The 71461-nt window shown below is 42.8% G+C and overlaps 3 protein-coding genes across 7 annotated transcripts; 2 read left to right on the top strand and 1 right to left on the bottom strand.

The window, feature by feature from the left end:
• Positions 1-22242: 22242 nt before the first annotated feature.
• Positions 22243-29528, top strand: lgi3 (leucine-rich repeat LGI family, member 3). Its single transcript, XM_080466494.1, has 9 exons — positions 22243-22750; positions 23567-23638; positions 24096-24167; positions 25107-25178; positions 25319-25390; positions 25598-25767; positions 25857-26021; positions 26118-26208; positions 28005-29528. The coding sequence occupies exons 1-9, from the start codon at positions 22548-22550 to the stop codon at positions 28732-28734; spliced, it is 1647 nt and encodes a 548-aa protein (XP_080322620.1). The 5' UTR covers positions 22243-22547; the 3' UTR covers positions 28735-29528.
• Positions 29529-30173: 645 nt separating this feature from the next.
• Positions 30174-44121, top strand: chmp7 (charged multivesicular body protein 7). 4 transcript variants are annotated; one of them, XR_013935487.1, is made up of 11 exons: positions 30220-30709; positions 30797-30968; positions 31296-31481; positions 31579-31712; positions 32069-32117; positions 32206-32325; positions 32449-32547; positions 33310-33367; positions 33458-33676; positions 34566-34687; positions 43924-44121. XR_013935487.1 is itself a non-coding variant. In XM_080468024.1 (10 exons), exons 1-10 carry the CDS (start codon positions 30465-30467, stop codon positions 34619-34621), a joined length of 1233 nt encoding a protein of 410 aa, XP_080324150.1. In that variant the 5' UTR covers positions 30174-30464; the 3' UTR covers positions 34622-35095. The 4 variants fall into 4 exon arrangements, 2 of the variants coding, with proteins under 2 accessions (XP_080324150.1, XP_080324149.1); XR_013935488.1 differs by lacking the exon at positions 43924-44121 and adding an exon at positions 34862-35095; XM_080468024.1 differs by lacking the exon at positions 43924-44121 and having other exon boundaries at positions 30174-30709; positions 33458-33571; positions 34566-35095.
• On the bottom strand, positions 36094-44926 carry ccdc92 (coiled-coil domain containing 92). Of its 2 annotated transcripts, none has more exons than XM_080468026.1 (4): positions 44683-44926; positions 41286-41464; positions 40720-40761; positions 36094-38104 (listed from the first exon to the last, which is right to left on the bottom strand). In XM_080468026.1, the coding sequence occupies exons 2-4, from the start codon at positions 41419-41421 to the stop codon at positions 37284-37286; spliced, it is 999 nt and encodes a 332-aa protein (XP_080324152.1). In that variant the 5' UTR covers positions 41422-41464; positions 44683-44926; the 3' UTR covers positions 36094-37283. The 2 variants fall into 2 exon arrangements, with proteins under 2 accessions (XP_080324152.1, XP_080324151.1); XM_080468025.1 differs by having other exon boundaries at positions 44688-44923.
• Positions 44927-71461: the final 26535 nt, after the last annotated feature.

Here is a 71461-nt window from a genome sequence, read left to right as displayed (position 1 = left end):
TTATATTATGACAAAGTATTTTGTTTTTACATATAAACTACTTCCAAATACAGTTGTCTGCCTCTGTGTCACACAATTGTATTAAACCTAAATAAATGTTATGTTTTATCCCCATGTTTCCCTTACAGTCATTTCAGCTTACTAAATGGTACATCAAGGCATTTATAACTAAAAATATTGCTATAGATATCACTCTGAGTTAACTTATTTCAATGAATGCCTTAAAAAAGAGTTAAGTACTGAAAATTCCTAATTATTATTTCCGCTGAACTACTAATCATGTAATATTGTGAATGGAGTCTTCTGGGTAAATATGTGAGTTTGCTGTAACAGCAGAACAGAAAAGTTCCATTGAGACGAAGCCTCTGTGTGGATGCACCGGCCTGCTTCTCCAAACTGAGGACGTCCATCCATCCATTTCCTCCCGCTTATCCGTTTCCGAGTCACGGGGGTGGCAGTCTGAGCACTGTCACCCAGATCACATTGCACCAATTAAGAACCTTTACTGCTGGTGGTGAGCCCACCGGAAACTGAGGACGAGCCGACTGTCATTTACTGTTCCTGCAGCCACAATCCAACACTTCGGTTCCACCACGCAGAGCGAGAGGGTACAGTACGGCAAAGCGCACTCGGGCCCAACTTGGTCGCCTGGTCCCACCACAGAAAATATGGTTAGGATGTGGGCGTGGTTGTGAACGACTCGGGGACGCGTCGGGCGAAGAAGGCGCAAGTTTACAAAAACCACCTGATTCTGTCTGCATGTTGGTGGCTTACTCAAGTGTTTTGTTGTGTAATGTACGCCCCAGGGGGAAAACCAATCAGGAAATGTCACTTCCAGACAAAAAATGTTGATATAAGACAATATCTCTATGAAATAAAAGACACAGATGCAAAGACACAAACAAAAATGCCTTGTTGGTAAAATCTAGGAATTATGGCAGTAATGTGACATATGTAGAAGCCTTAGATGGTGGCAATGACATGAACAAGACAGAATAGACGTGGAAACCAGAGACAAGTATCGACTTTGGCAGGCAATGCTCACACAATAAAAAAGCTATAAAACTATTTTTAGAACTGATGCCCTGGTTGTTACAATACAATCATAAAATAAAATCAAGTAAATTTAAAAAATAAATCAGTGGGGCATAAAAAGTTGGTTTAGCACCCCCATAAACACCAGAAATTGTGAAAGAAATAGACCTTAAATGTTGCATTCTAATGCATTGTGGACTACTAAATACTACATTGTGACATGGGATAAATTGTAGGACCAGTTCGGTAGGAACCAAACATCAAATATGTTATGGAAGAAAAATGGCAGAAAGTAACCAATATAAAGATGTATACAATATACAGTATATATTAGGGATGTCCCGATCACACTTTTTTGCCCCTGATACGCATCCGATTTTTCAGAAATGAGTATCGGCCGATACTTTCCCGATCCGATACTCACATTGTTATTGCAAATAAACTCAATAGTCTATTTTTGGAGCAACTAAGATGTCTGAAGCTAAAAGCACTATTGGCAGAAGCTTTGTTTAGCTAGAAATGATTGTAAAACTCACTTGTTGAATCAAAATTCTTCTCAGAATGACTTAAGAACTTATTTAAACTGTATTCAGTCATAACAAAAAAAACAAAAAAACAATTACACTCTTCAGTCTTGTATCTCTTATTTATGTTAACCTAAACAAGTTCACCTGGATTTTGTGGCAAATAAAAAAAATTAAAAATGAAACCCAGTGAATCAGTTTGACTGACATATAAACTATAAAAAACTACAACATAAACAGTATTCAGTAAAACCAATCAGAAGAACCCAATTGCCAATTGCCTTTTGGGGCGCTGTGACTCACCAAACAACAACAAAAACACAGAAGAAGACAGACCACATAGAAATTTAGAAGTAGACTTCTGCACCTAAACACATAAACCACTATGTATATATCTAGTTTTATAGGTCTATGGACCAGCTCTGCCTGCTTCTAGCTTCTGCAGCTCGACCGGAGCTTCTCGTCCGTGATTGTTGTGGTTATTAGGTGACGTTACGGACCGCGGTGGGGGGAGGAGGGGCGATTACGTCATCTTTTTTTCCACGGATGATCGTCTTTGCTGAGCGTACTCCGCCGCATGTTTACTTTTTAGATGTCTTATCAAATTAATTGTGTTAAACGAAGCTCTGGTGCTCCACCTCTCGGGACTGTGGCGAAGCAAATAGTACAACTGGCTGCTGGACTGGTTTCCTTGTCAACCTTAAAATACCTCCAGACTGCTGACATTTTATCCACTCAATGGCTTTAGGCTGCTAACGGCAGTTTACGGCAGGTCGCAAACGGGGCTCGCTTTACGGCTGCTGACGTGAATAATTTTTTTTTAGATCGGCTTTTTTATGATCGGCTGGATTTGCCGATTCCCGATCAGTCACAAATCACCAATATCGGTATAGTATATATATACATACAAAAGTTTTTTTTTTTTTTTTTTTTTACCAGCTACAGCTATATTCAAAGTGGTAAAAAACAAGCCAGAGTTTACAACTGTGGGTTCTGCTGTTACATCACAAAGGTAACTTGAAAGAAAACAGTGAAATCGCAAGTCACATGTTCAGTGCCCTTGATCTGTGATGATTTGTCTTTGTGAAGTAGTCATGACAGTAATGCAAAAGTAACCAAAGCATCAAAATCGAAGCAGGCACAAACATATTTACTCACAAATCTTCTCATCTTTTATTCATATTTTTTCATATTCTAAAACCAGAAACAGTTTTCTCTGCTGGCCCAGATACACATTTCTTTACAAGGCAACAATCTGTGAACAATTTGTGAATTTATTGAAGGGAATGCCGCGTACTAGTGAACACTGTGCCAAGAGAACAATGGTGAGTTTTAACAGTTGCTGCGACTGGAGGAGTTTATTCTCCTTAAAAGTTGGAAAGATGTTCTACTGCTCTTGTAACTTGTTTTGGCGGCTGTTGGGCCTCAGGAGCTCGTGCTCATACTGTCTGTGCTCCACAGCGGTGGGAGCAAGCCATACTGCAGCAGGAGGAGCTTGCCAGAGTCCGTAAGGAAAAGGCAAAAAACAAGCTTCAGCGGGATAAGAGCCTCTGCCTAAGGGAGGCCCCCAAAAAGAGTTTAGAGGCGGAGGCCCAGCTGAGGAGGAAGAGATGGGAGAACGAGGAGGTCAAGGAACGCCGCCGCAAGAAGATCTCTGTGAGCCCCAGTTGCATTCAAACACAAACTTGAACTTGTTGTAGCCCAGAAGTCAGAAATGGTCACATTGTAACACAATCTGATCCTGAAAAACACAAACACACAACTGGAAACACTTTTGGTGAACTCTTCCTGACCCCTCTGCTTTCAGAACTCCGAACTGAAGCTGAAGCATGTTCAGCTGGAGCAGCACAACGCTGTCACTCAGCTGAAGCTGGACGCCGTCACCGCGGCCTCTAAGGTCCACAATAAACATGCTCAGTACGTGTTGGAGCAACGCAGAAGCGTTCAAGACCTGAAGGCAGGATGCCGGGAGAAGACGGCGCACAATGAGATGCGCCTGAAGGAGCTGAAGCTGGTGAGATGTTCAAGATGCTGTGATTCACCCTACATTCGACAAAACATCCGCCATCGCTGTGAAAAGAAATTGACAATGTCCTTGATTATTGTAGCTTTCAGTAAATTTGTGCTTCATCATCATTCACAGGGACAACAGAAGGAATTAATTAAGGTTAACAAACTGTACAAGCACACGATACAAGGTAAATGGAACACCTGGAAACTGCCCCTGAATTGGCTCCTTAACAGTCTTCATGTTGTTCCTCAACACTCATGCTGTTCCTCAAAGTTCTTCATGTTGCTCCTCTTCAGAGATGGCGAAGGGACACAACAAAAAAATGTCTTCTCTGATTGAGACGGAGGAGACGAAGACGAAGAAGGTGCTGAAGGATGTGGATAGGCAGAAGAGGCTTTATTTGTTGGAGGGGAAGGAGAAGAAGCGAAAGCAGCAGTATGCCACTGAATATCAGTCCATACAGTTGAAAGCCTCCGTGGTGAAGGTGAGACATTGCTGAGTCAGCAGGATGAGAGTTCCTCACAGCATTAACAGCAGGTCTGTGCGCAGTGTTTAGTCATGTCTCGTGCTGCCTACGTGTTGCAGGAAGAAGAGCAGCAGGTGGAGAAGGTGATCGAGAGGTTGGACAGCAAGCGGAATACTGCACAGCAGGAGCACCAATGTGTTAATGAACGTCTGAGAGACATTCGAGTCAAAGACCCCGAGTTGCAAAAACAAATGCATCAACTCCAGGCTGGGGAAGCTGTGAGTTGAAAGCATGCACAAACACACTCACAAACGCATGCACGCACACACACATTTACTCTGTGTGTGTTTCAGAGCCGTCGAGCCAAAGGAAAGTCGATCGACAAGGAGACCAGAGATCAGACTGTGAGAAATGAACTGCTGCAGCAGGCCATCGCAAAGGTGTGTGTGTGTGTGTTGTTACCTACTGAGGCCCCGGTCCACATGAGTGTGTATACACATATATATATATATATATATATATGAAAGTAACAAAAATTAATGAATGAGAGTTATTTAGGTCTGTTTTACATTATATATATATATATTCCTTGTGTGTGTGTTGTAGGCGCAGCTGGAGCGTGATGAGCTGCTCAAGTCTCTGTACGGTCAGACGTTAGAGCTATAAGAGCGTCACATCCTGAAGGAGATGCTGCTTCACAAGAAAATTGCTCCAGGTTGTTTTTGGTGGAAAAGTCCTATCGTAGGGTTTTTCTTCCAAAAAGAACCAGGAGCTAGTTCAGGGCCGGTGCCAGAGCCAGTTCTTAAATGAGCACCACCAAAGAACCGGTTCTTTTTCCACCGTTAGCGGAGCCAAGTGAGAGCCACGTCATTGCGTCACTCCAAAACGCGATACGTCACTGATTTCAACAATTTTGCGCTGACAGCGCTCGTACAGGTACAAGGAGACGGACTGTATTCATCGGTTTAGTCCGGGTCGCTCCATCTAGTTTGGCCTGAACCTCAGATGCACCAAAGAGCCAGAAAACATTACGTCTCTTCTTGTCTCTATTGGTGTTTTTTCACGTCCGTCTTGCTTTAGTCCGGAGCCCCGGAGTGGACATAGAGGGGAAAAAATAATGCTTGAATGAGTTTGGGGCTTATTTTTCAACATTTGCGCATTACATTGTGAATTTCTGCTCCTTTCACTTTTTTTCTGGGTGTGTCTGAATCAAATGCTTCAACATTGGAGAAGAATGGAGGTGTAGAATGATAGAACGAAGCTCTAAAACTGTTTCGAATGGCAACCTACGTAAACCCACTAGTTAAAGTTCTCTTTCACATGAAGCCGTTCAAAGGCTCATTTTATGCCTATAAAATCCAAGCTTTCATTTACAGTAATATGTAGTTTGTTTTTTAGTTGCTGATGAACCAAAAGTATTCATTATAAAGAAGTTCTGTGGGTTAGAAAATAATATTCTAGCGTCTCGGAGCGGAGCGCAATGCAATGCAGCCACACACTGCATTGCTCAGCGGCTGCAGCGCCTCAGCCTGCGGTCAGAACGCGAAACAAGACCTGGACGTGACGTTAGTTATAATAATGTTACCATGAAAAGTGTGAAAAAAAACCCAATGGAAAACTGCTTCTAAATTATATCCGACGTAGCTGACTGACAGGAGGAGCTCTGCAGCAACTCGAGAGCGCGAATTAAATAATCTCGTTCCCTCGTATTATTAACTTCAGGGAGCTACTTATTATATCGTTCCCACCCGTATTTAAAAAAATTTTTTTTCTCTATAACCACTCTGGGGCTCCGTGTTCGCTGTAGTTTTCAGAAAGCCGGTACAGCCTCGCTTGCGCCTTGTAGATAGCAATAACTCCAGCGATAACTCCAGCAATAACTCCGCCCCCAGCTGATGACGCGTCGGGCCCCAGTCTGGCTCCTCTTTGGCCCAGCAACGAAGGGGGCTTTTCCACTGGAAAGAACCAGGAGCTAGTTCGGAGCCAGGGCCAGACTTAGCACCAGTTCTTTGTCTTTCCGCTGCCAAAGCCCCGGTCAAACAGGGGCTAAACTGGTGCTACGCTGGCCCCATTTCCAGGGCTTTTCCACCAAAAAGAACCAGGAGCTAGTTCAGGGCCGGTGCCAGAGCCAGTTCTTAAATTTCGCGTTCTGACCGCAGGCTGAGGCGCTGCAGCCGCTGAGCAATGCAGTGTGCGGCTGCTCGCTAGATGGAGCGACCCGGACTAAACCGATGAATACAGTCCGTCTCCTTGTACCTGTACGAGCGCTGTCAGTGCGAAATTGGTGAAATCAGTGACGTATCACATTTTGGAGCGACGCAATGATGTGGTTCTCACTTGGCTCCGCTAACAGTGGAAAAAGAACCTGTTCTTTGGTGGTGCTCATTTAAGAACTGGCTCTGGCACTGGCCCTGAACTAGCTCCTGGTTCATTTTGGTGGAAAAGCCTTGGAAGTGGGGCCAGCGTAGCACCAGTTTAGCCCCTGTTTGACCGGGGCTTTGGCAGTGAAAAGACAAAGAACTGGTGCTAAGGCTGGCCCTGGCTCCGAACTGGAACCTGGTTCTTTCCAGTGGAAAAGCCCCCTTCTTTGCTGGGCCAATGGTTCTTTGGTGGTGCTCATTTAAGAACTGGCTCTGGCACTGGTCCCGAACTAGCTCCTGGTTCTTTTTGGTGGAAAAGCCCCCTTCGTTGCTGGGCCAAAGAGGAGCCAGACTGGGGCCCGACGCGTCATCAGCTGGGGGCGGAGTTATCGCTATCTACAAGGGAGAAGCGAGGCTGTACCGGCTTTCTGAAAACTACAGCGAACACGGAGCCCCAGAGTGGTTCTGGAGAAAAAAATTTAAATAACGCGTGGGAACGATATAATAACTCATTCCCTGAAGTTAATAATACGAGGCAACGGGATTATTTAATTCGCGTTCGCGGAGCTGCGGCTCTCGAGAGCCCGAGAGCGCTGCAGAGCTCCTCCTGTCAGTCAGCTACGTCGGATATAATTTAGAAGCAGTTTTCCATTGTCGTTTTTTTTTCACACTTTTCATGGTAACATTATTATAACTAACGTCACGTCCAGGTCTTGTTTCGCGTTCTGACCGCAGGCTGAGGCGCTGCAGCCGCTGAGCAATGCAGTGTGTGGCTGCATTGCGCTCCACTCTGAGACGCTTCAATATTATTTTCTAACCCACAGAACTTCTTTATAATGAATACGTTTGGTTCATCAGCAACTAAAAAACAAACTACATACTACTGTAAATGAAAGCTTGGATTTTATAGGCATAAAATGAGCCTTTGAACGGCTTCATGTGAAAGAGAACTTTAACCAGTGTGTTTACGTAAGTTGCCATTGGAAACAGCTTTTAGAGCTTCGTTCTATCATTCTACACCTCCATTCTTCTCCGATGTTCAAGATTCAATATTCATTTTATTGTCATTCTACTTTTCAGTACAACGAAATTACTTCAAGCACGGATGGAAAGAAGAAGACAACATTGGGAGAGGGAGGAGAAAAAAGAAGTCACATTGCAGACAGTACTCCTTAGAGTAAAGTCTGGAATATAAGAAAAAAAACACCTCAGCACATTTAGCATCCAGCATATTACAACATAGTACATGTCACAAGACAGAGCACATAGGATTCCACGGGGTGGGTTGGGTGGGAGGGAGGGGGTTTGCAGGAGAGAGGTTGCCCCCAGTCGATCATGAGCCTCCCATTTGCTCTACGCAGTCAGTATTGGCGCGACCGCGAGGGGGTGCCAGCGGAGGCGGGGACAGTTCTGAGTTATTTCTCCTTCCAGTAAGTCCGGCCTCTGATGATGTGAGATGACCTCGGATAAGTTCTGGTCAGAGATAGTTCCTCAGGGGGAAAGGGTGTGAAGATAAGGGCAAGGTGGGGGCAGAGCCTTTGTTGCGTCTTTATCCTAGGAGAGAATGTAAACAACCTCTGGTTGTCATGGGAATCCAATGAAGATTAGAGATGTTTTGAGGTCAGGGTGTCTTGTTTTGTAGCACTCTGAGTACAAGTCTCTGGTCTCCAGCGAGTTTAAATCCAAATCTGTGGCCATTTCTTTATTTTAGCGTCCCCTCAGGGCGCCCAGCTTCTCCAACTTGGAATCCATTTCATGCAAACGTCCAGAAGTGGCATCCTGCCTGCTTCTGAGTTCGTTTATCGTATGAGTCTGAGTGTTCAGAGCCCTGTTCAGTCCTTCAGTGATCACTGACAACCTTCCCAATGCAGCTGCCAGCATTTTGTCAACTTTGCGATAGGTTAGGTAGTTGCTCGCTCCAATCAGCAGCATACCTAATATCATAAATCCAAATATGTAGATGTCTTCCACGTCCTCCACGGAAAAAATCGACAGGCACACTAACCTCCACGTCGACCAGGAGTCGAGAGTGTACCCGGCAAAGTGAGTTCCGTCAGGACATGAGGGCTCTCCTGTGCCCGCTTTTCCAGTGAAGAAGATTTTGTCGATTGCATTCAGAGACCAGCTGATCAAATCCATGGTTGGTTTGGGTTCGGATAGAGATGAGAGAGAGGCTCTTGTTGAAGCATTTGATTCAGACACACCCAGAAATAAAGTGAAAGGAGCAGAAATTCACAATGTAATGCCCAAATGTTGAAAGATAAGCCCCAAACTCATACAGGCATTATTTTTCAGCAGCAGCAGCAACAGCAGCAGCAGCAGCAGCAGCAGCAGCAGCAGCAGCAGCAGCAGCAGCAGCAGCAGGAGGTGGTAAAACGAAATTGGGGGGGAGGGGCACACTGGAGGGTAGGTATTACAATAAACTACTTAAACATAAATTTTGCTCTCCTCTCCTTCAGGCCAGCAACATTTTCAATCACTTTCTGATTGAAATCTGTCGTTTCCCAAACAAGTCTCTTTTCCATGGAGAGCATGGCCAGTGCATTAAGCCTCTCCTGGGTCATGGTGTTTCTGAGAAAAGTTTTTGCTCTCTTCAAGGTTGAGAAGCACCTCTCAGCTTCTGCTGTGGTCATGGGTGTGGTGATGATGATCTTTAAAAGAGTTACAGTTTCTGAAAAGACCTCTTCAACATTGTTCTCCATGAAGAGCTGGTATAGGTCCACAGTCCAAAGACAGACTATTTTTCCATCTGTATTTCTGTTGAGCTCTTGCTGCAGGGAATAGATGTTTGTCCTTCAGTGTTACAGAGTAAAACTCTGATCAAGACATTTCATCATTTAGACTGACAATGAGCTCACTTCTAATTAATTCAGCAGAACATTTGTTCCGCACATCAGTCCACTTCTTCTTCATGTAAGAAGGAATCCTCTCTACAAACACAGTATGAGCTGGATGCTGAGGGCAAAGGACACAACAGCCTGGATGTTGCGGCGGAACTGGAACCTCTCTGCTGTTCTCTTGAGCCGCGGTTCCACCGCACTTTCTGTGCCGGAACGTTGCAGGACGGGACGGGTTTTCGCGTAGTCTGACTGATAAAGTTGTGGATGGTACGGAAAGAACCCCTGACCACCGGCTACAATTTTCCGCCACCTCTCCGTTGAGGTGCCTAGCACTGAGGAAGGGGTTGGTGAGGAGGAGCGACAACGCAGCCGTCTGCTGATTGGTAGTGAGGATCGCCACTCTTGACTTGCCCAAAATATTTCAATATTTCATCGACCGTAAACCCTCCCATTCTTGTTTACATACTCCACTTTGCACACGCTGTTTGTTTTGTTAACTGGGTTTTTTGAAACGTCGACACGCAACACCATTTAAACACATGGCAATACACCAACAGTCAATAAAGAACATCAGTATACAATTAAGTATGACTTTTGAATAATTTTTTTTCTTTAATATCTTTTTCAAATACCCACATGGTCAGTTTAGTTTAATGGAACCAGTCAATTTTGATTCAGTGGTGTTAAGAGCCTCTAGAAATGCTGCTCCTGCTGGCGCTGTGGGTAAATAGCCATTACATACAGGATATACACAATGCAAATCAATCAATCAATCAATAAATAAAATATTTTAATAAGTTTTCATCAGGAAGGCCAAATTTCAAGTCCCATAATGATTCCAGCAGGATCCTTCTGAAAGAAACAGGTTTGTCACTGTGTTGCATCATTTACCGACACTTTTCAAGGTTTTGGGAGCTTACAGAAAATCACATTTGTTCTCTATAGAGGCAGCTCAGATCCCTTTCATGCAGTTTTCATGTCATGATGCGTCAAATGACAGCTGTGAACTGACTGAAGGCAGTTTTAGGACCCAGACCGTTCAACCACTGAGCTGTGCTTCGACACTGTGGCGCTGCAACGAGAAAAGTTTCCCCTGACAGGACGTCGTCCGCACAGCAGCACAAGATACCGAATGCTCATTGTTGCCTTTGGTTTAGAAGACATGTCAGCTATGGTTTACTGAGTTTCACTTGTTGTCTGAGCAAACCACAGGACACTTTGAGCTTCACCTCAGGCCATCTGTAGTGGCACCATCTCTGCATCTTTTTCATGCTTGTGTCTTTTTCCACTTGGTGAGGTTTGTGTGGGTTTTGTAAGAGTTTCAAATCGCTTCGACTGCATTCACAGAATTAAAAATTGCTTTTCAGAGGATTTCCTGAGTCCTTGCTTTGACAACCACTGAGAATGGTGCCTGTTCTTTATGTATTGCTGCCTGAGGGCCCGGCCATTGAGTTTTCATACTTGACACTTTGTTATAAAGATTTGTACAAAGGTTTCTCCCGTTTTCCCAAATCTCACAGCAATAATATGTTCTGGAGCTGATGAAATCCCCAGGTTTATTGAGATGTTCTCAATGAAATCTAATATTGTTAAATAGCTGCTCTATTTCCCTGTGCCTTCTTTCACACTGCTCCTCATTATCACTTCTGAAAATGCTAAATATTTTTTACATTGTTAGCACAACACAACTTTGTTGCCCATGTCATAACTTTTTTTTTAAATATTCTGCTGACATCACATTCAGACTGGGTCCATATTTCTGAAATACAATACAAGCTCCTACTTTCTAGCTTTGATATGTTGTCTTTGTAAATGGCTCTATGGGGAATTTATCACACAAAGAACAAAGAATAAGGAGGACAAGTGCAAAAAGCATAAGAACAAATTGACATCAATTATGAGATTACAGAAAAAAGATGATCAATTGCTATTAAAACACAAAAACAACATAAAGGGAACCTGGAGAGTACTCAATGGTATAATAAAGAAATGTAGTAACAATGACTTGCAGGTTCAATTCCCATCTCTGCCATCTCTGCCTGCCTACGTGCCGAAGTGTCCCTGGGCAAGACACGGAACCCAAAACTGCCTCCATTGCAGTGACAGCGCCTTGCACGGCTGCAGCCTCCAATGGTGTGTGAATGGGTGAATGTGATGAGCTATGTAAAGCACTGTTGTCAGCTAAATAGAACTATATAAGTTAGTCCATTTACCATTCCAACATATTTTATGAATAACAATAATTCAGTTATTGAACATACACAAGAAATTACAAATGCTTTCAAGGATTTGTTTTGTAAATATCGTCCCAAATTCAGCAAAGGAAATAAGTGATGACCATAATTATGATTTTGCATTCAGCAGTAACAATTCAATGTTCTTTGGCGGAGTCTGTGAGAGTGATGTATCAGAAGTGGTCTGAAAGTTTAAGAGCAAAAAGTCTACAGTCGATAATACCATTGATATGTCAATTATAAAGGACATATCCTTAAACCATTCACTTGCATATGTAACAAACATTTCAAACTGGTATTTTTCCAGACAGGATGAAAATGCTAAGATGGTCCCAATCTATACAAATGGTGACAAACATATATTATCAAATTACAGACCTGTGTCCTTGCTGCCTCAGTTTTCAAAAATACTCAAAAAATTGTTGGTAAATAAACTTGTTGATTTTATGGAGAAATATGAGGTATTGAGTGACCATCAATATTGGTTCAGAAGTAACCGATCAACTTCCTTAGCTGTGATGGAACTTGTAGAGAATATATCTTAAGCAGTAGACAAGAAACAATACTCTGTAGGTGTTTTTATTGATCTACATGAAGCATTCGACACACTTAACCTCCTTACTTCTGCAGAAACTGGATCATTATGGCATAAGAGGTATTACACTAAATTGGATAAGAAGCTATTTAGACAACAGATATCAGTATGTAAAAATTATTAATACAGTGCCACATTATAAAAAAGGGACGTGTGGCATTCCACAAGGTTCTGTATTGGGACCTTAGTTATTTCTACTTCATTTAAATGATATCTGTACAGTATTTAATAAATTGAAATGTATAATATTTGTGGGTGATACAACTTTATATTCCACCGGACCAGACATTAAAGAACTGTTGACAACCATAGAAAAGGAGATGATTGGGTTAAAACAGTGGTTTGATATTAATCAATAAATGAAAATAAAACAAAATTCATGGTGTTTGGTGGGACTTGGACATATTGTGACATTCAATTAATCCTAAATGGAGTAAGAATTGAAAGAGTGTATGAGACCAAATACCTGGGGGTAATCCTAGATGATAAATTCAGTTGGAAGCCACATGTAGAATATATAAAAAATAAATTATCTAAAACTATTGGTATTATTCATAAAACAAGCGACTTTCTGAACAAGACATGTTTGCGCATATTGTATTTCTCACTTATTGTGCCATATATGACATATTGTGTTGAGGTTTGGGGAAATACATATAGAAGACCCTCATTAAACTCCAGAAAAGAATTATTAGAATAACAAATATGTAATATATGACTTCTTCTTTGCACAGCTTTACCTTACATCTTTGGACTGGTTTAACAGATAAGGATTTCTGGAGTTTTCTAAGCACACGTGCAGTGATTTTCAGCTGAATCGTGACTAATTAATCTTGTTCTGAGGGCCTTAGAATTATGGATTAGCGACTATTGACATCTGGTCTTTGCAAATTATGATTTCTACAGATTCTTTATGATATTGTGAACTGAAGCTGATGGGATCTTCAAATGTACAATTGCACAATATGCTGTGTGCATATATATATAGACAGTATATATCTATATCTATATATCTATATAGAGCTATCTATCTATCTATCTATCTATCTATCTATCTATCTATCTATCTATCTATCTATCTATCTATCTATCTATCTATATATATATGCCGTGCCGTCATGAAACGAACAAAAATGAATGAATGAGTGCTTTTTAGGTCTGTTTTACATTTTCCAACAGATTTGTATTACATACAAATACCATTTAGTCAATTTCAGCTTTTTAAATGAGCCATATAGAATAACATCTCTATGATTCTTCTTTGGTCGTAATGATAGAAAGAAAACTGAGTATTTTATGTGGAGCTCCAGTCGCGTTTCGCTCTTCCTAAAGTAGTTATCTTTACCTGGCAGGGTCGGCCTGGTGGAGTCCAGAATCCGAGTCCATGAGCACAATGTGGTGTCTGGGACTGCATTTCAATGAAGAGGAGGTTCAGAGACAGCTACTGTACGTCACAGCTATACTGGAAATGTTCACCCAACATAGTCTTTATTTCTTTTATTCTGAAGGAATCACCCAGTTTTAGTTATTTTAAATGACTGTATTGACTCATGCAAAGCAATAACCAGAAACACTTGTAATCACACTTCAACTGACTTTTAATTTAGTTATTTAATGCGACCTGACAAACTACACTACAAACAACCATCAAATAAGAAAACGACTATAAAATCAGCAAAGAGGTGTCCTTTTAATTCACATACCACACTGAAGCTAAATGAAGCTGAGATTCTTTAGGGTATGTTTCATATTGAGAAGAAAAAAATTGGCAAGTGCTTCTTTATAATTATTTTGGAATATCAGGAAATCTCAGTAGAGCTAATATGGTAGCATATCTTAATAAAAGCTGCCATCATGGCCCTTTTGTTTAGAGGTGCACAAAATGACTGGGCAATCTCCGACAAAAACAGTATAGGTATAGTAAACAAGACAGAGAGACGTAACGCGAGCCTGAAGTGAAAACCTGCATTTACTTCTGTTCGCTCAATAAATGTAATAATGGGAATAATGGGAGTGTTACTCTAGATGTCTCTCTTTAGTCGTGTTCACAATGTGGGTATTGGCAGCGTGTTTGGCTGAAGGAGTAACCGATCTCTTTCTGGTGGTCTGTTCTTTATAATGTGTTTTAATAGAGGTTGTTTAGTCAGGTGAGAACAAACATAAACATTTATTAGAAACTCAGGCTCAGAAGCACCCAAGTGACCGGCAGTTAAAATTTAATCGGGATCAATATGTCGACCTTATACATTATTCTTACACGTTAGGATGGTTATTAGAGTATTTATCTACAGAATCACATCATGAACAAACTCTTTAAATAAATGTGCTATGAACAGGATGAGCCTCAGGCATGTTTCCTTGGTGGCCTGTTAGAGAGATTGCGTTGCATCCTTGTTTACCAGAAACGGTTTGATTTATTTCACTGTGGGATTATCATTTGCAGGTCGTAGAAGGAAAGCCTGATCCCTCCCCATTAATCTCCAGGGAGTGTTTCCCGTCAGCGCTGACAGATGACCTGCCCTTCAACTCTCTGCCACCCTGGTGGAGGAGCCATGTCGTCAATCACAGATCGTTTCTCAGCAATGTGCAGATTGGAGGGAGGTGACGCTGTCCATGATGATGGCACTGGTGATGCCGTGTGTGTGTGCGTGTGTGTGCGTGTGTGTGCGTGTGTGTGCGTGTGTGTGCGTGTGTGTGCGTGTGTGTGTGTGTGTGTGTGTGTGTGTGTGTGCGTGTGTGTGTGCGTGTGCGTGTGTGTGTGCGTGTGCGTGTGTGAATGGTTCTGCTTACTCGGCCTCCAGGAAGCCGGTCGCTGTGACATCAGCCTGTTGTTGTATAAACCCTCACAAATGAACTGGTTATTTATGGGAGTGAACGGAGAGATTTTAGTGCCCGGGGCCTGTCAGTGCACATGAAAACGGTGAGAGACGGAGAATTACAGCATAGCAATACTCAAACTCATGAATATCATCCTGGCCAGCATCCATTTTCAAGGTGAAGGAGACATTTCTCTTGTCCTTTCCTCCCTGAGCCAAAAACACAAAGAGACCTCAGACAGTTCTGACTTAAAGTATGTGGGATACCACAACAGGCAGGCTTCAGCGTAGTAATTACATTTTTCAGTTGGTTGTTCACTGTGACAAGTGCCCCACCTTCATTAACAATAGTCAGGTTGGTGTGCAGCTGCTTTGGGTATGAATGTCGCCACTGTGGTTTTGGGTGTAGCTCATTCCTCTACTGTGTAAGCGAAGAATAATAATAATACTTAGAGTGATGTAAATATTTTTCTCAACGGATGTTGAGGTCTCTGTACCAAACATCTGTCGGAGTACTGAAGTGGAAAAGCAGCTGAGGACAGACAGTGTCTCCTTTCTATCAGTGCTCTTTGGTTGTTGATGTTTCCGTCTCCTCGGAGGTCCCAGGCCGCTGTTTGTGAGAAGGATTTCTTTATGACAGGTCCCCGGTGCCCCGGCTGCTCCATGGGACAGACATGACAGGAGGGGTGAGCCTGGGGCGGCCCCTGTCACTCACTGCACGTCTCATGATGTTTTCAGCATCACTAAGAGACATAGGCAAATAAGTTCATGGGGAAGGTTTTTTTTTTTTTTTCTACTTTAGATTATGTAAGTTTGCATGAATACATTTGGTGTTACAGAACAATGGAGACAACAATAATGATATAATTAATCATATTAGGAGTCTTTTTAATAATATCAAATGCATACTGTTCCTTTAGTTCTACATTGAGTTATTAATGTCTAAGAAATATTATTACTGCTCCATAAATATGGGGCATGTGCAATGTAAAAACAATCTGCTCGACTACTTTACTCTTTAACTAATCAACTTATCATCATCAGACACGCTAGAAAACAATAATATAAAAACATTTTGATAAGCATTACAGTTGCAGGCTGTAAATTCAAGTTTGATATTATTCACCTGTTTGTAAGTCGCAGCAGTTTATTAAGAAATCTATTTGTGGAAAAATATGTTTGTGGATGTTCATATGCTGTATTCGTGTAACGGCAAAGATAATATAATGTCCTTATTAATCAAAAGTATATTTGTAAAAAGAGTATCCGTTCGCTAAAGTGCTTGAAAAGAAGATTTGGAGTACATAGTCTTTTAGTTTGGTTAAAGAATGAAGAATTCACATCTTGGTTTATATACTGTCTGTGTTATCAGATGTAAAGAGTCTTACGTATATGGTTAGCAGGTGTTAACATGTTGGCATGTATTTTCTGACTATTGTCATTATTTGTGTGGATGACGGGAAAAAAAAAACAGTTTGAACCATTGTTCAGAATTAATTTAATCTACAGTGATTTTTAGGAGTATTTACGGCGTCTGGAGGCGAGGGTGTGGTCAGATAAATGAGATGGGTGAGGGTGTTTGTTTAGTGTCGGGCTAGTCTGGGGGGGTGGGGGGGGGTAGAAGGGGCAGAGGTTGTGGTGTCTGCCTGACAAGGTGTGTGTTGGCGTCCACACAAAAACTGACGCCTACAGGCATGGCCCCGCCTCTTTCCCACCAGATCAACTTTCTTCAGCGCTGGAATGAGACACAGACACCTCCTCCAGGCTGAGACATATAATCTGGGCCTGTCAGGGCCTTTATCAACAGGATCAACTGGTGTGCAGGGCCTTTCTCCGCAGTCCCCACAGGCTGCAGGATACCTGCACACGCATTCCTTAGACACATCCCCATCCCAAGAGGCATATCGCTTGTCTTTTATGGCAGCTCACTTCGACTGCGGTGGAGGGGGGGGGGAGGGGGGAGGTACAGTTGCTCCTCTGCATTGTCCTCAGTGAAAACTTAGATAGAAGTAAGGCCTTCAGTCTGGAGGATTTTCTTGAGCCCCCGAGTCTGGAAGTGTCAGCGTGCTGATCAACAGCAAAGACATTTCAGAGAAAAACAGGATTTGAAAGATAATGATAATATGACATGATGAGGGTGGGAGATTAGATCACAAAGCCTTTTAATAGCTTGCTGAGCATACTGCGGCCCACCTGAGGGAATCCTCCATTCCACAGTCCTTCACTGGGACCAGATAAGAGAGGGTATGAATCAAAGCGGCAGCATCGGTGTGCGCAGGACTCTAATTATATCACTTGCCCCTGAGCCATATGTCTTTGTACTCTCTTTAATCGAATTGAGCCGGGGATGAGATTGGCTGACATACCTTCCAGCGACTGAGCTGCATTTAGAAAGCAAGTGAAAAAAAAATGTAAATCATTTGGGGTGGTTGTTTTTCTTGACACAGTTTGCTATAAAATCCTCCATCCTGCTCCGGCCTGTCGGTTCCTTTTTACAGCCCTCGTGTTCACACACTTGTCCAATACCTCACATTATATTGTCTGATATGAAACTATTGCTAATTTTACGAGAAGCTTTGTAACCTTACGATTGTTTGTTAAAAAAAAAAAAAAAAGAAAGGGCTCATCAGATGTGAGAGATTCGTGAGGCCAGGTGCGACAAACACTTAAACTTATTGAATTTGCAGTCACGTGTTGAATGCATTAGAAGCTCCTGACTCACCGGGGCTGACGTCAACTTGTCCTCACACTTGGCCAGCTGAATCACTGGCATCTATTGGCTCATGGCCCCCACAGAGAGACACACGACGATTAACTTAATGGTTTAATGTGTCACAATCACCTGTTTATTTGTGCCCTCATCCCTCCCTGTTAATCACTCTGTGTGAGGGATTGCAGAGACGGCGCAGACATAGTTCCCCTGTGCCTCTCGCGGCAGCAGCACTGTACCTACAGTAGAGAAACACCTCAACGTGTGCGTACATGTTTGACTGAACACTCAACACTTTTTGTGAGTGCATTGCCTGGGGCGGTTGGGGTTTTCCCCGAAAAGAACTGAGGTGAGACAAATTTCATCTGTCTTCTTGTTTATTTTTTTGTTTGTTTTTGTTTTTTTCTCTTGCTTCCTGTGGAGCCAGAAGGCCACACCGTGAAAACCGAGCAGAGATGGAAACAGGCAGACAGAGTGGTTCTTTTAGGCTGTTTGGCTTATAATCAGAATGGGATGTGGGTTTTTTTCCCCAAAACGGAAGATAATACAGTCCCTGGTGAATGTGGCTGTGATGTTGAGCTAAAGTTGTCCAAACAGAGGCTGGTGAGGCAGACCTGGCCGACGAGCATGTGAAAAGCTCCGATTTTAAAATCCATAACCTGCCAGAGAGGGAAAGGATATAAAGAGTCTGGCAGACTGGAGCACTTGTAATGTTTGATGACTAACTTTTGCCAAACTCAGCACGGCCAAGTGTTCCTTTTAACGTTCAGCTCTCACAGCGAGTGTTAACTTGGCTGAACTTCTCTTTATTACTTGAAGGGATGATTTGAGACAAAGCAGTTCAAGATTCACAGGTGTTATTACGAGGCAGTTTCTCCAAGAACAATGTGCTAAAGCAGCACCGCCGATTAGTGCAAACTCAAAGTTTTGTCCTCTCTGCCGAGGCCTGTTTTACAGAAATGACTTCAACTGATCTTGTTCTGGAGAATACATTAGTATATCTAAATTTATTCATATCCCCCGAAGAACCTTTAAAAGTCGTTTTATATGCCAGTTTAATGAAAAAGATGGGTTTGGATAACTTTAAACTACGAATTAAACAAGTTATTTCTGAAAATGTGACCTGACCGCCTTAAAGCAGATTTATGCAGTCGCTCAGTTTGAATTTAATTCTATTTACATGCAAGTGAGGAAATGGATGAATGCATGTTTATTGGTTTCACAGTCCTGCTGCGGTTATATTGTGACTCAAGATCTTCATGGAGGTGGATTACAAATGGATGCGAGTTAAACCAACTCATATTGACACTATGGAGCTAAACATCTCCATCCCTACTTCATCTGTGCACTTTTATCCATCTCAGGTTCATGTGGGGAGACACATCGCTACTCCATTACACCGCCAGGCAATTCAACAACCTACATCAAGTGCATCGGTTTGGCCTGCTGGAAGAAACCAAAGTACCCAGAGAACTCCCACCAACGGACAGAAGGAACATACAAACTGCACAGGAAGGCTCCCAAACCGAGAACTGAGCTTTGCTTGACTTTCATGTGATTGTTGAGAAATGTTTTGTGTTTACGTGATTACTTTTATCCAAAACGCAGAAGCTTATTGTTAAACTTATCTGTTGTCCTTTAGTGTCTAAAACAACCAAAAATGATATATTTTCCAATTCAATGTTATGATGATTATGTGGCCTGAGCCGGCGACTTAGCTCTGCACAAAGATGAGAACTGAAGAACTGGAAGAAATCCATCTGGAAGAATGTGGGACAAATCCTCATTCAACACTTTTGTCTGTCTTTGTGCGATTCCATACTATCAACAAGAAGGTAAATAAGTGTGAGACTTCTTGTAATAACTCAGCAATTGAACTGCACATTAGTTGTTTTTCACAGTGAGATCATGCATGCTTTGATATCATAACATATTTACTGCACACAGCACTTTTTCCCAAAACAGTATTTTCAACCCAGACCTGTGATTTCGTGAGTGTGCTTGTGCAAACACAAAAGTTTGGGGACTTATCTCAGCAAAATTTCAAATTCCTCTGCCACACACAGGCCATGTTGGGATTCCAGCTGCTGCTTCATGCTCCCTTCTCTGCGCCATGCAATTATACTGTTTCCCACCGGAGGTCTGGGTTGGGTGGAGCTGTGCAAAGCGTAAGCTCAGGCATTAACTGATCCTCACAGAGCATAACTCAACATAAATCCACAGATACAGTTGGGACAAAAAAAAAAGGTAAGACACATGCAAACATGCAGAAGTGAAGCATCTAAAGAAAGCAAAGCAGACTCACTTTACAGGAAATGGCAATCCTTAACTCCAAGGGACAACACCCATGGTCTTGTAAATAATTCACATTTGAAATTTGTAGCAACAAAACTTCCCATTTCAGACAAACCAAAATTACTATGCTCTTTGGAAGTTACTGAACACAAATAAAGTGATAGTCTGGTTTCAGACAAAGACATTTTGAGGTTTCCCTCTTCCTTCAAGCCGGATAATCCTTTTTCATTTTGATGCACATAAGTGGGCATGCATCAGAGAAGATGAGGCCGTAATATAAAATATCAGTGAATAATAATCAGGTCAAACATTTAAGGTTTGAGTACAATGAGCAGCTGCTGTGGGTCACGCATGTAAAAGAACACGTGACGGGTCCAGATCGGGAACAATGAGCGGAGATGTGCACAGACATCGTGACAACAGAGCTGTTGTGCAGGAGAGCTGGTAATGCCAGGCACAGAGGCCACAGAGGCCACAGCCATGCCACAGGTCACTTCTCCCTGCACAGCTCTGCTCCCACAGTCTTTATTGTATGAACACACAGCGCCCCCTGGTGTCAGTAGCCACAAATGACAGTAACGAGGCACAACTGTTCACATACCACTGAGAATGTATTTCTTGAACTTCTGCTGTTTTTCCGTGATGATATAAAGAAATATGTTGATTTAATTTCAAGGTCTATTTACAGCTGATGTCAGTGTCAAGTAAAATTAGAGATAATAAAATTATAGATATCAACACTTCTCCCAGGTTTACTTAAGTTAAGTCACAAAAGATATTTGTACATCATGAAAATGTTCACATTGAAGGCCTTTTTGCGACACCTAACCAGAAAATCTTATTTTGAGAAAAATGGGACAATCTGAAGTCCTTCATGCCACAATGTTACTTTTCAGGCTAAAGTGGAACAAAAAAATAATAATTCACAGGACTCGTGATTTCTTCGGCATGTTCTACACAAAGTTCTACACAAACTTAACTTTATAGTTTGGTATTGATGATGATTGTATGTAGCAATAAAGTAGCTTGTTGGGTATCACTAGACTCAGTCATCTTACTGGAACAGTGCACCCCCGGTGGACAGATCAGGAACAGCAATTACTTGAAATTACAATATCTTCTATGTTATTCTTACACTTTGCAAGGTCATCATGTGGACCAATTTAGACTCTTAAATGGACCGATTTTAGCCCCTGAAACACACGTTTAACGCTCCTTGTCAAAACGTTTGTTTTGTTATTTATCTCTCTCTAAAAATACAGCAAGATACAACTGTTTTTTTTTTTAGTGATTAGAAACTACAATCTCAGTGCTGCATGTGAAATAGTTTTTTGATTCACGAAAGGTAGTTTTGACCAACAACACAAAGATATTTATGTAAATGTGAGTCACTATTGACTCAGACGTGGGCAGCAGCTGGCAGTGAAATCCCTAAAGACTTGCAATGACTTTAAACTCACCGTGGTATAAAGAATTGTTAATAGACAGGGATGGTTTTGTAAATTAGCATGAACCAGTGAATTTCATGAGGGGTGTGTAACGTAGTGTGTGTGGTCGTAGGAGAAAGATCGGAGTTTATTTTTTTCAGTGTTGACATCAATAACATGATTCATATACATTATTTAGTCTTTTTCTGGGGGACCAAAAACAGGAATATCTTTATGCCTTGATGTAATAGAGCAGAGATAAGTTGTTGTCACTTTAGGCCTATGTAAGTTGATTGCATGTCTCCTCTGTGCCGACTGACTTTTTTATGTGTTTTTACTGTAAAGCACTTTGCGAGCAACTGTTCTTAAAAGTAAATTAATAAATGAATAAATAGTTGTGATGAGAAATTTCCAGGTTTGCACAGAGTTTTGACCAAAGGAAGTTTAGAAAAAAGACATGAAAATTGAGTTGTTGGTGAAGATTATTGTTATTTGGAAACTGTAAATGTGACACAACATGAGGCATTCACATTGAACTCCATGTGATGTATGTGCATCTTAATGCCAGCACTGACTGCTGTCTTGAAGCCTTCAGAAGATAAACAGCCACCCACTCATACGACCACTGACACGTGAATATGTGCACACACACACACACACACACACACACATGCTCCCTTCATTCTCCATTGCTCCTTTCTCGCTCTCATGACTGCAGCTGCTTGACAGGACTGAACATCTGATAAGACATCCACCGAACAGACAGGAAAATACACTTTCATGACAGCTGAGCTCTTCTTCATTCCCTTCCTGCCTGCCGCTGTGGGTTTGATTTTCTTTTTTCTGCAGGGGCAGTAGTAAATAATTCAATGTCAGCGACGTTGCCCACAGGTCCTGTTGGGGAGAAAGCAGCCTCGCTCATCATTCCTGCAGCGTCTTGCTGGCAGCCGCTCCTCGCGGGGACACAGAAAAAAGATTGCACAGATTCAGGGAAGCCGCAGCGCACCCACGCCCACCGAGGACACACAGGAGTACCCTTACTCCCCCTCCTCCCTGCCTTCCTTTCTCCCTCATCCCTCTCTCATGCTGCCTCTCTCAACTCTGCACTGAGCTTCATCACAGCTGCCGGGGCAGTGAGCGTGCTGACCACCACTTCTCAACAAGCCACTTGCCACTGAGGAGAGAAAACTTCAAGAAGCCCTCTCGCACAGCTTCTCTGTCCTCCTGCCCAAGGATGCTGGAGTCCAGACTGAGATGGATGAGGCAGGTCTGCTTGTTAGTTCTGTGTCTATATCTCTGCCTTCTGGGGGATTCGAGTGCCAAGAGAGCCCCCAAGATACCCCGCTGCCCTGCAACCTGCTCCTGCACCAAAGACAGTGCCTTCTGTGTGGACACTAAGGCTATCCCCAAGAGCTTCCCCCCAGGAATCATCTCACTGTGAGTCCAGCATTCATGTGTGTGTGTGTGTGTGTGTACATCCCACCACCCAAAAGCATCTTTTCATAACCTGTGTAAAGTCTCAGCTGTGTGCAGGCTGGTACAGATGATGTCACCCTGCATTATGTAAGGACGCCTTAAACACCCTGTGCGATTTCAATGACTTAAAAGTGAATACCGGTGTATATCCTCTGAGTGTTTTCTTTTCCTGACACACAGCGTGTTTGCATTGTCAGCATTATATCATAGTGCAGTCAATGTATCGTATGCTGAACTTATCATTTGAGGGAGCATAGCAGTAGAATCTTTTCGACCTCCAGGGACCACTACTAACAATAGATTCTCCGCAGGAGACCTGCTTCCCCTCTTAGAGATTCAATCTTGAAAAGACATACTCTCAATAAATGGAGCACATCCAATGAGGAGGAAAGCTTAACACATGACCAGGGTAAGGTTATATTCTGCTGAGAAGGCTACATACACTCCCTTCCTTCAGATATTGACCCCAATTGCCCATAGATTGACGATTAAGTTCACATACTCAGGGGAACTCGAGAGTACAATCTGGAAGAGGCGTCCTCGTTTTACGACAGAGGAATCCAAAAAAGAGAAGATGAAAGTTCTGTGTCCTACTTTTAACGGATGTCGCCTTCAAGATCAGATGTGTTCAGAGAAAACCAGTGAAAATGACACATTTTCAATGAAAAAAACTTGTGATGTCACACTTGTGAGCTTTATCACTGCCTGCATGTACGATATCTAGTCTGACAACAAGATGACACTTCTGATTATATGTGACGTTGTTTGTCTGAACAGGACGATGGTGAACGCGGCCTTTACAACGATCCCAGAGGGAGCTTTCTCACACCTTCACCTGCTGCAGTTTCTGTGAGTGCGCCCACCCGCAGCAGATTAGGCTTGTACCTGATTACTCTAGACCAGACCAGAGTTATTCAGCAATGATTCAGACATCTCTTGTTTTTAGGTGACAACAAATGAGCTTCAGCCAGTGTCCTAGAAATGAATGGTTATTGAAAGCAGTGGTGACATAGCAGGAATAAGTGGCTCTGTATCAGTGTCATTGGCAGTGACTGACTCCCTTCAGTTGTGCTCTGCAGCACAAAGGCCTGTTTATCCGGTGCGATGCAATCATCCGTGTGTGTTCATGTGCTTCTGCGTCGGTCTGTGTGTGTTTGTGTAAAGTCCACGTGTTTTTATTGTGTTGCTCCAATCTTGTGCTTCACTTATAGACTGAATATGTTTGGGTTTTTTTCTTCCTCAGGCATGATTTTGACAGAGAACCTCAATCACTCTATGATTAACTGATATTCCCTCCTTTCGACAGGCTTTTGAACTCCAATACGTTCACTTCAATTGCGGATGATGCTTTTGCTGGCCTGTCTCACCTGCAGTACCTGTGAGTGTCACTTCCTACCGTAAACATTAGCGCTTTTAATGATGTCTTAAAACACTGATGATACTTCTGGCTTTATATAAAGAAAAGTATATAGGTTGTTTGCTCAGGGAAGACCAGAATGAATTATTTAAACACACTGCAGCTGCATTAAAAAGATCTGCACTCAAGCACATTGTTGAATGATTTTCTTTTGCTCTTGCGCCGTTTTGCTTTAGTGGGTGATTTAGTTCGACTTGTTTCTCAGAGAAGTAAATAACACCAACCCTCCCTGTGAAATATGAAGGGGGAACGCTGCAGCGTTGCAAAGAATGCCAAAAGTAAAGCTGAAGATGAATTCTTCTGTGGCGGCCAACGCTTTGCCTCTGCAGTGTGATAAAGCTGAATATGCCATCCTGTGAATTGATGGGCTATAGGAAGCAGTTAGCTGATGAGCGCACAGCTATTCGTGTGTGTGTGTGTGTGTGTGTGTGTGTGTGTGTGTGTGTGTGTGTGTGTCTCTGGCTGCAGTCCAGCCATCAGGCCTCTGCATCAGTGCCACTACCTTGGCTACCTGCTGTGAATGCTAATAAAGCCATGTTTTTATATCCGGGCCCCCTCCAGAGAGTCTGCACATGCCGGATGTCCTCAAATATCAATAGAGAAAATAGAAACGGGACAGGCTCGAATGACGCTGACACGTAGACCTTTGTTACACCCGTCGCACGGACTGAATCATTTTTTATCACATAGGAAAAGACAGAACGCAGGTTTTTCTGATCAAGCCTGATCTGATGATTTCAGTGTTTTAATAATAGAACACATTAAATACAAAATATAGACGCATCATCTAGATAGATGTGGCATTAGTCCATTCTGTAGTAACAACACAGGCTTATTTCCTCACATGGATGACTTGTACTGGCTGGTTCTCTGATGATGACTGCATTTTTTTCTAATCAGGTTCATAGAGAATAATGACATCCAGGCTCTGTCAAAGTACACCTTCAGAGGACTCAAGTCCTTGACCCATCTGTAAGTGGCTTTTTTTTAAGTAAAGATCAACTCTATCTAGGAAAAAATATGCAATGTACATTACATACATTTTTAAAACCAATGCAACTAATTTCATACTCAACACAATGGCCTTAAATGAGTCACTTTTTTCCTTCCAGGTCTCTCTCAAACAACAACCTGCAGCAGCTGCCCAGAGATCTCTTTAAGCATCTTGACATCCTCACAGATCTGTAAGTGTGTGAACATCCCACGAGGTTTGACCCGAAACTGCAGTTTGCTTGCTTATGTGTCTGGTTTGTTTCTCATTCAGCTGATGCTGATGCACTTCTTCATTTAGAACCATCCTTTTCCTGTGTTTTCACTGCAATGCTCAAGAGGAAGTCTGAAAAGGTTTGTGTGAGATTCAAACCAACACGATTCCAATGTGTGTGACTCAGAGACCTGCGAGGAAACTCTTTTCGGTGTGACTGTAAAATCAAGTGGCTGGTGGACTGGATGGAGAAGACCAACACGTCCGTCCCCGCCATCTACTGTGCCAGCCCCTTTGAATTCCAGGGACGCAGAATCCACGACCTCGCCCCGCGAGACTTCAACTGCATCAGTGCAGGTTTTCACCTTCGCCTGGCCTGTCTTTTCTTGCTCCCGGCAAACAGTAATACCACGAACTAAGCATCCCTCTGGTGTCTCCTGCGGTAGATTTTGCAGTGTACGAAACCTTCCCCTTCCACTCGGTGTCGGCGGAGTCTTATGAGTTCAACGGTGATAACTTTGTGGCCTTCGCTCAGCCCGACTCTGGGTTCTGCACCTTGTATATCTGGGATCACGTGGAGATGGTCTTCAGGAAATATCACAACATCACTTGTAAGTTCCTGATGTTGACGGCATAAAGCCTGGGTGGCGGTACGCTGAGACATCCTCATGGTTTTCGGGGGGTATTTCGTTGTGTTTCTCTCGCAGCTCGCTCTGCTGTGTACTGCAAACCAGTGGTGATAAACAACACGCTTTACATGGTCGTGGCTCAGCTGTTTGGTGGATCCCATATTTACAAGTAAGGCTCATGACTCTTATTCTTTTAGTAGGCTTATACTTATCTTTTTTAAAGGTAACCTGCTTTAATAAATTTGATGACTTTAATATACTCCAATTCTCTCATCTGCTCCAGACGTCAGCTGTGAAGAGTTTTTCTTTTCACGTTTAACTTGAGAAAGAAAGATGTAATGTTTCTATGTTCAGTTCGGCTGAATCGACGCCTTCATCAGCTCAGATTGTACTGTGATAGTGCGACTCTGAGTTAAAAATGTATTTCATATGCTCATGGGAATAGATTGTAGTATGAGAAGAAGTTCAGCAAGTTTTTCTGTTCATTTACACTGAAATAAGCAGTTCGAGCTTTAATCCTGGGCAGGTACTGAAACACTTATTGACTTTTCATAGACAGTAAAACTAAACACATTGATGTGTCGGCTATTAAACTGCCTATAAACTTTCAAATGCCACCGTTCAGTTGTTGAGGCATTGAGTGAAGGCTAAAAAATGTTTTTTCTACGTTGTAAAAGCTAAAGCGGCCGGGCTCACTGCTACACTTAATGGTGACAATCATAAACTTAAATTGGTACATATGAAGAAAAAATAACACGTACACCTTTCCAAATATAACTTAATGATCCATTAAATGACAAACGGTTAAAGACTTGCCTAAAAACTGAATTTCCTCTGACTGGCCACCTCCTTGATCAGATCTGAGCATCACACGGCCTCTTTACTATTATTGCTGGCGTTCTTACATCTAAAATGGTGACGTAGTTTACCGCTATAGGCCGTTATTATATTATTGGCTGTGTCGAGCACCTTGGCCTGCAGAACTAGCAATTATTACCTCACGAAAATGGTGTTTTGAATTGAAAAAAAATTGATGGTGAATGAAAAAAATATAGTTTTTACTTACTTCTGTATGGAACTTGAAATCGAGAAAAATGTAATCATGAGTTCCAGAATAAGATTAGAAAAAACTAGTAAAGCAGAGCAACAATGGCTCATAAACATTGTGTCCCCCCCCCCCCAAACAAAACATTTATATCAAGAGATGCTCTTGATTTACTCACTGATACATACATATATACATACTGATCAATTTATGCCAACTCGTGCTTGTAATTTGACACCAGCCTCTGTATCTTTGAAGCTTGTGCACAGCCTGCAAGTTGACTTATATGGAAATCTGTGTGACTTTTTGTGTTTGATCCTCTGGTGAATGAAACCTCATCTCTATATTCTCACAGACAAAATACAAAAGGGTTGTTTATAGAGACGTCCTATCTCACTCAACGTAAAACAAGAGGATCAATACTATAATAGAATATGAAGCCGCACACCTCATATTGGTGTGAAGACTGAAAATACAAGGGGAAAGCTCACCTCTGCACATTGATAGTCGGTTCTCCCCACCTGATGTTGCTGTCGATGTCAGTAAAAGCACCCAAGGCACTTGGTGTGTTGTCAGAAATTCATGTTCAGGAGTAAGAACTTAAGTTTTTTACATGAAAAAAAAGTCAGACAACCAAATGGATTTCCAGAGGTTGAAGTGAGCCATGTTAGAATCCAGATGTATGAACCCCGGTTTCATTTAATAGATTGAAATAACAGCAGCTCCTGTGGAGACTCCGGCCCCCTTGACGACAGTTATTTTTTATTGACTTTGGACGGAGCTAAAGCAGCTGTATGTCACTACTGCCAGCAGCTAAATGGCTGGCTGTGAGCTCAACTCTCAGACACAAGTGTTTCATTGGTTAAAATGAGAAAGTGAAAAGCTCCGGGATCACACTGACAGTCTTCTTGTGACCGCAGGTGGGAGGAGGACCCCCTGCGCTTCGTGAAGATTCAAGACATCGACACCAGTCGGGTAAGGAAACCCAACTTCGTGGAGACCTTCCAGCTGGATGGGGAGTGGTACTTCATCGTGGCCGACAGCTCCAAGGCCGGCTCCACCAGCATCTATCGCTGGAACAGCAACGGTTTCTACTCCCACCAGTCCCTCCATCCCTGGCATCGCGACACTCACGTGGAGTTCCTCGACGTCGGCGGAAAGCCTCATCTGATCCTTTCCAGTGCCTCGCAGCCGCCCATAGTTTACCAGTGGAACCGGAGCCAGAAGCAGTTTGCTTTCCACTCCCAAATCACAGAGCTGGCCGACGTGCAGATGGTGAAGCACTTCTGGGTGAGGAAGGTTCTCTATCTTTGCCTGACGCGCTTCATCGGCGACTCCAAGATCCTCCGCTGGGAAGGGCAGCGCTTCGTCGAGATCCAGACTCTCCCCTCCCGGGGCTCCATGGCGGTGTACCCCTTCACCGTGGGCCTCCGCCAGTACCTCATCCTGGGGAGTGATTTCTCCTTCTCCAGGGTGTACCTGTGGGACGACCTCACTCAGCGCTTCCAGCCCTTCCAGGAGCTCAACATGAGAGCGCCGAGGGGCTTCAACCTCGTGTCCGTAGACAACAAGGACATTCTTCTGGCTGCCAGCTTCAAAGGCAACACTCTGGCTTACCAGCACCTGCTGGTGGACCTCAGCGCAAAGTAGAGCAACAGGTGGAGCTTCTGGAAATACTGTATATCGTACGTGCCAAATAAGTAAAAGACTGCAAAACGTCTAAGCCATGCATCTGAAAGTCAGCTCTTTCCTCTGATGTTTTAACCGAGGCAACTAATTAAATGATTGTTTAACATGATTTTGTGCACTGCGTGTAACATCTGCATCATGTGTCACTGCTTCTGGCCAGAACAATATTGTTTCTGAATTATCATGTCATATATTGTGCTTTACTAACGTGGGGATGATGTGCATGTGCATCGACAGGATTATTCACTGGATGAGGCTGGATATCGTGGAGGTGAGAGTGAAACTACAGATTTTGCCTGGTGAACTGAGCAGCACTTTGCATGGCACTGTATAACTGTCTGACACGAGCTCACATCGCTTTGAATCCATCTTTAGAAACGACGATTTTCTTGAGTCTGTTCTGTAGTATTAACTCAGGAATCAAGCTGGCCTGAGGCATGAGCAAACCAAAACATAGACAACATTGAAAATGTGAAAGCTACTTTAAAACATACGTTTTTATTCCTTGGTTTTATTACACATGCCCTTGTTTATTTTAGTTGCAGGGAGATATAATACATGTTCTCAATCTGGAAATTTGTAGGAGCTATAGCAAGGCCAGATAATGTTTATGACATCTTAAAACAAATGTTCTGATCCTATCTCTTCTTATGTTTTGTACAGTCACATGAACTGTATGAGTTGTTGCTGTGTATATCTGCATATTGAAGGGCGTGTGGGAAGGGGTGTAAATAAATTTTGCTTATGACCCCTTAAAATGTGTTTTTATTAGCTAATAACAGGATTCAAAGCACAAACCTTAATTAATTTGAATTGTCGACTCCTTGTTTGTTCTTTATTATGACTAGTTATAAAAATATAAAGTAAGCAGGTGAAAATCAAGGATGTCGAGAAGCAATTTTCAAGTCAGTTTGTTTGATTTTCCTTCCTTTTATCCATCTAATCTTCACTTTAATAAACTCAGAGATTTGGAGTCCGATGCATTTTATCGGACTGTGTGAGGAGGAAACCAGAATATCAAGGTAAAATAAAGCATACACAGGGGGAACATGCAAACTCCCTATAGAGAGGACCCAACCCCGGCTCCAAGCCATGAAATGTTCTCAATTTCACTCTGGTTACCCCTTATTTTACCTTATACTAATTGAGACAAATTAGATTGACATGGCATAAGAAAAAAAAACAATTACCAAATTTCTCAATGATAAAGATTCTGCAAAGTGAACCTTATATTGTTTGGAGTATGATTATCCTGCTCCATTGTCCAACATATATTATGACTATTTCACACACATAAAAAAATAAAGAAAACTAACGTTTCATGCGCAAAAACGGCGCAAACGCGACCCTTGTGAGCGCTCGGTGACGCTGCGCTTGGTTTGGCGTGACAGCGTGTCTGCAGGGGCGGGGTTAACAGAGCGATGAATGTGCGTATACGGTGTCACTGTTCCGCCCCGGTGTAAAAAACAAACTAGAGAAACCGTCTGTTGAGTTCGATACGTTCGCTTGTTGTTAGCATGTAGCAGCGGTTTGTGGTGACGGACAGGAACATGTGAGCTGCAGATTCACTGCTTTATTTCGGTGTGAATGTGTTTTTCGAGGGCTGCTGGTGCTTTTGACGAGCTGACCTGTCGTTACTTGAGCACCGCGAGAGCTGTCGTGGCGTCGGGGTGTTAGAAACGACCACCGAGATGTCCCTGCCGCCCGAGTGGGACGACGACGAGCGCATGAACTTCTTGTTCTCCGACTTCAAGGAGAACCGAGATGTCAACACGACGGACTGGGACAGCAAGATGGACTTCTGGACGGCTCTCATCGTCAAGAGCTGCCGGGACCGCGGCTCCGTGTGCGTCAACCTGCGGGAGCTGAGCAGGACCTTCCGGAGGAAAGAGAGAGCACCGCTCGGTCTGGGGACCGTCCTGCAGTCCATGTCCAGGTAACTGCCACCGCCCCCCTCCCCGGGGTGTCCCGGTCCCCTTGCGGGTGTCACTCAGTCTGGATGCGACTCCTCCCTTCCTCGCAGGTGCGGCAGGATTCAGAGGGAGTCTGAGTTCGCTGCCAACGTGGACTGTGGCTGGCTGTCGTGGGGGGTCGGCCTGCTGCTGGTGAAGCCCCTGAAGTGGACCTTCTCCACCCTGCTGGGCAGCAGCCGGGTGTCGGTGGAGGAATCCTTCGTGGTCATCGAGCTGGTGAAGGTGGGTTTGATTTCCCCACCTGATCCCACAGTGCAGAGCTCCCAGTGTGGCTGCTTTTACTAAACATACTTAATGAATCCAGTCTCAGTGTCTTCAGCTCAACCCCATGTCTGTGTGGAGTTTGCATGTTCTCTCCGTTCACCATCCAGAGTCACCAGATAGATGGAGTCATAGAAGATGGGAGTGATGTCCTCCACCATATCAATCTGATTTGAGTATCGGCCGATCCGATGCTTTTGTTCCATTTTCAGAGATTTTGACCCCAACAGTGCTCCTGTGGATTGTTTAGCAGCTCTCAGTCACACATCGATTTTTATTATTTCCCAGGAGAAAGCGGCAGAATTACTCCGAGTCTACCGCAGCAGTGAGTTCTCCAGCTGTGCCATCGTGTCGTTTCAAGAGCTGTGCGGCCTTTCCTCTGACGTGTGTGCGGACGAGAGCACGCTGTGCATGGTTCTGCTGCAGCTGCAGAGGGACAAACAAGTGACGGTTTCGCTGCACGAAGGAGAGAAGGTCCATCACAACCCGCCGGCTGATCCACACGCCTGTCCACGGCCTGCAGGAGCTCGTCCCACCAGTAATGTGTGTGTGTGTGTGTGTGTGTGTGTAGATTGTGAAGTTCTGTCAGCCCGGACAGGACCGAGTGTCTCCGGTCAGCGACGTGGACGTGGGGATTTACCAGCTGCAGCGCAGTGAGACGCTCCTCGGAGAGCGACTGGACAAGCTGAACCAGGAGGCAGACAGGTACGGCCTCCTGGATGTTTGCTTTATTAATGAAGCGAGCAGCGTGCAGGGGACTTTAAACTACTTCTTACCAACGTTACGACGTATCCGGAAGCAGGAAAATGGAGCCGCACGAGTGGGTCCATTGACCATCGAAGACACAGTAACACTGAAGACGTGCTCGTGTTAAAGTTATGTTGGGAGAACGGTGTAGAGGGACTCACTGTGAACCTTATTGACATTTCTACAGCAGTAAAATCCCAATAGATCCAGTCAATCTACTAGTAAGAGAGTTAAGATTCTTTCTGGTCGTGACAGTATTTCTATAAGAATTCCTCCGTCTGATATTACTGTTGGTTTGTTTGTGCTGAATGCAGGTCTAAAGAGGAGGCGAGGACTCTGCTCCAGGAAGGAAAGAAACCGCAGGTCAGTGGGAAGATCCTCGGTTTTATATCACTTTCAGCTCAACGTGTGACGGCAGCTCAGTCGGTTGCGTCCACTGTCCGTCCCAAAGGCGCTGAGATGTTTGCGAGGCCGCAAGAGAGTGGAGAAGAGAGCCGACAGCCTCCTCGCCCAGCTGGAGTCCATCAGAGGCATCCTGGACCGGATCGCTCAGTCGCAGACTGATAAAATGGTGAGAGCCATAAGGAACCGTGTGGCTTTAACGATTTGTTTTTCAAAATAAGTGCGTGTGGTCATTAAAGTGCACCTGTGTGTGTGTGTGTGTGTGTGTGTGTGTGTGTGTGTGTGTGTGTAGGTTGTCCAGGCGTACCAGGCTGGAGTGGCTGCACTGAGACTCTCACTCAAAGACGTGACTGTGGAACGAGCCGAGAGTCTGGTGGATCAGATCCAGGAGGTTTGTGTTCATGTCCAGTGTTTTAACGGAGACGTGGAGGCGGCGGCGGCGGCGGCGGCGAGGAGGCTGCACGACTCCGTATCCTATAAAGCTCAACGCAGAGACACATTGAGATGCATCACACACACTCAGCTCTGCTGCTCATCACACAGATTTCCCTAACAAATGTGGAACCATTTGTTAGGGAAATAAACCGGCGTCCCAGTAGTATACTAATACTAATACTAACACTGATACTGATACTCGAGTAAACACAGTTTATAAGAATCATATATACCATCAGCTTGTTCTGTGATCAAATTATTTTATTTGTATTTCACTATTAAAATGACAAATTTAAATGGTTTTCTGAACTCTCATAATGTAGTTGTGATAAAACCAACATTACATGGTAATGAATTAAGATTTTTATTTTTAGTTGTTTGTATGTGTTATACATACATGTTTATTTGTAATAAATTAGTAAAAAATACCCCACTTTCCACAATTTACTTGTTCAGCCTGTTGATATATCATCAATATAATTGTTAAAATAAACTTTTATTCTTCTCTAGTGAACTGATGTCTGACGTTTTATCTTTTTCTGGCCAAAAAGTGATTTGAGACCAAACTGTAGGTTGTAGAATATAAAACAGAATAAGTGAACGGTATTTAGTGTTGCTGTGAGCGTCTTAAATGAATTGACTTATAATTCTTCTGGCATATCACACTCTTTTATATCATATTACATATTTTCATTGTGGTTTTCTGTCATTTGAACAGTTGTGTGACACTCAGGATGAGGTGAACCAAACCATATCCGGCGGCGTGACGGCTGCAGGTTTGAAATCCTCTCTCATCGTTTAAATTTGACCACGTTCATGAAAATGAAGGGAGGCTTCGAGTTTTTCACGCATTTCTCTTTCTGCAGATGAAGACATGGACGAGTTGGAGGAGGAGCTTAAGTCCCTGCTGGACGAGTCGAAGACGCCAGACTACGTGTCAGATTTACCTGCCGTCCCCGACAACGACCTGCGGCCCCCAGGTGAGCCGACCGTCGCCTCTCTGCCCGCGGTCCATCAGAAGAACCTCAGTATTTCCGAGGAGCAGCTGGAGGAAGAGTTGAGTCACCTCACGCTCACCGAGTCAGGTCAGGATGTTTCCCTTTGCCTTCTGTGTGGATCTGCATTTAAACTAGTGCGGTTTTGTTTGAGTACACGAGGATTGTTTTTATTCCAGACATATAAATCATCAACAGCTCATGAATCATAACATTTGAAAAAATATTTATACACTATTATAAACACAATTCATCTGTCTTGACTCATATCTTTAAAGTTAATGTCTCCAATTAATATAATAAAGATAAAGCTTTGTTTGAAATGTCTTGGTTGATACATATTTTGATGGATGGATGGGTGAATGGATGTACTGTATTCATCCCATGTAGTAGCAGCATAAACAGCAGAAATAAACATACAAATGTTTAGTAGTAATAACAGTAGTTGCTGTATAACACCAATGAGAAAAGAAGAAAAGAAGGAAGAAAAGAAAAAAGAGTGTAAAGAGAAAATAATTCATTCATTTATCTACCCTCTTGATAACATTCGATGGCTTCACATGTATTTCCGCTTTGAAAAATGTGACATTCCCGAACATACCACTAGAGGGGGCTCACACTTTGAACATTCCCAACGCTGCAGGATAGACTTCACTGCATTATCTTTTCTTTAAAAAATATATAAAGTGACTAGATTTGTCAATTTGTCAACGAGACAAAGACCAGAACAGTAAAGGGGAGTAGTACATGGTAGCTGCATTAGCAGATAAAGTACATAAAGTATTTCTATTCTTTAAGTGATTGCACACTAATGCACTAAAGCTAAGTTTAGGAAAATACTATTGCTTATTATTTTATATCAGGTTGGTATCAAACTATGCCGTGTGTGTTTTTTTCTGTTGTGTTCAGTCTGAGCTGCTTTGACATTACGATTCTAGATGCTGTGGAATTGTGACGTGTTTTAAACTCTCTTTATTAGGTTTTGCACGCAGCAAAGCGACGTCGCCCAACAGAAGGCTGGAGCCCGCTCAGTGAAGAACAGACGAGGTCTGAAGGGATTCAGCAACATATCAAGACAAACTTCTATCTATAAGCACCTGCGTGAGTTCATACAAGTTACTAAAGAACACTAGATCTTCTTATGGAATTGTGGTTAAATCCATGTTGAAATTAAGGCTCTTTCCTCAATTTAGTGAAAAATAGACGTCTTAATTGACTGTGGAGGTAAACCAGTTCATTCAATTCATTGTCCACTTTTACCTTGAATGCTTTCAGGTCTCCGTGCCATATTGAACTGAACGCCTCTGGTTTTAAACCTGGGATATTTGTTTTGACAAAGATCAGAAAAACTATATTTGTGGTTAATTGTGTGTGTCGGTGTGAAAACGTTCCTCAGCTGTCCAGAATATTAAGTGACCTTCTGAACTGTAATACCTGCGCGGACTGAGAAACCCATATGACCTGAGCTAAGCCAAGTCTGTTTCTCTAAATAAACTTTATTTTAATCACTGGGGTGTGGTGCTCACTTTGTGTCATCATGAGTTCTCGCTGTCACTGACGTCAACAGCAACTATTCCTTACTGCTTCTATGCCTTTTTGATGCTGCCTCTCTTTCTATACATTGTTTTGGTTCTTCTCAGAAGATCTCAACAGCTGATAGGACACATTTAGTGGCCCCAACCCCAACCCCAACCAACCATTATCAAATTTAGATTACTACATCGACCGCTAGAGGGCAGCACATCAGTTAACTCCTGATGGGAGATAAATTATCCTGGGGAGTTTGCACGTTTATTCATTTTCTGAATGAAGATAACAAATCCTATAAATGTTTATAGCTATATTATGCATATCCTATTCAGACTGCAGTTATTTTTCTACACTCAATAGAAAATGGAGATAAATCAACATCACTGCAATAAAAAGCACATCTGTCCAGAATTCCCTTTTATTTTGAGACTAATTTTGGACTTATCTAAAGCTAATCCACTGAACCTGTAGGAGGAGGACTTAGTTAAGATTGTGAAATGTATGGCAAACATTTAAAAGACCCCCCCCCCCCCCCCCCCCCCAAAACAAACAAAAAAATGGTTAGAATTTTGTAAAAGCTACAAAGAAATACCTCAAAAAGAGCTTGAATAGTTCCACGAAGCTTCAGACGTCATAGAACATGTGTGGGCAATTAAATGTCTAAAGAGGTGCAAATCTTCTTCCCAGTATGAATATTTCTTCATAATGATACGATGACACCTGGTGGCAGATCAGTGGAACTACACAAACATGCCTCTTTCTTTTTTTTTTCTTTTGTCAAACCGTTGTCATGTCAGGCTGTGAAAGGTGCAGTATAAAGGTGAGGACCCTTTGCTCTGTTCAGCAGTACTCTGTTTTTGCACTACTCAGTACTCTCCACAACCGTCTGGATGAAGCGGCTTGTTGTTTTAGGGGCGATTCGTCACCTTATAAAACTCAGTCACACATTTATAATAACAAGAGCCAAGTAAACAAACCAAACAAAAAGACAGCATTGCTTTATTGTTTCGTATATTCCAAGGACAAGTCGTCTTAATGTGAAAAGCAGGTATTCAGTGCTTCTAATTCCCATAGTGTAGGTGGTAACATAACTACAGTGAGTAACTGAGGTGTTGTTGTGTTCCTATATTAAACAATAAATAAAAAAAACCCAATATGTTACAAATTTACAACCTGTATAAAGTACAGATAATAATATCACAAAGTCCTAGTACAGCAGTGTTTTGAAGAAAAGAAAATGCCCTTGTATCACAAATAACAATGGATACTGTTGAGAACAGAACATAATTCTCTCAGTGGCTTCTGCTGTGTCTCAGAAACATGCATCTCTCTCTCTCTCTCTCTCTCTCTCTCTCTCTCTCTCTCTCTCTCTCTCTCTCTCTCTCTCTCTCTCTCTCTCTCTCTCTCTCTCTCTCTCTCTCTCTCTCTCTCTCTCTCTCTCTCTCTCACTTCATACTGCAGTTTAACAGATCCACCACAGCCGTTTCTTTCAGCAAAAGACAAGGCCAAATCACAGCTCCCACCCCGACCAACAGCAGGTTTCAATTGCACATGTTTGCAGCTCATAACTCCAGTAATAGTATATCACAAGTAGATGAAAGACATTCGAAGAGTATTTAGTTGAAATATTTGAGTTCTACCCTACGCGGCTGCAGACGTCTCGCTAAATAGTTGCTTGATATGTCCGGACGGCGGTTGAGAAGATGGAGCGGAGATATGTGAAGATTACCGTTTTGCCATGACTACACTACGCAGCTCGCGAGCGGCTGGGACCGGCTGAGCAGGCCACTGATGCAGATATTTGGCTGAGAGTCTGTAGGGATGCAGATATTTGGCTGAGAGTCTGTAGGACGCACCACGTGAGACGGAAAGACGTGAGAGTCTAAGCAAAAAGTCAAGATGTGTATAATACAAGGTCTTATTGGGATATAAATAAGAATCATTTGGCATGCTTCACAGTAGTCCTTTTCTACTGTGCGTCAGGAACAAAAACAAACAAAAGTCCTCGTGAGATACAACAATCGAAATGAAGGGTTCATACTTCTCTATTGCGGAGTAGCGTGAAAAGCGGGCTGCACAGTGTTTCAGGCGCCGTCCTGCTTCCTGTCGTGCGGTGTGTGTATACAGTAGATGTGTGTGCCTTCGTGTGCATCTGGGCTTCACAGTGTTAAACTGTCCTGTCGGCCTCCGACCGCTTCCGTACCACCTTCTCCTCGTTCACCTGGTCCACGGCCAGCGTCTCCAGCTCGGCCTGCGGGGGGGCCAGCGGGAGGGTGCCGTGCGGGATGCGGTGGGCCACGCCCACGTGAGCCCTGTACTGACGGTCCCGGGCGGGGCTGTGGCGAGGACTGGCCGTGGCGCCCAGGGGGGGTGCGGGGGAGCGCTCGGAGGTGATGGGCGGTATGACCGGGGGCCGCTCGCGGACCGCCTGCAGCTCAGGAGACTCTCTGCCGGCCTGCAGGAAGGGCGTGGGGTCGGGCATGGCGTCCACCGCCTCCCGGAGAACCAGCCGCCTGCTGTCGGACCCCAGGCGATACACCTCCGTCAGTTCCGGGTGGAGGGGCTGGGAGAGGCTCTTCTTCATGCGGCGGCGCGGGGTCTCGGGCTGCCTGTCCTTGGCTGGGGGCGGTGTGGGCTTGTAGGAGGTGACGGGGCTGACGTTGGGGCTGGCCTCGGAGCTGGCCTCGGAGGAGCTGCCGGCCAGCAGCTTCTTCTTTGTGGCGTGGAGCTGCGAGGTGAGGTAAGCGATGGTGCTCGCTCTCTGCTCCAGCTCCCCGGACAGAACCGCCAGCTTGTGGCTCTTCATCTTCAGCTCCTCCAGGTACTTCTTCTCCCTCTCCTTGATGGTGTTTTCCAGCACGGAGATCATGGCGTTCTTCTGCTCCAGGTCCCTGAGGAGCTCCGTGTTCTCCTCCTCCTTCTTCTTCAGCTGCGCCTCCAGCTCCTCACATCTCCTCTGCAGCTCCTTGCATCGGACCTCGCTGCTGTCTGCACAAACAATGAACACAGAGTGGATACACAGTGAGGCTGACAACAGCAACCAGCCTTTTATGTTTGTTTTATATTTGTTTTGGTCAATAAAGATAGTGAATGGTAAGAAAAACAGGATTTACGAGTATTAGAACTTGTATAAACAAGGCTGATGGTCACCAATATAATTTGCTTTATTAAGCGATCTGGCATTTCCTCAAAACTGCCGTTCATCTGGCTGAGCGCATAGCCAGAGTCAGCTGGAGCGTGTGTTTGGAAATAATCCTTTAGCTGCAGTTTCATTGCTAAATCTGACTCATCATTAGTACATGGCTGACTATCAGCAGCACTCGGCTGACAGAGACAGCACGGAGACGGACCTGCTGTGGGCAGGAAGCTCTAGTTTCACGTTACAGCTATTGCAGAAGGGCACAGCTCTGGTCTGACCTCCACCCGGGGGGCCACAGCCCCACCCAACTACAACCTACACATGATCGCATCCGCACAGAAACATACATTCAGTGTCATCCGTCAAGCTATTTTATTCACCTACTATATCCTGTTTAGGGTCATGATGCGCTGGAGCCTATATATGATGATTTAATATTTCTCTCCTATCAAGTCCAGAGTATTTCCTGACGGGGGCGGGGCGGTGGGGGTGGTGGTGCATGTTGACCCCAGCTGAGTTCTGCTCCACTGAGCAGGCTGTGCATTAGCGCTGTGACAGATAATCTCATTTGCTGCACTCCAATCTCTGAGATGTCCCTTTCTAACATGATAGTGGTTCTAACTGGAGGGCTTAGCGCTATTGATCTGGGTCTGCCTGCAACATATGGCGATCCCTGTGACACACGCAGCAATGAGGTCATCGGCAGCCGCTAAATAAATTAAATTGTACCCGGCCTGTTCGGGGCCTCCCTGACTGGACTGTGGAGCTGAATCGGACCAGTGATGTGGCTCCTAGTCACGGTCTTGGTTTTCGAGGGGGGGGGGGGGGGGTCTTGGCAACGAGCAACTGGAGCTCAAATGAGCGGCAGGGAGACCCACAGTGCGAAGCGTCCTGGCTTGAACTTTGTCACCAGGAGACACAGAGTCTTCTGTCTACTGACCTCAGCAAAAGCCGATTTAAACCCCCGCTGGAGGAGAGTTTGGCCTGCTTCAGATGCCGCTCTGCATTTTCACGGCTGCATGGAAATGATTTAAAGCTTTTTCTTCAATGAAAATATCGGCAATGTTGAAGAAATATGCGTACAAGACTGATTTTATTAATAGAGATTTAAAAAAAATAAAAAATAAAGTATTGATTATTGACTTTACTCTTCAGTCTACTGGAGGTGACAGTTGAATTCAGGAGCAGAAAATAGTACTATAATAGTTACTTGCTCCAGTGCCGTGTGCATTCTTTTAAAGGTTTCAAGATTCCAGTTCCAGACTCTGTAGTATAAAGAGAGAAGCCAAGAATCAAAGGGAACAAATGAGGTCATCAATATTTCAAGACGTCTAAAGTACAAACTCACTTAACCCGAGCTTTAGAATGTCAGAATTAAAAAAAACAAAAAAAAAAAAAAAGAATTGTGAAATAAAACAATTCTGTAAAAGTAGAGTTTTCTTTTATAGTTTGTATTTTCTCGAGCTACAGTTGCAGTGTCGGCACATTCGGTCATGTTTATGTATCATTTTATAGTTTTTACTTTCTTACTATCCTCTAAACAGACATTAACCAAGCGTCTATGTTCCTTTCATACACTGTTAACCAACTACTGCAGCTTGTATTGAGTTTATTAATCTACTTCTCAGGCTTTTGGATGAGAGTAATTTTAAGGCAATGTACTGCAATTTTGCACGTTTTAAACAATAATTCAGAGACTAGACGTGTGTAGAAAAGTATTTTAAACACAATGTTTCAATGAAATCCTCCAACGGAGAAACAAATATATATATTATGACTTGAAGAATTGAAGGTGAACAGAACGAACGAGCAGTTTATTTTGGTCTTTTATTTTATTTTAGATATTAGTTTTAGTGATTATATAAGCAAGTTAAATTTCCCCAGAAGAAGACACCCTTAAATATAAGACATCGTTCACCGAATTGGTTTTCAACGTTATTCCCTTATCAACGTCCCTAACAACTCCTTTTGTCTTCATACCTTCACCACTACATTTATAGTTTTGACTTCCCTCTCAACATTCAGACTTCATACTCAATATTCTGCTTTAATTTGTGACATTTTAACTTAATTAACAGTTCGACTGTTTTCCTGACTTTTTTAAAATGATCATCATCGTGTCATCTTTATTCTCAGGCGTTTGACTCACCGTAATCCTGCTTTTTCAATTTAATGTGGCCCACAGAGTACAGTTCTGTCAAAACTGCGGTGCACTTTTAAGCTTTTATTCATCGCGGCATCTGGTTTCACTTCTCATGTCGCAAAAGCTAATTCTGGATAAATCCACAGGAATAAAGCTGACAGTTATTAAAAAAAAAAAGAAAAAAAAGTCAATAAACACCAGCCCCAATAACTCTCCTGTAACAGATGAATATTGATGTGACGTGACGACACCGGGCCCTTGAATAGATAGCAGCTGTAAACCTGATGTGCGTGTGTACGAGCCAGTATGATAGAGGCTTACCTGAGGGATCAGAGCTTCTCACTGTGAGCTCATATGTCAGGTCTGTGGAAAAAAAGAGAAGAGAGGCGCTCACAACGTGCGTGCTGCATGGGGTTGGAACAGGACGGCTATCAAACTGCGGCTGACGAGTGAGCGGCGCGGCACAATTCAGGAAAAAGCATGTTGGTGCTTCCCATATGGAGGAGTATTTATTTAATAGGATTAGTGAGAGTTACATGTGAGCTTCAGAAAACGGGCGAGCAAAGGATCCAGGAAATCAGGGCGGAATCGCGCTCTGTCCAGTTTTGCTGGGAGGCCGTATGTATATTCTTCCCTGTGTGGTGGAGCAGATCTATTCCTGGGAGTGAAATCAATACAGGTTCAACTGGGTGTATCCAGTAATGCTTAAGTGCATTTCCTATAAGTCACTGTTTAGTTTTTTTGGTTGTTTTCTTTTCTTATCTGAAAGGTTTAGTTTTAGCATCCAGCTCACTTTTGATCTCAAATATCCATTTTGATTGTACATCCTGTTGTTGCGTTGAATTCAGTGACGACATAACGGCTTAGAATTGCTCTTCTCGGCTCACCTGTGCATTGTTGCTGCAACCGGCGGATCTCGGCGTGGAGCCCCTTCAACGTGCTGGCGTGGTCCTGCTGGAGGAAGAGCAGGTTCTTCTGTGCGCTGTGCAGCTGGTTTTCCAGGTTAACGTTTGCCGACGCCATGGCGGATTATGTCCGGACACACACTGGCCTCGCAACCTCCGGACTGCGATGACAGAAAAGGAGAACAGGGAGAGGGAGAGAGAGAGCGAGAGGGAGAGGGAGAGAGGGAGAGAGAGAGAGAGAGAAATCAACTCGTCTAGCAGTCTGGCCGCCACTTCACAGCCTTTCACCTACAAACATCTGGGTTTTGGGACGGGCTCCAGCTCGGCTCTGTCTCAGTGCCAACACTCCGCTCTGGATGACAAACCAAACTGTCCATCCACAGGAAACACTCGCCTCTTACGTGGATTTATAAGCACAGACGCATTATTGGGAAATCATTAACCGGGTTTGGTCAACACTGGAATGAGACTGAAGAGAGAAAAGATAAAGTGTCACAATGTTGTTACTTTCTGGAATCAACCAATCCCTGAAATTAAGTTATTGATTTAAGATTAGGAGTGAGCAGCGTGCGCCTTCATCAGAGCCCGGATTGTACCGTGAATGCAAGTTGAACTATTTGTCATTAACTATCAGATTAGATAGAACATTGGAGTTCCTTTGGTCAGCGTGTGTTTGATATTCTTCCTTCAGGCTAAGCCGCCTCAGGAGAATCACAGTTTCTTCAGCCTACGTTGCACCAGATCCTAAAACTATTTCAATATAAAGAACAAATTCTTCAGGTTTTTTTTGTAGGAAACTTGAAACTACTATTATATATTTGATGAGCTCTATTTTTTAAGCTCAATAGAGCCAAGTAATCAAATATTTTGAACAACATTAAGAAACAGCAGAGCATTTTCCTCCTTTGTTTTTACTTCACTGTTGACTGATCTGTTCAAACTGTCTGCGAGTCGCTGCAAACGGGTCTAATTTCAATTACTGAGCAGATTTCTTTCTTTTTTGTTTTCTAGCTCTTATTATTTGTCCATATTGACCCGTTGGTTGTGCCAGCAAGACTTTCTCATAAGAATATCATTTAAAAATGAGTGATTAAGGATTCAAAAGACCACAAATTAACTCTTTGAACAAGCTCACAATCACAGTTTATAGTTTGGGTAAAAAAATATAACGCAACTTAAAATGGATGGTTTCCAACTGCTTTTATACTCACGGCCAGCAGACTACCAGAAAGCAGAGAAATGAACCTTTGTGACCACCCACTCTCAGTATGGCCGTCCAATCATAGACTAGATTTTGCAGAGTGTCACACATTTGTAAACATCAGCTTCTCAGTCCCATAAAGAACTGACAGATAATGAAAGGGGCAGAAGCAATAACTCGTACTTCATTCTTTTGACAATTCTACACCCGTGAAATCAAAGGTAATTAAAGTGGAATCCAAATCATCAGCAGCATAAGTCTATCACACAAATAAAGCAGTGATGATACAATCAAACACCGCTGAGCGTGATGACAGACATCACAATGAAACTGGGTGTGGCATGTCAGTTTGGTGTTTCCTGCCTCGCCGTGCCGTCCTGAGCCCTGTCCTCAGTCCTGTCCTCAGTCCTGTCCTCAGTCCTGATCTCCACAACCAAAGACACAGAAAAGATTGCTCAATCCCAACCTCTGCCCCGTCCCAGACGACCGTACTGGACGGAGGGTCGGGGGCACATTGATTCTTCCAAAAACTCCCTTGCGTGAGTGCAGAGAAAGCCTCTCACTGCATGCAGAAGTGCGCTTCAATAAAACATCCCACAGCTTCTTGCGCTTACATCATCAGCTCACTTACATGAATAATAAATCCCTTGACACCTGGCTGGACCTGCTCCCCAATTTTTTGTTTTTCTCATGACGTAGAGAGGGAAAATAAAGAAGAAGCAAGTTATAACTCAAGCCGAGCCCAGCAATAATCACAAACACAGCCAGTGGTGTGTCATAAGGGCTGAGGAGATAATCTATTATTGATGAGTAATGTGGAGTCCTTCCGGTAAACCCTGCGCTGCAAGCATATCTCTCGTCCAAGCTCTTTCCTAGAATAGCTTTCCACTCGCAAAGACATGACCTCAGCCAACTTCAATATCAGCATGGCTCATACCATCACACGGAGGAGACTCCCGATACAAAAGATTAGAGTACAGAGCTTTGCTGGATAACAGATTGGCAATAGAAGCAATGGAAGATGAACAAGGATGCTTTTTTTCAGTGTGTCATTGCTGTCCTGTGTGCTAACCAACTAGTGTTTCCTCATACAGAGAATATAAATAATCAATGAACTGCAGCAGCATGAAACATTAGCAAGTGGCTCCCATCCTGAGCTACAACAACAGCTTAGCAGTCACTCCCTGTAATGAAGCTGCATCCCTGCAACACTGCAAACTGCTGCTACTCTCTTCGTGGCTTTATTTGTATTTCAAGAAACTGGCTCAAAAATCAGCTGAGATTATAATATATAAAAAAAAAAGAAAGGAAAGCTGAGGATTGAAAGGGTATAACCATAACAAAAAGTACACAGGTATAACAGTGTACAGCGAGTCGTCAGGGACGCTCGATACTGTTCAACGACACTTTCTATTTCAGCACCTGCATTGCGGACAGCACCCGACATGAAGCGGTGCTGGAGCTGCTGGAGCTGCTGGAGCTGCTGGAGCTGCTGGAGCATCACCAACTTCCCCCACACGACCCTCACTGGCCGGCAAGCTTTCTACACCAGCCGTCTGAACTTCACCTTGTTTTGTTTTTTGTTTGTTTTTCCCCAAATAAAAGACATCAAACCTCGGGCCTGTTGAGCTGCCTTCACAACGCCACAGCTGTTGTTGTTGTGGTGTCAGGATGCCACCACTGCGTCTCCCCGGGTCATCACAAAGCCAAGCCTGTCCTTGTTGTGTCCGGGGAGGAGCTGTCCAGTTTCAGCAAACTGCAGTAAACAGCCCCTCTGTCTTTAACCCAACAACTTTAGCAGGAAAACAATGAAGGCTTTCTGGCAACATGGAGCTTCTCCTCATAATTCACAATGTAACTCCTATAGGCCAGCTGCTCTGCGCATCTCGTGTTTGAGCAGGAAATCCACATAAATAAGGATATAATAAACAAAACAACAATGTTGACTTGCTTGAATGGATGCCTATCGGAAATGGATCATCAACGTCCGCAGAATGAGACGATGACGATCCGACGCGTGTATTCTAATATTCTTAATTTACAACCGTGACTTTATATTGAAGGAATTCAGCCACAGAGGAGCGAGAAACTACGCGAGGGCTGAGATTTGTATGGATGCTAGCCTCGCTCAGCAGCTAGCGTGGCTACCCGTTATCCGCCCGCGGGAGGAGAGCTTACCTTACCGGCTAAAAATACGCAGCACCGTCGGATGCGTTACTGAAACGCCAGTGAGTGGATGTGATGCAGGCAGGCCGCGCCGCGCCGCGCCGGGTGGGCTTATTCCGGGTTGCGGGGCATGTCTGGGGTGTGGGGGTGGGTGGGTGGGTGGGGGGATGCTGCGGTGAGGGGGCTTCGCCTCGGTCGGCTCGCAGCGGAGGGCGGCTGTGTGTCACTTTCCTCCCATCTCCCACAGCGACGAGACAAAATAAAGCGGTGCATGACGGGAAACCGCGAGCGGACGATCCCACTCTGATCACCTGGGAGCGTGCGATCCTCATTATTATATCTCACTGTTTCAAGAGACACGTAGCGATTTAAACCTCACTCACAATCTAAAAAACAAAAAAAAAAAGTGCAATATAACCGACACAAGTGGATTTTACCAACCTTGTTTGACTTTAACGTGAGGACGTAGCGCTTATTACGGGGACGTGCGGCTGTTTGCAGTCACCAGCGTCATCACCATAGCAACAGAGCGTATCACCTGTTCAGCGGCGACGCGCTGACGCCACCTAGAGACGGCGCGTGACGCGACTTATCCAAGCGCTTCTCCACACTGGACGCGCGTTTAACACTGTGGTCAAGCCAGCCCGCAAAAATCAAGTCAGGCGAGCGCGCACCGCACCGCGGCTGTTGTCAGTGATCAAACGTGCAGTGTACTATGTCCGCTAATTGATTTCAAAATAAAAGCCCCAATCACGTCACCATTAATCGATTAGAACTCTTCTAGAGAATGATTTATTCAAGCTAAATAAAGGTGGTTAGTAGAAGTTAATTCAAATAATGTAAGGATAGAATTTAAATCTATCTTTTCAATATTATATTACGTTAAACTTACATTTTACAGTATGATGTTGTATTTTGAAATAAAATCCATTTGAAGCTTAGAATTTGATGAGTTGTCTTATTGATTTAGTCGACCAACCCAGGATACCACTCAATTAATATAAGGAACTTCTGATCTGCCATTTCAAAATAAAATATCTTTAAAAATAGAAAATTGACCAAACACTGCAGAATTTCACCTAATTTCAAGTTGGAATAACTACAAAATTCCTACTTGTTATGAGGTCATTCCACACCACAGTGATAGGAGGGTATCCCAGGATACCACTCACTTAATCATAGGGAATGTCGATGTGTCATTTCAAAATGAAATGCTTTTGAAAATTCGAATATTACCAAACACAACATAGAATGGCCTGCATTCAAGTTGGATTTATTCTAAAATTCCTAGTTGTTATGAAGTCATTCTCACATCACAGTGATAGTACACCATCCCAGCCAGGATACCACTCAGTTAGTATTAGGAAATTCTGATTTGTCATTTCAAAATCAAAGAGCTTTAAAGATGAAAGATTTCCTCATTTTCAACGTTCTTATGTTTTAAAAGGGCACATCAGAATTTTTCAATATTGAGTTGCAACCTGGGATGGTCGACGAGACAACTCATCAAATTCTCAGCTTGAAACGCATTCTTATTTTGAAATGCAACATCATATTGTAAAAATAGAAGTTTAACTTAATATCATATTGAAATTAATATTTGAATTCCATCCATACATTATTTGAATTAACTTCAATCAAGTATTTTTTTACCTTGAATAAATCATTCTTGAGAAGCATTCTGATAGATTAATGGCGACGTCATTGGAGCTTTTATTTTGAAATCAGTTAGCGGACATAGTACACTTCATACTTGACCGCTGACAACAGCCGACCGCCGCCGTGCGGCCCACTTCGTTCGTTTTTGAAACTTGCGGGCTGGACCGACCGCAGTCGCTCGGCGTAGTACTGCTAGTGGACAGCAGATGGGGGTGTTGTCCTTCAACACAAGCGCACACGCTACTTTTTCATTGCCACATACTTTTTGGCTTTTCTCCATTGGTAAGCAGGGGGAGATAACAAAGGTGGTCACATAAACCAAGTTTACAAGCTCATATTACAATTCTTCTTCTTCTTCTTCTTCTTCTTCTTCTTCTTCTTCTTCTTCGTCGTGTTGTCCAATCTAACACATTAAAGACATTCATGGAAAACATTTGGGAGGTGCAGTGTTGTGTTCGTTGTTTAGAACATTTTGTCTACAAATATGTTGGAGCCTTTGGACATTATTAAACAGGTTGCTGCCATGTTGGATTATATGAGTTATTTTTGCTGTAGATGCATTTCAATGTGCAGATATTTAGGTAATAGTTGTAGTTGTAGTGAAGTTGGTGAGTAAACTAAATAAGGTTTGACACTATTGCCTAATGTTGAAGAACTACTGTATGCAGTCAGTAAATAAGAATAGAAAGCAATGAATTCAAAACTTGACACTCAACCTTATGAAAAGTAGTTGAATCAAAAGTTATCCGTATTGAGGGCACGATGCGTTTACAAATTGGTTTAAAATCAGTATTCCAGTTTCTGATTAAAAAAAGATGATCATATATACATTTCTGTTGTCTTTTCCCCACAAATCAGAGAAATGGTTTGCGGTTTGTCTCAAAACGGCTTTGTACTACTTATACAAGCTGCATGACACATTTAGAAAGTATATTCCATTCAAACCCACACATTTCACCATTTCCAAAGCGCTATGTATTTAAGAGGACTGTAATGTGTGTTCATTGCTTTGTTAAATCTGAGGTAATATCAGCACTCCTGGGAGTTTTCTTGTCTGGGGCAGAAAAAGTGAGGAAACAGTAGCCTTTTCATTACTGACCCCAGATATCACTTTGAATTATTCCTGGCCAGAGGAATTCCTCGGTGACATAGCTACTGCGTAAAACGATACACACCAAAAACAAAAGCATCACTTTTCATACCTGACCTTAAAACGAGTCTCGCATGCACAAAAAAGAAATATAGCGTGGAATAAAAGGAAATATCGTCCCCCACTAGAAACATTATTATCCGGAAGCAGCCTTTAATCTCTCCCTGGATTGGACTTGATTGTGATAGGGATTAAATTCTTCTTATTCTTTTATTTTTAGTCAGTTTGGCACACCTCCCAGCCGTCTGCAGAAAGCAACCCGTTTGGAATGAGGTAAGTTATCCTCGCACCAGCGGTAAGGTGCGTGAGGTAGAAAAATAATAATTACTCCCCAACAGAGACGGCTACCTTCCACTTTTGATTTGTTTTACTTGCACGCTGCTCGGGACCTCCATATATCTTAACAGGTAGTAAAGTAGCTCATTGAGAGGAACTAACCAAATAAAACAAGCAGAAGTGACTCCGGACTCCTCCTGTGACTCTAACTGGTGCATAGTTGTTGTTTTTTTGGCCTTTGCCTGCAGGAGACCCGGCGCTGGCTGGAATCCAGCTGAGAAACGTCCTTCACACAATCCCACCAAAAGGCTTCTCTCCCACCCGAGGAGCCCGCAGTGGGATTTCCTTTAACAATCTGGCAGCACTCGTAAATATGTCCGCAACTTTATTACCAAATTGATTTTTCAGGATTTTTTATTTATTTTTTTAACAAAGAAAGCGAGGAAATACATTCCTTCTGAAATATTTGCAGACGGTGGCAAAGGTGTTTGGACGCGTGCCCAAAAACATCCTGCAACGTTCCATTGATGGAAAAGCAATGAGTGTGAACTGTTGGGCTTTTGTTGGAACTTCTTGGCATCAGTCCCACATCGATGCGGATCAAAAATAAATTCCAAAACGAGCCTCCTGAGCTTAGTTGCTGGATTGTGGACAGATAGTGCCAGGCCTTGTCGTTGAATTACAAATGAAATGTAAGCACATGGCGGCCTTGTCTCCAATGGCTGTGTTTTACTGGCCCTGCTCTGACAAGCTGCCAATACCAACACTTCTCAGGTTGTAATAGTTTTACAGTTATTATATTGAGGTTGGCACGGCAGAATGTCTTTAAAACGCTGAAAACCCAATTTAATTTTCCAAGATCTTTTTTTTTTTTTTTAATTTGTCTGCCCAAATAAGACATGTCATGAATGTATCATTCATAGGCTTCAAAGCGAGACTATGACAATTTCATAACGGTGCATTTAATACTAAATATACAGTATTGTAGCATAATGTACAGTTTGATAGTTGTTTTTCTTTTAGCTTTAGCAGAATTTATTTCACTATGTTCCCATCTTAAGAGACCTGATAGTCTTCAAGCTGCGACATGCTTGTGTGTCGCCACCAAAACCAAAGGGCCACAGGTCTTTTCAGATGGTGGCTCGTTATGTTTCAGCCAGATGTTCGGCCTTTTACAGACATTTGAATCATCACACTGGTCCATAATAAATGGACCCGGAGAGTTTTCAGTTTTGATTTGCCCCGAGCTGGTGTGGTATGGAAAGTATTTGTCCTTTCAAGCACTTGCGTCAAATATACAGTATTTGGGTAGCATCTGGACTTTATACAAGGCCGTTTGAGAACAAAGTGACAGAATATATGAAATGAGCACTTTTACAAAAAGGTTATTTCAACAGCAATCAGCCACTCGGACACAGTTTTGTACCTTCCAATTAATCCGAGACAAATTTACTACCTGACGAAACGCACGTGAACACAGAGAGGAAACTGTAGCCAGCATGTTACATGGGACCTTCGTGGAAAGCCCTCGCTATGGACTCATTACGCCGCCACCGCCAACATGTTCCTGCCTTTATTCTGGTAATGAGGCCAGACTGGAGGAAACCATGTTTTCTACACAAGATTTCTCTTTCTCTCTCTCTCTCTCTCTCTCTCTCTCTCTCTCTCTCTCCGTCTTTTACAGTCCATGCACTCAGTGCCATTTAAAGTGACACTTTAATTACTGACGGTTAATGAACCACTAACACCACACTTTGAAGTGGCTGTGAGTCAAGGTGCCGGTCTCAGCAGGAAAACTGGGTCCCATGGTAAAATCCCTCCTCACACACGGGTACAAAACAGGCTGTGATAAGATATACCGCTTTTAGATTTAATGTAAATCTAAATAGAGAAACTTAATTACAGTGTACTTGATAATACTGTATACACCAGAACCCTTTGAGGTAAAACAGGAATAGTACCCTTTACATTATTACATCATTCCTACATTATTGGTTGTCACACTGCATCTACACCTACGAGCAACAATTATTTAACCTGAAATGTGTGTTTAAAGAGTTCACGAGATCCCAGAAAAACTCCATGCACGCTCATGAAGAAGATTCAAACTTCAACTCCAGACTTCAGCTGGTAAAATGTTCTCTATGAGAAGAAAGTGTAAACCACTGTGTGACCCATTAAACTAATTTAAAGGTGTTTATGTTCCATCAATAATAACTTGCTCAGGTAAGGGCAACTTTAAAAAAAAAAAAGAACACTTCAAAATGTAATAAGTGCAGCCAATAATGTTAAAATCCATAAACAGGACTCAATATCTTTGAAATAAAACCTTTATTTTTGCAGGTTTTGTGTAGTTTGCTTATCAAAAATAGGTATAGTGGATGGCATTGTTGTCATACTAATTCACTAAAAACACATACTATGCAGCACTCACTCTCTCAAGCATGGTTAGAAAAAAGCAACTAACTATTTTATTATTTATATTATATAGTTATTGGCTTATTACTTAATATTGGCAGCTACTAAACTATTGGCCATTATTACCTTATTCGTTGCTACAGCACTGTTAAAGAACACTTTAAATTAGATATTTACATTAGATTTCATTCAATATTTCTTTGCACTACAAATTAAAATAATGAAAACAACAGAACAGAATTGACACACTCCTTCTGTATCCTGAGCTTTATTTGCTCTACCAGGTTGAAAGGAGCTGCAGTTCACCTCTTGGCCTCAGTTGTAGAATTCCTGCGAACAATCCGGCTCCAGGATGAATGGTGTGTTGAGGTTACGTGCAAAACATTTGTGTGGTGAACGATGTGGTGCTCACATTATCACAGTTTGGTTTGACAACCAGAAGAGAAGAAGAAGCAGACATGCGTTTCCTGGATCCAGAGCAGCAATAAAATCCTTCAAGCTCCTATTTCGACCACTCAGCCATTCACTCTGCACCACCATAATCACCGCTACGCTCCGAGATACAGCTCAAGGAATCTGTTTTTCCAAAGGCACAGGAGTCTGGTTGTAGGTTTTCCGTGTTCTCAATAGAAATATTTCATCCCGGTGTCTACACACAATAAGGACGAGAGTTCTGCTGACTTCTTCATTCCGTGTGCCCACTTTTATCCATCCTCAAACCACTGCTGGAGTATGCAAAACAGGATCTTAGTGTACTCTACGTCTAAAAACAGACCGCACGTCTCTGATATTTAATATATGGAACATTGGCTTCCAGCTCTGTGTGGATTCTACACAATGTTTATGTAAATACACATTAAAAAAGTGACTAGAAGGTATTTCCAATGCTGGACATGTCCTTGTGGGTGTTTGTATCCCCTCAGAGAAAAAGAAGAAAACCATGCATATACATGAGATCTGTGTGATGTGGCGGTGACCCCAGTGAGACACGGGGGGTCACAGTCATTCCTGCTAAAAGTAGTGCCCTAAACCCTCCTGTGTGTCTACTGTGTGAATTATTGTGCTGAGTAATACTTTTCCTTTTTCTGCTGAAAGTCTGAGAAGGGAAAGTTTAATCCCAAGTGTGATAGAAGTGACCCAAAGATAACCCAGAAATCTACAGGATTTAACAAACTTACCTAAAAGCCCCTCTAAAGCCCACTAATTGAAACATTTTCAAATTTTTCAGCATCATATATGCTTATGAATGAAACACTAAAAAATAGTTTTCATGTAACTTTTCATTTAACATACAAACTTTGAAGTAGTAATCAAAGTGACAAGACGTAATGAGGTAGATGGGTATTGAAGAAACACTCAGTGATTCCTAATGTACAGTATGGGATATTATATTTTAAAAATTAAACTCAAGCTCATAAGAAAACGAGATGCGATTCAAACGACTTCTATGTCTTGTGCTGTAGGATTGGCACTGAAATTATGAAGTTGGCCGCTCTTGTAAATCCAACATCCAATCTGTTCTCAGTACAATCACCCAACATAGGCTGGACATCTTGGAAATTATAAAGGAAAAACAAACAAAAAAAACAAACAGCCGGACGAAAGCCAAACCAGGCCCTGCACTGACTCACCACTGCCACCTAAAGAATTAAAGTGGCTTTACTGTTACCTTATAAACTGCAGCTTTAATACAAAAGCAAAGTCTGGGCGGTTTCACAGTGGGAATAAATGAAGAAATCAAAATTTGACAATTGTCATTTGTTTATACATTTAGTATTCCCAACAACTTCTTCATACATTTATAGTAAAACTAAATCATAATTTCTTGGACAAAAGCTTAATGAATTTACAAATTTACTATCGTCTGGAATTATTATGTTGTAGTATTTTTTATAAACTTACTGAATTTACCTGCATTAGAAACTATAGAGGGGTGGAAACTATAACCGGATTTATATCAGGTTTGTTATGTTGGTGTTATATAGCGACTGGTGGTCATCTTATAAAATGAGGGGTTTTCCCATAGAAAAACTAGGTAAAGTATGTAGGATCCTATTTCCATAGTGTGGAACAGAGCATGGGACACATATTGGAGGATCACATGCTGTAAATAAACACTAGCTGCTGTTTATACATCTCACATATGGATTTTAGTGCCTCTGTGATCTCCAAACGCTCTGGGCTCGCTCCAGTCAAGCTGGGCTACTCATCCTTTGGTGGTGGACTCCAAATAAAACAGAGCTGCTTAGCCAAGCAAAACCCACTACAGAGCTATTTTCCACCATCTGTGTGGCCAGGCAAAATACAAGGAAACCATTTACACAGGGCCTTCTCAGATCAAGAAACACTAGATCAGTCGGATTGATGGAAAAGCCCAATCGACACGATGTCAAGGCTTTTCCTGAAGTTGTGCGCTTCCTCTGTGGGGTTGCAGTGAACGACCTGGCCTAACTTTGCACCTCTACTGGCATTATAGCTGCTTGACGAGCTCGACACATCCCACGCCGCCTCAGTAAGTTTCTTGAACTGATTTGCTTTTCATCCAGCAGCTTTTATTTTGTCCTTGATCCTGGTTCAGAAACGTCCGAGATATTCTCCGTCACACCGGTGCAGCATTCGCCTGTTGCCAATGTCCCTCGGAAGCTTCCAGCTGCTCTTTGCAGGCCCGTTATCTGTTCAGATGTCTGCTCAGGGACGTCTCTCCTCGGTGTGGCCACAGCAGCAGGGTCCTCAGGGCCTCATGGAGGGACTCGACTTGACTATCCTCTTTCAAAGAGGTCTGAAGACGACCACAAACACCCTCACCCAGCTGCTTGGAGAGAAACCTTATACCAGCCCGGCTCTGTGTGGCCAGTCGGCACAGGAAAGCCGTGGATTACAGCCTCCTCTGCCACACCATCTTCAGTAATGCCGCTGTCGCCCTTGGCCGCCGGTCCACCTTTACTTTGAAGAAAATCTCCTCTGTAGCAAAAAGCCAATGTCTCAGATGGTTGAATATTTTAAAGATTAAATCCAAAATGTGCATATTTGAAATATTTCTAGTATTGTTCCGTTTCTTTTTTTTCCACCCAATCTTTTTGTCAGGGGTACTTTTGTGCAATTTTTATTACAGCTTTAACAAGCAGTTCAAACCCAACACTGTGCAGATGATTCCTCCAGAGCGTATTCGGCTGTTTAGTGGCAAACGTGATTGAGTTTCATTTCAGGAAATTCTTTCCACGCTGTATTTTCATTCAGGCAGGGGCACTGCTCTGCAAATCTACGACAGCCCTGCTCCAGTGCCCTAGAGCCAGCAATGAAAAGAGCCTTTATCTGCCACTCACCCAGGCTCATTACAATGAATGACACAGTGCCAGGAACACTCAAACAGTTTGAAGGGTGCCTGATTCTACCTGCTGCATAATCAAAATAAACACCTTTTCTGATTTATGCATTACTATTTTGATTTATCCTTGCATTGTCAATCGTTAAGGTTAGGGTCTAGTGACACATTTAACGGTTCCAGATGGACATTGCCTTTAAAATGTATTATTTCATTTTCACTGAGCGATATCACCGATAGACACACCTTGATATATATATATCACTCCTATATGTGTTGAACGAATCAAATGGTTGGCAGCCCATTTGGCATTAATAATACCAACACACACTTGCTCCCTTCAATATCCTACAGAAGGTTTTACTTGGATGACATTTCCACACAATCATATTGAAAAAGTTTTTACAAGCCGGCAGTGCGACCACAACTCGAGAGATTATGTGACGTGAATAGTTGTTGCTTCAGTAAGGGGTATAAGAGCGGCCTGTGTGTGACGAAAAGTCGACCATTGTGGCGTCTGATGAAGCAAATTACACTGACGAGAGTGACATGCATGAAATACACTGTGCAAGCTTGATGGAGAGAGAAATTGGAATAGGGGGTTGTGTAAACTAAGCTGCTGCGAGCGCTGTCGACCGACTGCCGAGCAAACAGCTGGCGAGCCGTCAAGGTGAAGTGAATGAGGCAGGAGTAATAACAAGCGGCCATTACAGATTCTGACCCCAAGAACGGCAATCACATGGAAAACACCGTCAGAAATCTATGAACTTTTTTGATATACTCAAATTTTTATATTTGTTTCTTATTGTATAAGGTGCAGCGACACAGAACTTAATTTATTTATTGGTATTTTGCCATATCTTCAATCTTTGTCCATCTCCAATGCCAACGGAACTTGTTTTTTGTCTCAATATCACATTTCAAAATGGTAGAAATAGAGGGTTTGACTTATTGCGGATGGTGTAGCCAGGAAGTGCTCCACCGTCACCATCAGTTGTCATTTGTTTCAGGTAGATCGACTCCCTTTCTCGGGTTGGAGAGTGGTTAGCATTCTAAACTTTATAGCTGCCCCTCGAAGGAAAGAACATCTATGTTTGGATTTTGCGTGTTCTACTTTATCTAGTGGCTGTTTTCAAGAGAGAATTAGGAATCTTTTATTTGTCATGTTTAAAGAGAAATTAACTCATCCCTAAAGAATCCACTGTGCAGTGCACAAATACGATGATCTATTCGATAGAGGGGAACAACATGCAGCTTTTGTGGTTCTTTCACGTGATCATGTTGCCTCGTTTCATTCATGCTTCTTATTAGATGTACTTTGAACAAACCGCTGAAATGAGGCCCCGGGGTCAGCTCAGGACCTGTTTGAGAGATTATACCTCATGGTTGGTGTGGGAAGACCCTTCAGAGCGAGCTTCAGGAAGTTAGGGAGGACGAGAATGTCTGAGCTTCTCTGCCACTGTGACCCCAAGTGGATTAAGTAGGAGAGAAGATGGATGTATGGATGGGTTACATACAAAACTATTTTTTGTCATTTCAGGGTGCCAGCTCTTGATTTATTAGGTGATTTTTTTTAAATAAAGTGGCCGATTTTCAGATGGTGTATATGACTGAGAAGCTCTGTCTTTTTCTGCCTCTTTCCACTCTATAAGCTAAACAAAATCAACTGTCTACTGACTTTAGCACACATCAACCAGAGGGACGAATTTCTTCATCATAATTCTGGGCAAGAAAACCATTGGGCGTGTTTCTCAAAGTTGAAATATTAATTTCAGATTTCTGAGCAAAGGTTTTGGCAAAAATAAAATGCATTCAGCAGTTTTTGGCTTGAAAATATTAGTTTCATCTTTCAAACATCTGCAAGTTGCAGGTGAGACAGACGGGGAGAGAAAATGGGAGCACAGATGATACTGAGGGCAACAGAGAGAGGCGGTGTGTTTGTGCACATTCCTGGAAGCCACAACTCCTGGCAGGTTGTCCTCCTGCGCCTGTTCGCCCTTCCAGCCCCACGTGTTTATGTCTTTGGTTTCTCTACTTCTCCCTCCCTCTCAAAATATTTTCTAATGCCACTGAAGAATGTTCTAATGTTGTTGAAGCAGTGGAGCGGCCATATTCAATGAGCAGGATCATTGTTTTTTTCTGTTTTTTTTCAGCTGATGCTTTACGAGGAAACCGTTCCTCAGCCGGTGTCCATTTTTCTTCTCCCAATCCTATTGATGATAACATTGTGCGAGGATTCACAATATTCACATTGATGCAAGACACACACCTGGTAGCACAAGCGTGGGACTGTACAATAGTGAAAAATATAAACACCTCACTTAGTTCTATAAACACAGAATATTTACCCCTGAATTAACTTGAATGACTTCTTTGTTACTTTGAGAAACTCTGGCTAAAAATAAAGTGGTGGTTCAATGGGTGGTTTTTGTGGGCCTGTTGGTTCTCCTGCTGGTGGGCTCAGAGTGGGTCTGCAGGGCCTCGCCATGTCAGTTCACATATTTTCCTGCGTTTTTCATACATAAATAAACAGAAACCTCACAGCTTGGCCATGACGCGGCAGGGAAAGTGTAAAGTGTAAGACCGTAGAGGAGAGGCAAGTCTCATGGAGCTTTGGCAAGCCACTCAATCTGCATGTAGACTCAATGGTAGTTTAAAATTTGCCAAATATAGGTACATAAAAATATAGACTCTGAGATTTGGATCAGAAGAGCTACTTTATATTCTTCACTGTTATTTATTCATACATAACTGAGTTTCTTTTGCCAGGAAGAAATAGACGCATGGGGAGACAAACGTCCACTTTCCCACGCTGAAAGTGGTATTTAGAAACATAATGTGTAGTGAGGACATGTGAACGTAATGTATACTTTGAGCCAGGTGTACACAACATTTCCAGCAATAGCAGTGAATGATGACATGAGGTGGACCCGGTGCAATACAATGAGCGAAACATGAGATTAGAGCAAGACGAGGATCATTTGTCTTCTGTACATGATTTATCTAAGTGCACAGCAAAGAGTCAAACAATTGCTATAGTCATATCAATTCCATACAGAGAGAAATATTTAAAGGAGATATCAATGAATTAGACAGTAAAATCTTATAGACCAGCTGCAGCAGAGTGACAATACAGGCAGATTTGATGTAACTTTTTAAATTTAACAGACATGAATAATTTACAATATAGGTTTAATTCCCATTATTCATGTACATTTGTGTAGGGTTAATATTAATGAACTCAATATACGCAATATTATCTCAGTTCGTGTCCGGGCACGGGGGACATTGTAGGCAGAGTTTCCAAGTTCTTCCTGGGCTTAAATGGGTTTTCTACTGTTTTCATTCCACGTTCCCCAAATGGTTTTGAAATTGAATGAATTGTAAATGTGACAGTTTGTCTCTGTGTTTGTCCCGTGATGGACTTGTTTGTCATTTATAAGAATTTGCAAACTTTGCCAACCTTTACTTTTTCATACTTCATTACTTTATGTTCAATGACAAACAGTTCAAAAGGTACATGCAGCTACCGATAATTAGCCCTCCAGGTTACATTAATGTAGGATTTCAGAAACAGTGGATCCTTACTTCAGCCTGGGCAACAGTGATCACAGGTTCATGTGATAGATCAGTGGTACCGGTGCTATAAATAGCCACAGCCGTGTGTAATAACAGCTGTTCTTTGGCAAGTCATGAGACACAGAGCGGGCACAGGTATCGATACGCACACATGTGATTCAGCCTGCATCAACGTGTTTGTTTGTAGCTGTTGCCTTTGCTTTACATGACGTTTCCCGTTGTGGTCTCTTATAAAAAGAGCGTTGCTGTACGTTTGTAATACCGCCCTGCTCCTCCTCTGCCTTCTTTATAGAAATGTGTGTATTTGGATATCAGCTACTAACAATATGTAAAAAAGACATCAGCGGCCGCAAAATGTATTTAAGATGTTTACACAAAGTTTTTAATCTTAAAAAAAACAACCTAAAATTTTGTGCCGCAATTGAGTTCATTAGGGCTGATATATTAAACACTTGTTTACTTTGTAATTGAATCACATTCACAAGCAAAGAGCCACCAGAAGTGTTGCTTACATTAAAACCTTGTAAAAAATGTCATTTATTTAAGCGACACCTCAACCTTGCAGATGAATATAATTTACAGAAGGTTCAGATGTTTAAAAAAAAAAAAAAAAGCTTCTTTACATGCAGTACCAGACATTATTTAGGACTCAGCAGATTTCATGTCTTCACAAAAAGGTTCCCACAGTAAGTCTGTCTCCACTGAACCAGCAGAGGCGGATAGGGCACATCTGCTGCCGCCGTGCAGATACATAGCTGATGATTACTGCAGGTAAACTTGCTTATTACCGCACTCAAAATGAAAGGCTGCAGCTGCCAACAGGCACAACAATATTTCACCAGAGTGCACACCCGTTTCAACATTTATGATAAACACGGCATGAATGTTCCAACAAGTTAGTATATTGAAAATTCAGTGGAAGTAAATAAACTGTGAATTTCAAGGAAATGTGATGGGTGTGTGCACAGCTGGCGCTTCTGGTATATTTAGGTCTGTACACTTGGCAAATTTCACTTTGCAGTGAACAGATCTCAGTCTTGAAGTGCGCCTGGTCTGGGGTGTTTCAGGCGAAGTCGACATCCTGAAGTGGGATATTTCACTTTCACCCTAAATCCAACGCCAGCCTGTTTATCCAGCAGCTGTTTAGTCAGGTGAACAAGCTTTAATTAGATCTTTTTCTGCTGATTTGGTAATCCAGTGTTAATATCACAGAGCTATCAGGATTTAAAATAAAGGCCCATGCAAACGAGACAGTAAAGGAAAAAGTAGATAGCTCCAGCTCTTAGTGTCTGATCAGCATACAAAAAAATATCTGTTTCATTACAATGAATCTCAAATATTCTGTTAATGCACTGTAATGATCGGTATTTTTGAAACAAAAGTTCCCTCATCAGCAAGCCATCATAAGCACTTTTAAATAACCACTTTAACTCCTCAATGAGAAGAGATGTCGAGACGGCCTCATAACCCCAAATACTGGTGAAAACAAAATCCCACAAACAAAAGGAGAAATATTTTATGAGAACAAGCAGATTCATAACAGAAAAGCTGTCGGGGACATTTTCCACTCTAAACATGAGCTACATAGGAAACTGCAATGAGCAACAAAACAGCTGCTAAAGTTTACAGGCCTGTAGCAGTTTATTCATACACTAAAAGAGTGAAACTTTGAAGAGGTTGTTTACTTGAGGTCATACAGGACAGCTCATGCTGTGAGAATAAGACAGACGTGGGGGAGAGACGCTGGAGCAGCCACCTTTTCATATTTGGGTTCACAAAAGCTCAGACAATGTGTGTGAACTTGTAAAAACATTTTAACACTGAGGTGAAGTCTTTAAATCCCCAACAGGCTTGTGCCAGTCAAGACATTGGCAAACAATCTTGCACTTACTATGGAGCGACTTAGTTTACTCCCATGTCGGCTCTTTAAAACACAAACCCCAAAGAAGACTTTGCAGACGTATGGAAAAAAAAAAAAAAGAAACACAAAGCTCATGCTGAGTTAATCCAAAGATTTGGCACACAAAGGGTGTTTACATCCACTGTCCACTGCAGGGTGAATAGTGAGGGACGCTGTTGACTGACCTGAGATATGAACGTGACCTTCCCTCTGGTTTGATCCTCTCCAGACTCACCGGCTTGACGGTGACACACGCTGGTCCTCACCATTTGTTATATTTTCTCCAGTGGTCTGGAATTCATCAAACATTGTCCTGGAGGGCCCATCAGCCACATTTACTTGTGACATTTATTGTTGTATAAGCAAACACTAGTGAAGCAGCACGAGTTTCATTCATTCTGTGGCAAAACTTCACGTCTACCACCTTTTGCCACACGCACACAAACCAAACAAAAAATGAAAGCAGAGAGTCCACAGATCACTAGAATCAGAGGTTATTTAATCTTCAGACGTCTAAAATTAGCCCCGGTTTCAAAGGGTTGCTGTATGAAATAATAACAAGATCAGGATGTTTTACTTTGAACCTTACAATCATGATTAAAATCTGCATTTTTCATGTTTTGGCTTCTTCTGCATCAATTCAAAACCACATAGTACATTTTCCATCACCTATTAGCTCTTGCAGAGGCCCCTTGCACCGTGATGTGCTGAGCATTTGTGACTGCAGTGACCGTTGACATAAAATAACACCTCACTCCTCCCTAACATACTTAAACATACACTCAGAAAACCACACAGGCCATTCTGGTTGCTGTCTGCATTGAATAGTATGACTGCTCAGGTCGCTGAATGACATAAAGCCATAGACTCTGAACTATAAAGAGCCTCAACCAAGAGCATAAACTGCTGGATGCAAATAAAGCAGTAAAAAATTATTACCACTGCGGTCTTGGCTTTGTCGCAGTTGTTCTGAGTCAGACTAACAGGACAGTCACCACAGATTGCTGCAAGTTCAACAGCAACAAATGAGAAAATGCCGAGGCTTTGCAGTCACATTTTGCCAAGTATTTTCTTGCCTGTGTAATAAACTCCAAACCTTGGCTGGAGATGCTTGAAAACTGCTCTAGTATTTCGGTTTCAATTCATATTTGGAAGGTGATGCCATTCCAGGTTTGCTCTGCTTTCCTTTCCTCTGTGTGTTTGTACAGGTGCACGCATGATGTATGTGTTACAGCCACTGTGTGACTGAGCACTGACCCACTTCCCCTGCCTGGCACACGGGCACCGCTGCCTCCGTCCTCAGCAGAGACACCGCAAGGTCCGGCAACAAAGAGCCCTCTTTGTCACTGGTCACTAGTCACTGAGGCGTACTTCTTTCTATTGGTGCTCAGCTCCTCTTGGACTCTGCGATTAAATTAACTCATAATTTTCATAGACTTCTGAAGTCAGTATATTTATATCTAAAGCATGTCAATAAATGCACACTTGGAACACTTGTGTCATGTGAAATTACAAAACCTATAACCACAACTGCAAACATACTTTTTCTTTTTCTATTTATGCACGTTCAGCACTGCTGCAAAGTCACCCACACCTCAAACAACAGTTTCACAGCAAGACGTTAGTGTAAACACAGCCGCAGTAATGAGTGGCAGAAATAATCAGCGTGCCGGCCATCAGTATGAAAGGGGGTCCGGTGGGAAACGTCTGGCAGGAGCATATAAAAACCTGACCTCTGGGGTTAGCTGACAATAACTCCTTTTCCAATTCAAGCTTATTAAATGCTGCAGCAACAACAGGCGAGCATGTTCCTGTGTCTCCCACACATCCACTAATAACCGCCCCCCCCCCTTCATGCTTGGCTGGTACATTTGGAGCTTTCTAACACAAAGAAGACTGAGGACACTGCTGAGTTTCATTGGAAAAACTAATATGAGTACAGCAGGGTGCAGAATGGGCAGCTGCTGCTTCTAAAGATTCCCCGAACCTCCTGCCTGTTGTGTTAATGTATCTCATGAATTAGCTCGACAGAACCAGAAGGAGCACTTTGGCTCTCGTAGGGCAGACTGATATGAGGCTTTTATGGTCAATAGGGTCAGTGTGTCTGCAGCAAAACTAAACACGCCACTAGATGTCTCCCATCGCTGCTTTCAAGTAAACAGCAGCCTTCAGCTTTGCACGTATACAAACAGACAACTGATACACAAACGCAGTCTTTGTATATCAGTGTCCAGAGGAAAAAATATGGGGGCAGAGAATCATAATGGCCTGATTACAAATCAGACCATATCTGTATCACATGCAGCCAGAGCAACTAACACACACTGAAATATAACATAGCTGCCAGTTTGGCTTCATCGTGATGAACTTTCACCAATACCTCCCTCAGCAAACAAAAAGGTCACTAATTACTTGATATGCCTAGAAAAAGATTAAGGACAATGGTGAGCCAAATCTACTCAAAGGCAAACCTGATACACATTTTAGACCATAAAACTTTAGCCTTGTGATGTATGAAATATCAGAGTGGAAAAATAAAGAGTTGGCTCATTAAAATGGAGCAATATTCTGTTGTTATACTTCACACTTCTGACAGTTTTTGAATTTATTGATCTCTCAAAGAGGCCAGAATAGATACTGTATATGTTAAAAGAAGAAAATTTCAGGCCATATAAATGACATTTATGAACCTTGAATTATACAGTCAGTCAAACCGCAGCACTTTTGGCAGTAAAAGTCACACCAGCTAAGATTGATTGAAAAGGGCAAACAAAAAGATAAAACTAGATATAAATCAGCAGAGCAGACAAATAGGTGGTTCTTCCAACACACATAAGTCAGTCCAAGCTTCTCATTGGTTATTTAACACTGGGATTGGTGGATAAGTCTGTCACACAGCCTCCTGTGCAGAAGTTCTGAGACTTGCTTCATTTCAATGATTTAAATTAGGATCTAATAAATCTGGAGATGGGTTTCCCACACCTGAAAACTGACAGGGCAGCGAGGCTGATTGCTCCCGGTGGAGAGGTTACCATGCCGATGCTGGACAGGGAAAAGTATTTTCGGCCTCGGCTGTGGAGCCATTCTGTCCATGACTATAAGTCCCGCTGTCGCGCCTTCCTCTCTGCTTTCTGGAACAAAGCCAGGCCTTTTGGGTGTGCACAAGTTTTCTTGGCACTGAAAAGCAATATTTTGACAAGCTGACCCGCCTGTTCAAAAACAAGCGACAGCTGAGCCCAAAGAAGCTTTGGTGGGGCATTGGATCTTGGGTTGAGCCCCTTTGACCTGATGCTGCAGGCGCACGGAAAAGCAAGCAAAGCTCCAACATCAGGAACTGGAGAGACAACGTCTCCAAGTGGCAGCGACACTGGGCGGTGGCAAAGAGTGAGACTGCACTGTATCAAATGTTGCAGTAGAAATTAACTACACGTCAACAATAAGAATAGTCTCCTTCAACTTGCAGCTTGAAACGACTCCAGCTCGTCTTTTTCGATTTATAGCAGATGTTGTATTTGGTGGGACATGAGTCAACAGACTGGGAGGTCAGTGGTTTTGGGGGGAATTGACTGAGTGACACTCTTTCCACCTCGAACAGCAGAGTACAGCTTCGAGGTGTGCTAAATACAGAATACCGTGTTTTCCTTTCATGTGAAATTTCACTTCACATAGCCCGTCCAGCGGCGGAGATGGAGCGTTGCTGCTCGCCATTAGCACATTTTGACAGGCAGACACTCCTCATTTCAGCTGATCCCCTGACAGTCTGATTGTGCATTCATATGAGTTGAGGAAAAGTCTGAAAATAGTGGTAACAAAATTCCTGACCTGCATGTGGTTTATCAGTGCTGCGACCGAGAAACCACGACTCGCTCTGCAGCAGATGGAGGCTTGGATTGCCTTCACTGAAGCAAAAGGGGAGCCCATCCAAAAGAGGCTCGGGAAAATTGATGTCGGCTGTTGAGATCCTCGCCGATTTGAGATGCAGCTCCAAGAACGGAGTTTGATCTGTTTGTTTTCTGTTTGCATATTGAGGATGAATTAGTTTGGCTTCAGTCTGACAGGAATGTGCGGCAACTGCTGTTACTGAAACATTTTGTTTCTGGAAGTGTGTTAGCAATGTAAACGTGTTCCTGCAGGCTGCTGGAGCACAGATTTTGTGTCTGGAGCTGGAAGCAGGGCTCCTTCCTGCCTCTCACAGGATGTGGGGTATCCTGTCTGGCAGCAGCAGAGAGGGGCGCCGGGCTTCAAAGGCAGGAGGAAGTGGTCAGGGGATGGAGAGAGGTACACAGGACAGGGGGAGGAGGTACACAAGGCCAGAGACTGAGCCCTACAGCGATGAATGGCCTCTCTCTCTCTCTCTTTTTTTTAAAGTGAGTACATTTCAACATGAAAACTGTAAAAGTACAGCATAAACTCATAATGGGTCATACTGTACATATAAGAGGGATATACCAGTGCGCATGCAGATGTTTTGCTTCTGTTACATATGAGATGAGACAAAGCTGCACTCTGACATTTCAGATATTCAGCACAGCGGATACACACAATGTGTAATACTGTATTCGGCTCAGTGTTGTTAATAGCTCTACAAGTCTCATAACTGGAGTTCAGTTTCCTTCCCACAGATCCTTGTTCTATTTACAAGAGAGGGGGCTGTCTGAGAGACACTTGCAAATCTTGACTTCAGAAGTATGTGCAGTTGGCTCCGGGAGACGCGCCCTGTTCCACTGGCATCTGAGTCATGTAATAGTCAGCAGCGAATGTGTCAATGGGCATGCATGCTGCAAACACAGACACACAAACACACTCAGCTCACAAATGGTAGACCGACCGAAAGTGTCAACGGGCACTTAATAGAAAGAGTCAAAGATAAATAAAGCAGCAAACTAGGGAGGGTGTGAGATTTCCTAATTACACATGTAACCATGAAGTATGGGGCTTTTAAAATCACTAAACTCTCCTGTAATTTTATGCTTGTCTTGCAGGCTGACTTGCATGAAATCAAAGGCTGACGCGGAGAGAAGTGCAGGAGGAATCAAGTAATTATCACTTAAAACATGAAACGTCTTTTTTCTGTCTTCACATATGTTTGACATTAGCAATCCTGTGGCTCACATTCATAAAGACATTTGAAGACCACTAACAGAGCCGGACTTGAAGGAGGCCCGAGGCACAAGGAAACCTATTTGTAGACTGGATCACAATGAGCTCCCCTTAATTTAGTAATGTTCGTCATGAAATGTGAAAGTCAGTGGAAAAACAAAACGCCATCTGCAAGTTTAGGTGTATGGCTATGGCTACATACTGCATTATGTCTGTAAATCCGAAGCACAAAATCCGGGATTACTTCTGCCTTGACCAAGATTATGACCTGCAATTCAGAGAAATCCTCATTTATGTTGACTGACTCCTCAGTTCAATTTCTATCTGAACTGGGTCATTTCAGCTTCTCTTCTCTTGAACTCTGCAAAAGCCTACTTTCCATTTATTGGACAGCTCTCATGGCTACTTGTAATTCGACACCAGCCTCATTGCCTTGCTTGAGGAAAAATGGATCAGATGATGATGTGACAAACTGATTTCAGCTTCTTCAAACCAGCATTTTCACAGCAATCGTGAGCTTTCTCCGCAGAGGAGTTATTTAATCTTGTGGTTAACCTCATTATTTGATACTTTGGTAACATTTATGTCAACAGCCAACTTGCAATAATATATATGTGACAGAAAATACAGCAACACATATTAGATCCCCCTTTATTACCCTCTGAAAAAGAATCGTTCTGCAGACATTTAGGCAACTGATGGTAATCTGCTATTGGGTTGAATGTACTGGTTTGTACGAGAGTAAAGAATACCTGAATCTGGGTATTCATAAACCACAGCAGTTTCCACTGCTTAGGTACAAATATAAGAAAATACTGTGGATGGTAAACTTGACTGAGCCTGAAAAGTAATAATATATTTTCTCTCATTTACAGCTTCAAAATCCACTAATGTCATGTGGTGCAATTGGAATACTTGGCCCAATTCTTATTTTGGTCTGTGGCTCAGAGATGGATGTGTGAGTGTTCACATGAGCAAAAACGTTGGAATAACAAAAAGCTTCTGGTGCCAGAACCGCCTCATAGATCCTGCCAGGGTGTCAACATGCCCCACAAGAATGTGCTGAGCTCTATTCTGGCCAGGGGTCAGTCGAGTGTATGTTTGTGGGCAGGGATCTGTTTCTCTCCGTGGGATTCACTATCTTTGCGGAGGCGTGTGTGCAAGGGGATTATCGTGAGTCAGGTTGTGAGGAGAAGTTGGAGACGTGAGACGACGAGCTCAAGTTGAAGAAGCTGCTTGTTGCTGAAGGAGGCCAACCGCTGACCAACAGTAACCAATACAGTCAGTTAAATTTTAATAAAACATTGCAGCGGCTGTCACTTTACAACAGTGTGAGTAATGACACCAGGTTCATGCCATCACGTATGCACTCATGCTGCTAAAATGGCCTTGGGAAAATAAATATGATTCGTATTTTAATGGTGCAAGTTGCATTTGGGCGACACCAAGTCACCGTGTACTGTTTAACGATGGAAAACCTGAATGCAATGCATGCTGCATGATTCAATAGGTTTATACTGAGACTCTTAAGAATGGATGTGTTTTTTGGCATGATGTTAAATAAACCAATAAGATTGCCATCTCCTTTCCCCTTAAGAGCCAGGTGCACTCGCACCTTGGCACAGATGCTATTATGGGTGTGGAATTGCCAGTCAGTGTGAAAGAAGCCTTTATCTGCAGAGGAAATGGCTCTAATTGTGCACAAATTGACAGTAACAGCTATAACGGACCTTATGAGTTGGAATGATTGCTACATAACAAACACACTGACTGTTTACCCAATGTCAACTGGGATCGGATCCAGCTGCCGGCAACTCTACCTCACATTAAGCAAGAGAAGAAGACGAATGAATGGATAGATGGGTGGGACAGCTTACATGTTGGAAGCAGGGCTGCCAACTTTTGAATACAGCTGGGAAAACACACAACAGACACACAACATGTTAAATTTCTAAATGGGCACTTTGACATGCTTTCTCTGTTGTGACGTCAACCCGAGTGCAGTTGTTTCCGACTTATCCACAGAAGCAGAGTACCAATGCAGACACTCTGTTTCCCACAGCGACATGCTGAAGTGACTTTACAGGTCAATTTCAGTGTCAAAATTGTATGAAGACATGTTTTGTTTGAAAACATTCAATAAAAGCACCCTTAACAATTGTCTCAATTAGGATTTATATACCACAGTGATTTGACTCTGAGTTTGACTTCCTGAGTTGCTGGCCATGTCCATCCATTCATGACCACGTTTTACCTTCTATGAGTGCAGCAGACAAACCCACAGCAACTGTATGACATTATCATGTCAATATAGAAAGAAATCTTTGAAGACTTTTTCTGGCTTCTGGTAGAACGGACGCCACTAAGAATGAAGACAGTGCTGAATGCAAGATTGGGTAAAACCTGGCAAGAGCAAGGTGTACCTAATATAGTGTCCGAAAGCCTTGCAGGGCTGGATGACCATATGACAGCTGTGTCTGAAGCTACCCAGCAGTCGTTTTCAATGCTTGGTGCCATTAATCTCCAGGTGCTCAACCTTAGATGTGTGCCAGCTCTGTGTTTGACCTCAGCCCCTGACCATGCTTCAGATATTTTCCAATAATTATTGGTAATTGCAGTGAAATGCAGAGGAATATGATCACGTCTAATGTCGGCATTTAGAGCCCTCAGTCTCTTCCTTTGTGGGTTGTTAAGGCATGTTAATTGCACTTGGACTTAGCGTATTCTGCAAGTGTGCACACATGTATCTGTGTCACAGGTGCCCTGCAGCAAGGTGCACGATTATCTTATTTTTCTCCATTATGTAAATCATACCTCAGTCCTGTTTATGGGAACTGCAAGTGGAATTTTTCAGCTCCATTTTGTTCAGCAGCTGTTGCCTCGAGCAGCAGTCGTCTCTGCCTGCGGTACCTCTGCAGGCCAACTCAGCCCACACACTGCAGGGATAAAAAGTGGCACAGTGAGCATACAGAGTTATCCCATAATCCCTCTCTGTAACTAAGATCAGTCCCTGTAGCTCTAAAAGAAAAAGAAAAAAAGTAAAGAATGCGGGATATTTTCTATTTCCCACATTTCCCTTTGTGTCCCACAGTTACATTCCTCTTTGTTTGAATTCCTGCACATTGACCAGATACAAAGTTTAAATCGCTCTGTAGGTAGGTACACTTGATTACGGTAAAGGCAGTTTTACCCAGATGGAAAGGCAGGATAGGCAGTGCTTGTCTTAGTGGGAAGTACAGTTACTGCTGTTAGAGATGCTGCTTAAAGACACAAAGACTGATTCACAGAGCTAATGGGAACATGTGGCGAACACATGGAGAAGCTTGAGCAGAGAGCGAGCCACAGACTGCAGAGGCCCACAGAGACCTGGCTACAAACAACCACTACACATCACTCGCACACCACTGTGCACAGACACACACACACACGTCCACAAATAACTGTGCTCTTGTACATTCTCCACTTTTACAGGGGGTCGAAGGTTCAGGCCATAACTTCAGTTTCCAGGTAGCGCTCAGTGTGTGCACATGGTATGTGAGTGAGCATGTGTGTGGGATGTGGTGATGAGGGATATCCGGTGCCAGCGTGTGAAAGTGTTGTAGCTCAGAGGGCTGATTACAGCTAATTGCTTAGATAAAGCACAACAGAGGCTGTCATTCAGACCCTCGAATTGTGCACTGCGGATGCACAATTTCTCCCTCACATTAGTGACCTACGGTGTTTTTCTACTTGTACAGAAATGAGGTCCCCCTTTGCAGCTCACCCACTTATTCCTCGGGCTCTACGACTCTTGGCACGGCCATATCTGCAGCTCAGAGACCTCTGCAAGATGACTGAGAGGTTGTTGGAGTCGACGTGAGCTGGCCCGGGCTCAGACTGCTGAGGCTGCTTTTTTCAGCTGTGGGGTTTTCCCCCCTTGCTGTGGTATTGATGGAATCCTAAAGATGCTTGAAGCCAGATGTCTCAATGACACAGAAGACTGAATGATAGGAAGAAGCAGTTTGAAGCCCCACACAGAGCATGGCGACGTGCTTCAGCTCTCCTCAGGCCTGGTAACACAAGAAAGCATGCGTCCCGATCTCCAGGGAACGCAAACACAAGTGGTTGCTCGCATATACACATTTTAACATAAAATATTATGACATAAGTATTCATTTCAAATGGCCATGAAGCACAGAACAAGTACCAAGCCTGTGGAGCTGTTGTGTGCTGCGAGAGACGATCCAACAACAAATTAATTAGCAGCTAAATCTGCTGCAGCTGTGCGACAGCAGTAAAAGCTGAAATTGAGCTGGGCTGCGATCAAGACGAAATGATAAAAAGATCTGTTTCCAGGACATTCACCAGACTGAAAAAAAGATGCAGAGCAAGTGTGTTTATACCAACTTCACCAGACTGTTCTGACTCAAATAAGAAAAACATGTAAATGCAATGGCCAGCAGTACAGACAGTTAGATAAGGCATGTGTTGCATGCCACTTTTTCTCTCTCACACACATGTTCCCCTTTCACATTTCTATGCTTTTTTGTCTCCATGACCCTCTTTTCTTTCAGTCTTCTGGTCTTTCTCCCAGGGAGCAGCTCTGGGTAGACAGGAAGTGTGGTCTCCTCAGGGTTCAGCCCATCTTTGCAATGTTTATTGTCCTAACCTTAGAGAATTAGCATTGTGGACACTGAGTACAAAGTCAAGGGCATCTGAGCTGCGGGAGGTTGCAGGGGAGGGAGAGGAAGCAAAACAGGACCAGACCCTGCTGTATATTTTTTTTTACGTGGGGTGTGGAGCTGCCAACAGGCAGGGAGATGATTAGGAGGTTGGGGAGGAGCTGGGCTGGGATGGGGTGATTGTTCCTGTAATTGTACTTTTCCCTTTTTTAACAATTTGCAAAATGATATGATTTAAGTCGAATTTTGCACAAGCATTTGTTTCTTTTCCACTAAAACATTCATGTTCTTAGTTGCACTCTGAACTTGACCATATGTGTAAATTGGAGCACATGGACCGCGTGCAGGAACCTTTCTTTACCTGGATACTTAAGGCAGTGATAGGGGAAGTTAACAGTGTGTTCCCCTTTGTAAAATGCAATGCAGTGGAGTGAAAGTTGTTCTCCACCACAGCAGCAGGGATCAGGAGGCTGCAGGAATGTGCTCTCTCCACACAGAACCAAGAAATACTTGCAGCAATGGAGAAAGCACTGAGGAGGTGCTGACTCGAGGAGAGAAAGTATTAATACATTTTGCAGAGCTTGAAGTTAAGTACATATGCAATAGATTAGAATACAATAAAGTTTGTGTGTGTGTGTGTGTGTGTGTGTGTGTGTGTGTGTGTGTGTGTGTGTGTGTGTGTGTGTGTGTGTGTGTGTGTGTGTGTGTGTGTGTGTGTGTGTGTGTGTGTGTGTGTGTGTGTGTGTGTCAAAACAAAGATCTACAGAAAAAAACATATGCAAGACCATGATAAAGGTTTCTGATATTTCAGTTACAGAATCTTACTGCAACTTTTACCTTCAAAGCTTGAGAGGTGAGCACACTTCTTTAATTGGATGTTAAAATCCATATATTTGATGTGTTTTGTCTGGTTTGCTGGTGACATAGCTTTAATCACAAAGTTTTATCCCTCAGTGTGGTTCAAATTTTTTTAAATCAAGTGGAAGAACAGGGTGTGGTAGTGGGATATACTAAATCACTTCCAGCAGATCACAACCCAGGATTAGAATCAATATCAGAATCTACTCTTGTACTTAATCTTTTATACGTATGTTAGGCTTTCATACTGAGCTTCTTTTTTTTTTTTTTTAAAACAAATGTTTGAGTAGTTCCTGTGAGGCCTTAAGTATAAAATTGAAAATGTGTCATACTGGGCTGGCTCACAAAAAGACACTCATCCAGGGAAAAACATTCACCAAAGCAATGCAGCAGAAGCCTGTCACCATATTCCACGAAGAGACACTCTAGTACTGAAGTCATACTATGAGGGTAACTCTGTGAAAAAATGCACTCTAAAGAAATCATGGTGCAGAAATCATACACCGACAATACTGACAATAAAATAAAATGAGACTGCTGCAATGTTTGGTTAAACTTAACTCTATTTTTGTTCATTGTATCCAAAACGTTTTTAATATCCTTGCCTAGTTATCTTTAATTTAGCTATTAGGTTACTTCACACATTCGTCTAGAAAGAATTCTGTAGAGTAAATGTAAACGTGCAGCAAAAATTTACTTTTTCCTTGATCCTTCTCTCCGTGAAACACTTTAGAAAAACACTTTTTCATGGCCTTTCAACCCCAAACGATATTTCTTTTCCATAGAAATGAAATTTTTTGAAAACATCCCAAGCAGATTGAGTAATTTCTCAGATTAGACACAATAATTTTTTTGCTGGTGGCCGGGAGACGGGATTTGTTGTCTATAAAGCTGTGAACAGAACACTTACGGTCATTTAATCACCTTTAAATATTTACATGCTCCATGTTATGAAACAGTTGCCTTTGCATCCTGCTGACATGGAATAACCTTAGCATTCATTGGGAGTCATGTTCACACACAAGTTTGACTCCACTTCTAATCTCCAAGCGTTCTCAAGTACCAACTAAAACCGTCACGTTCATCAGCTTCATTAGTGGACTTAGCCTGTCAGCTGGCTGTGGTGCGCAGCTGCTATATGGGGTTTATATGCTGAAAAGAATATTAACAAAAATGTGGCAAAAATCTGTTTCACTTGAGTAATTTGAATAATTCAGAATAATATTCAAAGTGTTATTGAAAAGTATCCGATTTTAGTCAGTTGCTTTTGTTCCTGGATTTTCATTCAGGCACTTTTCTTAAAGTGTTTTTTTGGATTTAACCTGCAATTTTCTGCCAGTTAAAATCAAGGTTGCAATAACTTTAACGACGGCTCTCACCAAAATCAGCCAAGTGAGGCAGAAGTCAAAACGGCCATATCCTCTGTGCTGGTGTGACTCCATCGTTGAGGAGGTGAGGCAATTAATATAAGCCTTTAATTAGTTTTAAATACACACTTTCCCTTCATTAACTTCAGTCGGGAACATGTGGAGGCAGCTTTTTGTGGAGAGACTGTTAATTTACACAAAACAGAGAAGAAACAGAAAAACTTTACCAGTGTTTTGTAAACTAAGTCAAATGTCAACGACTAATGCTGGTAAATCTAATTCCCATGGTTTGTGGCATTATAAAAAGCCAAATGCATGAAGCAAAAGGTGGCCGGTAGGAAAGAGTATTTATATTCACAGCGAGCCAAGAAATTATCTGTCTCATTAGGTGAAGAAAAGTGTTTCGGTTGGTGTTGTGGCTGCATGGTGGTGACTGTGAAAACTCGGGGGAACCGAGCTCGACCCAGAGCTCCACATCTATCTGCTGAAATGAAATACATT

This window comes from Lipophrys pholis, assembly GCF_963383615.2.
Source record: "Lipophrys pholis genome assembly, chromosome: 7".
In the NCBI taxonomy this organism is placed as follows: domain Eukaryota; kingdom Metazoa; phylum Chordata; class Actinopteri; order Blenniiformes; family Blenniidae; genus Lipophrys; species Lipophrys pholis.
Note: the sequence above shows the minus strand (reverse complement) of the source record. Positions and strands in the feature narration are given on the sequence as shown.

Excerpts from the sequence above, each read along its gene's own strand:
- lgi3 (XM_080466494.1), top strand. The coding sequence starts at position 22,548 with ATGCTGGAGTCCAGACTGAGATGGATGAGGCAGGTCTGCTTGTTAGTT. Across the intron at positions 23,639-24,095 it reads CTTCACCTGCTGCAGTTTCT|GCTTTTGAACTCCAATACGT; the intron begins GTGAGTGCGCCC and ends TCCTTTCGACAG. Across the intron at positions 25,179-25,318 it reads CTCAAGTCCTTGACCCATCT|GTCTCTCTCAAACAACAACC; the intron begins GTAAGTGGCTTT and ends TTTTCCTTCCAG.
- chmp7 (XM_080468023.1), top strand. The coding sequence starts at position 30,465 with ATGTCCCTGCCGCCCGAGTGGGACGACGACGAGCGCATGAACTTCTTG. Across the intron at positions 30,969-31,295 it reads TGGTCATCGAGCTGGTGAAG|GAGAAAGCGGCAGAATTACT; the intron begins GTGGGTTTGATT and ends ATTATTTCCCAG. Across the intron at positions 31,713-32,068 it reads CTGAACCAGGAGGCAGACAG|GTCTAAAGAGGAGGCGAGGA; the intron begins GTACGGCCTCCT and ends TGCTGAATGCAG.
- ccdc92 (XM_080468026.1), bottom strand. The coding sequence starts at position 41,421 with ATGGCGTCGGCAAACGTTAACCTGGAAAACCAGCTGCACAGCGCACAG. Across the intron at positions 40,762-41,285 it reads GTTGCAGCAACAATGCACAG|ACCTGACATATGAGCTCACA; the intron begins GTGAGCCGAGAA and ends TTTTTTCCACAG. Across the intron at positions 38,105-40,719 it reads GAGAAGCTCTGATCCCTCAG|ACAGCAGCGAGGTCCGATGC; the intron begins GTAAGCCTCTAT and ends TTGTTTGTGCAG.